The sequence below is a fragment of the Urtica dioica genome, chromosome 2 (assembly GCF_054948205.1).
Source record: "Urtica dioica subsp. dioica isolate 48M chromosome 2, U.dioica_male_clone48M_v1_H2, whole genome shotgun sequence".
In the NCBI taxonomy this organism is placed as follows: domain Eukaryota; kingdom Viridiplantae; phylum Streptophyta; class Magnoliopsida; order Rosales; family Urticaceae; genus Urtica; species Urtica dioica.
The window spans coordinates 48842937-48912994 of record NC_142757.1 but is presented as its reverse complement, the minus strand read 5'-3'; the positions used below and the strand labels follow the sequence as shown (position 1 = coordinate 48912994).

Here is a 70058-nt window from a genome sequence, read left to right as displayed (position 1 = left end):
AACTCTATTTTGGCATAGCTTTGACGAAGGCGAGAGTCACAAGATGAAGTTTCTAGGCGATATTTATTGGAATTGCAGCGAAACACCATACTGAGTTTCAGCTTGACGTTGTCACGTGTTGCATGGGGGTTGTATTCTCTCCGACTCTTTTTTGTGGATTGCTCCTCCTCGTCACTACACAGACTATCGAGATCACTCTCAAACCGTACTCCGTCCGACTCGTCATCACTAACAGGACCTCTATTGCAGATTTCTTTGACCATAAACCACCACTTGTTTGGTTCAGCTGAGTTTGGCTCCTCGTCTTCACGTTATTCTTCTTCCTCTAGTTCGAATTCATCGCCATCACCACCTGGTTCATGCTCATCCATTTTCGATTTTGGGCTTTAGGGTTTGGTGTTTTGGGGCTTTCGTTCGTTTGTATTGTGTTTAGGGATTTTGTTCGTTTCTATCTTGTTGATTTATTTTGTGGTTTATTTTGAAGATTTATTTTCACCCGATTTTATTGTTTCCATATCTATTAATTATGTGTTTAAAATGATTTAGCAAATTATTTTTAATGTCAAACGAATTCCGACCGTTCAATATATCATTAACGCCATAAGTAAGAACGGCGAAATAAAATACCAACACTAGTGATTTTTCCCGTAATTTTTTAACATTGAGTATTAAAGTGCAACAAATCGAAAAGTTTGAGTATTTTTGTCGCCAATATCTATTTTCTTAAACATAAAATTCAATTTAACATTCTCTTATCTGTGTGACAATCAATCTGTGACACGTTCTAGCACATCTTCAAATAATAGTCTGACTTAACAACAAATTTATTATATTTTCTTTTTATAAAAGTAGCTCAAAGCTTTTAAATAGGTAATGAGTATGAAATTCAAGAGTACAAATATCTTACATCTTTTTAATAAGATTAAATGAGACCTCAAGACATGATTCAAATATAAAATCGGCTTAAAGAACATTGTGTGTAAACTTCCGACGAACGGAATATAAACCACACTAAAAACTAATCACAATGTCAAAAAACAAAATTGACCATGTTAATTTGGCTATTTTGAAAAAATTTGAAAATTTGAATATTTTCTTTTCAATTAATTTTAAATGACTTTGTATAATTTAGCGCAGTCAATCAATTTTATACAGTGACCACAATTTCTGTACCAAATTTAGAATTTCGTCTAACGTATGGACCTGTACAACCCACCATTTACCTCTTCTTTTTTAAGTGGTCAGAGATAAATCATAGCTCATCATCGACTTTAGAAAAATGATAAATCTTATTCCTCTCCAACTCCAAGTTTTAGATGAATTGTACATGTTGAATATGTAATTAACTTTAGACTTTGGGTGTTCTAACTTGTTAAATAGTCCATTGAAACGGAGTATTTGTAAAATAGACAAGATTTTTCTAAAATCAGTTACATAATAGATAAGTGTCAAGAGTTAATAATTTTTTTTTACTCAATCAATAATTTTTATGACAGTGATAAATTGATATATACATGGATTGATATTTTTTTCTTTTTTAAAAAAGAAAACTGGGGAACTGTTATTAATGATCATCAATGATATATATATATTAGTGACAGTACCTAATTTCAGCTATTGAATTAATCAACTATGCATAATTGATTTCCTCAGGCGAGTTTTTAGTTGTTGCATAGTATTTCTCGTGAAATGGTTCATATATAAAAATAAATTAATATTAAGGTTGAGTAAATGTTTTGGGATAATTTGAAAAAAGTTTGAGCTTGTCTCGATCGGAATTAAAGATTTAAGAGCGAGGAGTAATTTCAAAATAAGGACAGTTGTGCGAAGGATGGAATTTCAGGAGTTAATAAGAAATACTATGATTATTGTTGATTCGGTCAACTTATACAAGTGACATCTGATTTATTTTTCTTACTTCTGATTCGTTTGCCTTTTATTATAAAAGACAAAAATAATGGTTAAGAAGTGAAAACAGAAAAATAAAATCAGGAGAGTTGTCTTCGGTTACAGAGAGAATTACGATTTGAGAGTTAGAGAGAATTGGGGAAATTTTTCTCTTGAGAGATCTTATAATTTGGGTTTTTCTTGTACTGAATAAAAACTTGAGCGTGTAATTCTTCTTCTGATTTAGAGCATATCTGAGGGTACCGAAGGAGGAACTCGGCGGGGACTAGGTTGTTCTTTTGACCGAACCTCGTGAACAATTTCCGCGTGTTCTTTTTATTTTTGCTGTCTGTGAGTGCTGTGTTGTTTTTCTGAGTGTTGTGGTGATTGGAAGTTGAGGAATTTCTCAACAATAGTATCAGAGCTTTTGGTTAAAGCCTCGATCAACTTTTCAATAGCCGTTTGGGTATCAGACCAAACCTGGCTCCGAATCAAGAAGAACAACCAGCAAACGTTTCGACAAAGGCGGAAAAGAACGAAGACAATCTTGAAAACCTTGGACAGGTTGCTACGATTCAAGATCGAAAAGGAGATATCTATCATTGATTTTCAGAGGTACAGTTTCAATACAATGAAAGTGGATATCGAGAAATTCGATGAAAACAGAGACTTTCGGATCTGGAGGCGAAAGATCCGTGCACTCCTTGCTCAACAACGACTGGTGAGAACGCTCGAGGATCCCATTGTCTGACCAGCCGATTCGGCGGAGGACCAACGGAGCGAGATGCTCGAGACCGCGATCGGTACGATAATCTTCCATCTCTTTGACTCAATAATCCATCTTGTGGATAAAGAAGATACACCGGAAAATATCTGGTAAAGGCTCAACGAGCTTTTTCAATTCAAGTCCCAGACGAACAAGATCTTCCTCAAGGAGAGGCTGCTTGGCTATCGCACGGCTACCTCGCAAACCCTAGATCAGAATCTTGATGAGTTTTTTAAGATGACAATCGAATTAACAAATTCTGGGGAGAATGAGGTGCTAAGCGATGAGAATCAAGCAATAATTATCCTTAACTCGCTTCCGAGCACGTACAAAGAAGTCAAGACGGCAATCAAATATGGTCGGACGTCGATCACCCTTGAGGAAGTAATATCGGCTCTCAAATCGAAGGACTTAGAGATACGGGCTGAGAAGTCGTCGTCTTCGAATGGAGAAAACCATACGGCAAGAAGACGACCCAATCAGCGAAGTCAGTCTCGAGAAAACGGAAAGGGCAGAAATCGATCATCGTCGAGAGGTCCGAGCGAGAGTCCAAAGGAGACACAAAAGTGCCATCATTGCAAGGAGGTCGGTCACATACGAAAGAACTGATATAAATTGCTCCATGAAACCAAAAAGAAGGGCAGTCCTAATGAGAAGAGCGATCACGAAACAGAGTCTGCGAATTACGATGGAGGCTACAACAGTTCGAAGGTTCTTGTTGCCGATACGAGCCCAGAGACGGTTGTTGCCGGTATTTCAAAAAAGAGAAATGGATGGCTTCTCGACTCAGGCTGCACGTATCACATAACCCCGAACAAAGACTGGCTTCATGACTACAAAGAAGATGACAGAGGCATGGTGATTATGGGTAACACAAACTCCTGCGGCGTCAAAGGCATTGGATGCGTTAAGATAAAGATGTTCAACGGTATTGTCATAATTGTGAAAGATGTTCGATACGTCCCTAATCTATCGAGGAACCTCATCTCTATCGGTGTCTTTGACGACTCCGGGTATGAAATCAAGACGAAAGATGGCGTCAAAAGGATAGTGAAAGGTTCAATGGTCGTCATCAAGGGAGAGAAATGAAATGGCCTATATCATCTCGTAGGAGAAACTCTCACCGGCTGCTCGGCTATATCTACTGGACATGAGAACGAGAAAGCCACTCTATGGCATAGACGCCTCGGCCATATCAGTGAGAAAGGCCTCCAAGTGATGACAGATCAAAAACTCATCGGCAAAGTGTCAAAGATTGATTTTTGCGAGCATAGTGTCCTTGGGAAACAACACCGGTTGAAGTTCAAGACCGGTGAACACCACTCAAGGGACATCCTCGAATATGCTCACGCAGATCTATGGGGCCCAGAGTCTACACCAACTCATGAAGGTAACACCTACTTCCTATCTAGGAAAGTTTGGGTCTATTTGCTTAAAAACAAGAGTGATGCCTTCGATCGGTTTAGGCAATGGAAAACCCTTGAATAAAATCTAACCAATAAGAAGCTCAAAAATCTTAGGACTGACAATGGGTTGGAATTTCATAACCATGAGTTCGACGAGTATTGTAAGGACGAGAGTGTTAGGAGACATAGGTCTGTTAGACACACACCTCAACAAAACGGTGTGGCCGAGAGAATGAACCGTACCCTTCTAAACAAGTCTAGGTGTACGATGTTTGGGTCGGGTCTAGAGGAAAAGTTTTTGGATGAAGCCGTAGTCACAGCCTCGTACCTTATCAATAGAAGTCTATCGAGTTTAAGACTCCCGAGGAAAAGTGGTCCGGAAAACCACCCGATTTGACGCACCTTAGATAAGTTTTTGGTTGTAGGGCCTATGCCCACAATAAAGAAGGAAAGTTAGACCCTAGATCCTTAAAATGTGTGTTTCTAGGTTACCCAGAAGGAACCAAAGGTTATCATTTGTGGGTTAGATCGGGAAAGCCTCGGAGCGAACCAAGGGTTTAAGACCATCATTTGTGAGCGAACCAAGGGTTTAAGACCATCAATAGCTGTGATGTTATTTTTAGTGAAAGTGATTTTCAATGTTTGTCGAGTACTGACCCTGATGCAGTGAGAAAGAAAATTAATTATGAGAAAATTGGGTCTCCAACCGTCATTCAAAGCCTCGGAGCGAGTTCAGTGTAGGTGGATCAGCACAACGGTCCCTTCGGCCAAAACCATGCTGATGAAGCTGACCACGAACAAGATCAAACCGAGCCACAAGAAGATAACAAAGAGCACCTCCAAGACGAGTCAGGTCTGGTCCAAAATGAAGTTGAAGATGCTCAAAGGACTAAAGATTATCAGCTTGTTCGTGATCGTGAAAAGAGAGTCACGCGACCGACACAGTGTTATGGCTACAACGCTTACACCGAACTACTCGCCTATGCATTTATGACCGTTGTAAATGTTCAGAAGACTGAACCAGAGTCATACAGTGAAGCCCTGCAAGAAAAAGATTCAGTTTTTTTGGCTTGAAGCCATGAAGGATGAAATGAGATCTCTTCACAAGAACGAAACTTGGGTTCTGGTGTGGAGCGTCCTGCCAAGAAGTCAGTGGTTAAGTGCAAGTGGTTGTTCAAGGTCAAAGAAGGAGCGGTTGAGAGCGAACCAATCAAGTATAAGGCGCGCCTCTTCGCGAAGGGTTTTTCCCAAAAGGAGGGAATAGACTACAATGAGATATTCTCACCCGTGGTGAGGTACAATACGATAAGAATAATGTTGTCTTTGGTCACTCAATTTGATCTTGAGCTTGATCTAATGGACGTTAAGACGATGTTGGAATAGACCATCTACATGGACCAACCTGAAGGGTTCAAGGAAAAGGGAAAAAAAGACTTGGTTTGTTTGTTGAAAAACTCACTCTACAGGTTAAAGCAATCCCCTTGACAATGGTATATAAGGTTTGATACTTTCATCACTCGACAAAGCTTTAAAAGAAGCTCATATGACTCTTGTCTTTACTTTAAAAGAAGCTCATATGACTCTTGTCTTTACTTTAAAAGGTGCAAGTATCCTCAAATCTGACTATCTCATTCTCTACATGGATGATATGCTTCTCATAAGCAAAGAGGAAAAAACATAACTGAGCTTAAAAGAATTCTCGAGTCCGAGTTTGATATGAAGGACCTCGGTCGTGCGGGAAAGATTCTTGGTGTGAGAATCAAGAGGGATCGAAAGTTAGGAACTATGTTCCTAAGCTAAGAGGGATACTTGGAGAAGGTGATTGACAAGTTCGGAGTTCGTGGAAGCTAATCTTGCTCATGGGATCAGCGTGTTGTCAAGGTATATGTCGGAACCGGGAAGAGAACATTGGTTGGCAATGAAATGGCTTCTTCGATACATCAGCTCTACTACCAATGTTGGCCTGATCTATACCAAAAGTTCTAGCAAAAGAGTTGACGTTGCTGTTTACGTGGATTCGGACTTCGCTGGGGACAGAGATACGAGGCGGTCTACTACTGCGTTTTTCTTTTGTATGAGCTGGAAGGTAGAGCTTCAGCCCATCGTCACTTTGTCCACTATTGAAGCGGAGTATATTGCAGGACCGAAGCCATCAAGGAAGGAATCTGGGTTCAAGGTTTGCTACGAGAACTAAAGATTTTTTCCGGTACTGCAACGGTATTCTCAGACAGCCAGAGCGTGATCCATCTATGTAAAAATCCGATGTTCCATGATCGGACGAAACATGTAGATGTGAAATATGACTTCATTCGTGAAAGACTAACTGAGAAAGAGATCAACATCGAGAAGGTTCGAACAGAGGATAATCCTGCAGATTTTGGTACTAAGGTCGTGACTTTCGAGAAGTTTAAACACGGTCTAAACTTACTGAAAATTGAGCCGGGTTGAATAAGGAGCTGAGTTCCGAGTGATGAATCTAAAGGTACAAGGTTTGGGTCTGCACTAATAAGAGAGGAAATGAATAAGTTTATCGAGGTGGAGATTGATGATTCGGTCAACTTATACACGTGGCATCTGATTTATTTTTCTTACTTCTGATTCGTTTGTAAAAGCCTTGTATTATAAAAGGAAAAAATAATGGTTAAGAGGTGAACACAGAAAAATGAAATCAGGAGAGTTGTCTTCGAGTACAGAGAGAATTACGATTTGAGAGAGTTGGGGAAATTTTTCTCTTGAGAGATCTTAGAATATGGGAATTTCTTGTACTGAATAAAAACTTGAGTGTGTAATTTTTCTTCTGATTTAGTGCATATCTGAGGGTACCGAAAGGAGAAACTCGGCGGGGACTAGGTCGTTCTTTTGACCGAACCTTGTGAACAATTTCTGCGTGTTCTTTTTTATTTTTGCTATTTGTGAGTGATGTGTTGTTTTTCTGAGTGTTGTGGTGATTGGAAGTTGAGAAATTTCTTGACAATTATCAATTCAAATTGGGTCTTTTCCTTTTCCAATCTCTCAGTGAAAAATATATGAAAATAATAAAAATAGGGAAGCCGAGAGATGGGAAAGAAAGCAAAATGAGAGAAAAGACTCTCACGGGAGAAGAAAATGGATTCCTTGAGTATTTTCTTCTCTTTTACTCGAATTTCATGGAGAAATTATTACAATATTATTTAAAAATAATATTTTCAGAATAAAAATGAAGACAAAAAGTAATCAGAAATTAAAAAAAATGCAGACAAAAACAGTAAAAGAAACCGGATGAAGACATCAACTGGTATACACGAAGAGAAAAAAAAGGCTGATGGCTGTTATACAGTCTCTTTAAAGTGTTATTGTTCTCTCACGGATGCTGGATTAGACGAACTACCACTTCCCATGATAAAACTGCGGACAAAACAAACTATGACACCACAAACCTTTGATTTCGACGAACTAGAACCAAGAGTCAGAACCTATCACCGAACTACAAAGAAAACAAGAAACAATTTCTAGAGTGAGAGAGGAAAGATTGCTTTCGGTGTGATTTTAGAATGAGAATCAGGCCTCCTTTTGTAGGACGGGCCCAACAAGGTTACAACCGTTGCCCATTAATGCTCGGTTACATAACGTCCACATAAGTATATGGTAAATGCACAGTTATGGAAATTCAAAACCAGCCATCAAGGTTTCAGATTAATGTCACACTTTATGGCTTGGTTATACCATTAATCATGTCATTTAATACCAAATTAATAAAAAAATTTGTTTTATTTTTTAGAAATAAAAATAAAATCCGGAAGGAAAAAATAGAGAGAAGGCCCAAGCCCAACCCAACCCAGCACGATCGATCGTACGTCGGCGGCGTGCTTGTATGGTGGGCTTGAGCTTGCCTAAGCCCTTGACCTTCAACAAAACCAGGTTACCCTTGGGAACCCAAACCATTTTCCACAAATTGCATATATAAGCGTAACAAAGTCCAAATATCTCTTACATGTGGGACTCTTGTATGTACACATTCAACTAAAACACAATCAATTTCCTTAACAAATATTGGTATTTTCTCATACACTTTGACCATCAATTTCTCATTCAACTTAGTCCCGATTTTGGCAAATAAATATTCGATCTTATACCCTTCGCAACGGGAATTGGAATTTGCTAGAATTAATCAATTCCGATGAGTGGGCTCACTCAAATCTTAGCCATGAATCATCCAATCACATGTTGATAAATACTCTTAACAATATTTCCAACAAAAACCTTATAGTTTTTGTTGATTTTTGATAGTTTGGTGGAAGTTTGAGATTTCCGTCGGGTTTAATTAAAGAAGGAAGGAAATCAAACTCGCCGGAATTCCAATTTATTCATAAAAGTTAGAAACTAGCTAGAAGCATTAGTTTTTCCTAGCTTAAGTGAAATATAATCCTCAATTTCAAATTTCGGTCCGAATTTGAAAACAAGGGCTTTATTGAATTTTTATTGTTCACATGATGAAATATATTACGGAATTTTTCTTGTTTAGTTATGTTAGTCTATTGAGTTTCACTCTCAATTTCAAAGTATCTCTTGTCGAAACCTAGCGACGAGGTTTCAGAGACTCTTCTCTGAAACTTAAAATATTTCGGTTTTAGTCTCAAAGTAGAATTTTTTTATTCTTCAGGGTGTTGAGTTGCGAAATTAAAGTTTTGATTGTCTTGGTAAGTTTGTGCTTGATTTGTATTTTTTTATTACGAGTCATAGTTTACTTGGTATATATATATATATATTTTTTTAAGGCAGTTTTGCTGCAGTTGAGATTGAACCCACGACCTCCACACAGGAGGTTGTGTGGAATTACCACTAGGCTATATTATAATTAAAGTTGAGTTGGAAGTGGTTTAGAGAAATTAATGTTTATTTTTCATGGATTGATTATAGGATTTGCTTTTGTGAAGTTCTAGAGGTGAATCCGCTGGTTGTGGAGACAAAGGCTTGGGTTAAAGAAGTTGAGATGAAATGTGATTGTTAATGTAATCGTCATTGAGGATATTTCAAGGAATCGGGGAATATATTATTTTCAATTATATTTTAATGTAATCGTTGTTCTTCTAAATTATACTATGTGATACGTAATAATTTACTTAAAATGTTACATCATAAATATTTACTTAAAATGTTTTATTTCCTCATTATAGACATATTTTCAGACTTTTCTAATTCATAACTTTTAAATGAAAGTATCTTAATTTCGCTTTGAAGTTATAATTTCTATATTTAGGGTGAATGCTTGAAATAATGTGTACAAAAGTGGCGGCTTGTGGGTGATGATCACTGGTCATGACATTTTTCTGTTAATGATCCAATTAAATATTTTATTAAAACCAAATACTGGTGAAATTGTATGAAATCATCAATGTAATGATAATATACATGAAAATATAGTTATAAAATTGAAACGTGTATTTAATTTTATTATTTAATAATATCAACTTGGACTTTTAAAAGAATTGAAAATGCCCAAAATTAAGGATTTGCAGCGATAAAAGCAAAAGTAAGGAAATATATATATAAATAAATTACAAAATAAGTGTAACTATACACAAAATCTAAAAGACAGTGCAAAAATAAATTTAATTCATTTTGCCGATAAATAGCAAAAGAGAAAAAAAAAAAAAAAAAAAAAAAGAAGAGAAAAAAAGAAAGAATAGAGAGAGATACCAGTGCAAGTATTTTTTTCATACGGGTTCAATTGAATTTGGAGCATCAGGGTCAACCATAACCTGAAATTATATGTACAAACTGTAAGTAAACTAACTTATGGCGAGAGAAGAATAATGTACAAATTTATATTACCAAAGTGTAAAAAAAAATTAAGATCATTTCCACCAACTTCAATCCTAAGTTTGTTGGTCACTTGAGAGGGTTTAAGCTCGCAACCATTATTGCTGACAACAATACACATGATTTTGATATTACTTTATAATATAAAGTACTTTCTTAAACATAAAAAGAAAACTTCAAGTATATTGAAACAATGCTACTATATTGCACAAATCTGGTGTGCCATTTAAGATGATTGTTATAGATTATTTATAGTATTGTCTCTAGGTATGGTGTAATGTCACAAAAAAAATTCTCTTATTTCTGAGACAATCGATATTTGTGGTGTAAATTACAACACATCATTCAAGTAGTAGTTTGAATGAAACCTCGATTCATTTTTATTTCAATGCATCAAATCATGTATATTCTATTCAGCTTTATAAAATTTTATTTATTTATTTTATTAAAAGTATAAGTTAGCCAATGAAATATTGAAACATATGGTCCTAACAAAATATCACAAAAAAGTCCATCAATATTGGAATAATAGAATCAAACTGAAGATATTTTGGTACATGTCACTATTAATGATCTTACTGTACTACTAATTTAATCGATTCAACCATCAAATGTTCATTTAAAGCGGCTCTAAATATAAGCAAGTTGGTGAATAATAAAAGACCATTTTTTTTCTCTTCAATTTTAGAGTGAGACACCATGTAAAAGAAAGAGATACATGAAGATGAATAGATTGTCTTTCTTGCGTTTCAAAAAAAAAAAAAATAGATTGTCTTTCTTTTTGTTTATCTGTTGTTTTTTTTTTTTTTTATTTATTTATTTTATTTTTTTTATAAAATAATATATGAAAGAGATATACACGATGATAAAATGTTCATTTACCATTGACGACAATACATAGAACAATTATTCTAAAGGCCTTATTTCTAATATCTGTTGTACTTCAAATATTATTATTCCTACTTTTCTTCTTCAGCTGTATTATGCTAAATAAAGGTGAGTTATATTCCTTCTACTCAATCTGTATGCTTTCTTTTCTATGTTTTCTTTTCTGATGTTAGACATTTCAGATATATCATTTATTCAATTCTTGACATGCTCGCAACTAAAGGTGTAATTTTTATAATAAATTTTGTTGATGTCAGAAAATAGATACAATAATTGTCTTTGCGATTACAAGTATATGTCGAACAAATGCGATATTATAACGAATGTAAAGATCGGATTGTTATTATATTAGATGAATCTCAATACAAGATGTATAAATTACAAAGAAATTCAATAAAAAAATTTAATTAAAAATGAAAAGTTGTGCAGCGTAGGTGTGTAGAAGGTTCAAAATATCGCGATATATCGGTGATATATCGTTTTATGAAGATTCTCCTTAAAATATCAGCTATAATCGTTATCGTTTTATAAATATCATTAAAATATCGACAAAATATTGATATCTTTTAGTAGTTAAAAAATCCAAGATATCGATAAATATCAACAAAAAATCGTCCGAATTTGAATTTTTTTTAGTAAAAAAATAACCAATTCATTATTTGCTTTTTTATTTATTATTTCTTACCGTTTATATCTTTTATTTATTGATTTTACTTAGTATTATCAATATTTCCTTATTTATATTTTATAATACATATAAATATAAATATGATAATACCTATTTATATGTATATATTTATATGTAAAATAACAAATCAAGCTTTTGAATATATATATTCTTTTATATTTTTTATATTTTTTATTTTTTTTAAATTATATTTTGTTATAGGATTATTGTCGATATATTGATCGATAGCCGATATATCATTGGTAAGATTAGTAGTCGGTATTAAAATTGTTATTGGATGGATATATTTGAAACCCAACAAAACATTGAAAATATTAAATTTGATGTGCAACTTAGAATGATGCAAAATAATTCATAGGTAAACCATTGCGCTCTGACACCTTTATCAAAAATTAAGTTACAACGACGCTTCTACGTTGCAAGTCTTTTTTTGCACAGTAATGTCAGATGCCTCAACTAATACACTTTTGTCACTATTTTAGATTTATGTTCTAATAATAGTATTGTTTTTTTTTATACCAAAAAAATGTTAAGATAAATATTTAAAAGAAACTAGCAATAGTGGAAAGAAGATGCTCTAACACTTGGCATCATAAATACTTTTTTTCAAGCTTTTTTTTTTTTTTTAATTATTCTGATTCTTTTTTTCTTTTCTTTTTTTTTTATAAGAATTATTCTGATTCTTTCGATCGTTCTTCTTATTGGTCTATGGGATGGGCATATACGAAGTACTACGTTGTATTAGTCATGCTACTTTATTCCTCGACTCTAACTGATTTTTTTTTTTTTTAAAGCTTCCATTCAAAATAAAATGCTACTGTTGAAAAACGACCCTAAAACCAAACCAGAACAACGATTTGAACACACGAGATACCTTAAGATGCAAGCAATCACGAATTCAGACAAAATAAGTAAGAACGAACACAACCAGATTTTATCCTGGTTCAGATCCAACTCGGATCCTAATCCAGTCAGGGATGAGATTTCCCTATTTTCTTCCACTATATCCAATCGGAGTTTACAAGAAGATCACTCGATCACCGTCGAGACAAACACTCTAGATCGTCAAACCCTTGTTTGCGATTCTCTGTTTTTTCTCTCTCTCTTCTCTCAGAAACTCATGAATACAATACAGAATTAATGACTTAACTAACGCAAGCGATTACAGAAGATTATATAGAACGATCCAGTGCTGACGTGTCGCCCAAGCTGCCTCAGGTTAGTTATAACCGTTTCTCTACCAGCTCGCTATCAGTTCGCCTACCTCGCAGCTCGCCCAGCTCCATAGCTCAGCTCACCTAACTCGCAGATCGACCAGCTCCTTAGCTCAGCTCGCCTAACTCGCAGATCGACCAGCTCGCTCAACTCAGCTCGCCCAGCTCGCTCAACTCAGCTCGCCCAGCTCGCTGATGTGGCATTGCACTTATCTTCACAAATCTCCACCTTGCGATGCACATCTCCAACTCCGTGGAAGCAAACAAAGTCCTCTCATCCCCATTTTCCCCGGCTACTTAACCTTTCCTAAGCTTGAGCAAGTCTAGGGCATTTCTGAACTTGTCAATAGGAACCACCTTTGTCAAGATGTCAGCCGGATTAACATCTGTACAAATTTTCTTCACTTTGATCACCCTTTCTGCTATAATATCTCTGATGAAGTGCAGCCTCACGTCAATGTGCTTAGTTCGCTCGTGATACATAGTGTTCTTCGATAAGTGAATTGCACTTTGTGAGTCACAGTAGATCTCAGCACAGTCTTGATCATATCCAAGTTCGGACATGAAGCCTTTTAGCCAGAGACATTCTTTTACAGCTTCAGTTAAAGAGATATACTCAGCTTCAGTGGTGGACAAGGCAACCACATGTTGAAGACTTGCTTTCCAGCTCACAGTATTTTCTCCAACTGTAAACACATAGCCAGATAGGGACCTTCTCTTGTCCAAGTCTCCAGCATAATCAGAGTCACAATAACCATGAACCTTGCAGTGACTAGACTGGTTTGTAGTGTAGACCAGGCTCAGATCTGAAGCTCCTTTGATGTATCTGACCAGCCATTTAGCAGCTTCCCAATGAGTTTTACCAGGTTTACTCATGAACCTGCTCACTAGGCTGACTCCATAAGCGATGTCAGGTCTGGTGCTGATCATCCCATACATCAGACTTCCAACACAGTTTGAGTATGGGATCTTCTCCATGTACTTTGCCTGATTGTTGAGCTCTTGTTCTGTGAAAGACATGAGTTTGAACTGAGCTCCAATGGGTGTTGAGACAGCCTTTGCCTTGTCTAGACCAAAAGATCTTGCAACCTTCTCCAGGTAAGACTTTTGAGATAGTCTGAGAATGCCCTTGTCTCTATCTCTTTCTATATTCATTCCAAAAATCTTGCTGGCAGGTCCAAGGTCCTTCATGTCAAATTATGAGCTCAGTTGATCCTTCAACTTTTGAATCTGAAACTTGTCTTTACAAGCAATTAGCATGTCATCCACATAAATCAGCAAATACATGTAATTACCATTTTTCAACTTTGTAATATAGACACAGCTGTCAAATTTGCTTCTTATGAAGCCTTGGTTAAACATGAAAAGATCAAATCTGAGATACCATTGCCTGGGGGATTGTTTGAGTCCATACAAAGATTTCTTCAATAAGCAAACCTTCTCTTCATCTCCCGGGGCTATGAACTCTTCAGGTTGTTGCATATAAATCTGTTCATCAAGCTTTCCATGCAGAAAAGCTGTTTTGACATCAAGTTGTTCTAATTCAAGATCAAACATAGTTGTTAAAGATAAAAGAATCCTTATTGAGGTATGTTTGACAACAGGAGAAAAAACTTCATGGTAATCAACCCCTTCAACTTGGGAAAAACCCTTGGCTACAAGCATGGCCTTGAATCTGGCACTCTCCACTCCTGGAATGCTAGGCTTGAGTTTGAAGATCCATTTGGATCCAACTATTCTCTTCTTTTCAGGTCTTTTGACAATGTCCCAAGTTTGGTTCTTGTGTACGGAGTCCATCTCCTCCTGCATTGCTTTCTTCCACAGAGGCCATTCCTTGCAACTCTTGGCCTCATTGAGATTGCTTGGTTCTTCTCCTGAAATGAGACTAGCTGACACTAGTGCAAAAGCAATGAGGTCAGCTTGTGCATACCTTGCATTTGGTTTGCTGACCCTCCTCTCTCTATCTCTTGCAAGGACATAGTCCATGAGTTGTTCTGCATGAGGATCAATGCCATCTGAGAAAGTGTCAAAGGCTTGGTCTTCTTCTTCATTTCCTGGAACAGCTCCAAGATCTTCTTCAGCAGCTCCACCTTGATCAGTGCTTGGAGTTTCTGTACTGACTTGATCTTCAGTGTTGGCTCCATTATCAACACCTGTGGTTGTTGTTGTGTCTGTGTCAGGTTGATCTTGGTTTTGTGCCTTGTAGAAGACTCCTTCATTGAACCTCACGTCTCTTGAGGTGACACATTTCTTATCCTCTAGCAGCCACACTTTGTAGCCTTTGACTCCTTCAGGGTAGCCTAAGAACACTCTTTTTCTTGCTCTGGGATTGAGCTTTCCTTGACTGGTGTGAACATATGCAACACAGCCAAAAGGCCTCAAGTGTTCATATGTTGTGTTGTGCCCAGACCATTTCTTCTCAGGTACCTCAAAATCCAGGGCAGCAGATGGTGACCTGTTGATCAAGTAACAAGCAGTAAAAGCTGCCTCGGCCCAGAAGGATTTAGGTAAACCAGAATCAGAAAGCATACATCTCACCTTGTTCATTATGGTTCTGTTCATCCTCTCAGGTAGGCCATTCTCTTGAGGGGTCCCTGAACAGGTGTGCTTTCTTGCAATTCCTTGCTGTGTACAATAAGAGTCAAATTCTTCATTGCAGAACTCTAGGCCATTGTCAGTTCTTAGCCTCTTTATCTTTCTCTCAGTCTGTGTTTCTACTAGTGCCTTCCCCTCCAAGAATTTGCTGAATGCCTAATCTTTGGTCTTCAGAAAGTAGATCCATACTTTTCTTGAGAAATCATCAATAAAGGTGATGAAATACTGGCATTTCGAGAGAGAGTGTGGAACATTTGGTGAGCCCCACAGGTCTGAATGAATGTAGTCTAGGGTGCCTTTTGTATTGTGGATTGCCTTTGGGAACTTCAACCTGTGAGACTTGCCAAGAACACAGTTTTCACATAGTTGAAAATCAGACAAACCAGTTACCTTTAGCACTCCCTGCTTATTGAGTTCGGTCATTCTTTGGACACTCATATGTCCAAGTCTCCTGTGCCACACCTCAGCTCGCTCTGGCTTCATGTTGATGGTGCTAGCTTCTCCAGTGAAGGTTTCACCCTCTAGCACATAGAGCCCATGTTCCAGTTTTCCCTTCATCACTTGGAGCACACCTTTGTAGATTCTGAGAACTCCACATTGGCTCTTGAAGTTATAGCCCAGAGCATCAAGAGTTCCTAAAGAGATTAGGTTTCTCTTGAGGTCTGGTATGTGTCTCACATCAGTCAGAGTATGTTGAGTTCCATCAGACATCTTGAGGATAATAGATCTAAGGCCAATGACATCGCACCTGTCATTGTTTCCCATAAGAACTTTGCCACCTGTGTAATCCTGATAATCACAAAAGAAATCCTTTCTTGGGGTCATGTGATAAGTACATCCAGTATCAAGAATCCATTGTTCCTGTGGGTCAGTGTTAGAAACTGATAGGACATCACATGTATCAAGACCATCAAGGATATTTGCAACATCTCCATTCTTGGAGTTGTTGTTATTCTTCTTTGTCTTCCCATCCCCTTTTTCCTGTTTCTTCTCTGGGCAATTTCTCCTGTAATGGCCTTCCTTGTTGCAGTTCCAGCAAGTAACTGTTGTTGATGAAGAGTCTTTGGACTTTGACATTTCCTTGTTCTTGCCACTTGATTTCTTTTATGGTCGTCCTCTTACATTAAGGCCTTCTGATGCAGCCTTGGTTATCTTGCCATTTGACTTTAAATCAAGTTCTTTTGAATAGGCTGCACTGATCATCTCATCAAGAGATAGGGTCTCCTTCCCATACTTGAGAGTGTCTTTCAGTTGCTCATAGGGCTTAGGCAGCGAGTTCATGAGGAAGATGGTCTGGTCTTCTTCATCTATCTCTACCTCTAGGCTCTCCAGATCTGAAATCAATTTTGTGAAATCATTGATGTTATCATCAACAGTTTTACCTTTGTCCATCTTGAAGTTGTAGAACTTTTGCTTCAGATATATTCTTGAGGGAAGGGTCTTTGTCATGTAGAGCTGCTCGAGTTTCAACCACATTGCAGCGGCTGTTTTCTCCTTGATCACCTTCCTCAAAACCTGATCGCCAAGACTCAGGATGATGGTGTTTCTTGCCCTCTTCATGACTTCCTCTTTCTTTTCGTCTGACATTGTCTGTGGCATTTTGGCGAGTCCTTTGAGCGCGTCATCGAGCCCTAGGATTCCCAAATGTGCTGTCATCTTTTCCTTCCATAGCAAGAAATCGTTCTTGCCATCAAATTTCTCGATGTCTGACTTGAATGTAGACATTGTTCGCCGATCTTGAGATTTCCGATGTTAGGTCTGCGAAAGATTTGATCGCGTCTCGTGATCGATGACAATTGTGCTTGATTTGATTTCGATCGTCTACGTCTTCCTCAGCGTGGCTTCGCGGTGAGGCTCTGATACCAATTTGTTGAAAAACGATCCCTAAAACCAAACCAGAACAACGATTTGAACACACGAGATACCTTAAGATGCAAGCAATCACGAATTCAGACAAAATAAGTAAGAACGAACACAACCAGATTTTATCCTGGTTCATATCCAACTCGGATCCTAATCCAGTCAGGGATAAGATTTCCATATTTGCTTCCACTATATCTAATCGGAGTTTACAAGAAGATCACTCGATCACCGTCGAGACAAACACTCTAGATCGTCAAACCCTTGTTTGCGATTCTCTGTTTTTTCTCTCTCTCTTCTCTCAGAAACTCATTAATACAATACAGAATTAATGACTTGACTAACGCAAGCGATTACAGAAGATTATATAGAACGATCCAGTGCTGACGTGTCGCCCAAGCTGCCTTAGGTTAGTTATAACCGTTTCTCTACCAGCTCGCTATCAGCTCGCCTACCTCGCAGCTCGCCCAGCTCCTTAGCTCAGCTCGCCTAACTCGCAGATCGACTAGCTCCTTAGCTCAGCTCGCCTAACTCGTAGATCGACCAGCTCGCTCAACTCAGCTCGCCCAGCTCGCTGATGTGGCATTGCACTTATCTTCACAGCTACTAATGAGCAAGATACAACGAAGAAAAAGATCACAAAAATTAAACCGATTAATCAAGCCGCAAGTGTCGTCTATGAACCAACGAGACAACCTTATCCAAGACAACCATACAGGGCCAGGCCTGTTTGGGATTTACGAAAGCATTTTCCTGTCTCTTAGGATTTACCGAAGCATTTCCATGTCTCTCAAACGGAGATAAACTCCTACGTAACCAAGGATGCCAGTCGCCTGAGCAACAACCAATCAAAGACCTTCAACCCTCCCACCGGAGGACCACCTCCTCAAACTCCACTCCCGCTGATTAAGCGAGCCTTCGCCGAGGGAGCTCGAAAGCTTGAGGTCGGCGACCAACCCAACATCTTCTCCACGATTGAAGTGCACCTGAAGTTGCACCCAAACTTCAATGGAAAAGCACACAATAAAGGAGAAAAGACTCGGACGACTAGCGAAATCGAGCAGACAAAAAACTGAACCTAAATTAGAGCTAAACTCTCTAAACAACGCATAAAAAAGAGAGAGACTAACTAGCTGAATATTTAACAGAAAAAAAAACCCTTCAAAATCCCACCACCAAGGTTGACTCCCACCAGATTTGTTCTCACACCCATCCACATCCATGACCACGAAAACCTCTTGTCCGCAAACCCATGGAATGAGGCTGTGAAGTAGCACCAAACCACCCCTGTGAAGAGGAGCGTAACAGAGAAAGGCGCATCCACCGAGAGCAGCCCGAAGTTGTCGCTAGCTGAAGCCATCGCAGATCTGAAATCAAACACGCTGAGGGGCTCCGAAACGGACGAGAAGGATGGTTGTGGCCCAGGTAGACCGGAGAACTAATGAGAAAGGGAGCCACGACAGGCGTCCGGAACCCGGGAGGGAGGGAGGGAGCGGCGACGGCTGAAAGGCAGAGAAACCCTAGAGTTATTTGTTTTTAGGAGAGAGAACAGAGCTTTTTTTTGTTGCGGTGAACATGAACTTTTTTTGTCTTCTTGACTCTAACTGATTGTTCCCTATGCATTTCTGGGGATTTTATTATTGCATTATTGGACTATGCCCATATGAAATACATTTATCATCATAGACAAAGCTACGGATTCAAATTAGGGGAGCTAATATGCAAAAAAAAAAAAATAAATAAATAAATAAAAAATGTTAAAGGGAGCTGAATTACTGGCTTGTGCCTGTTTATATCAGTCATTCTACTTTATTTATAAAACTCTGAAACTTTCTTTTGTAATTATAGATCTAATGCACTCTTTTTGTTATATTTATCAACTTTTAATATAGTTAGGGTGGACGAGGAGGATATAAACTTAACCGATGTTGGACAAGACAAGACATAATCGAGAGACTGATATTTGAGAATGGTGAAATGACTATTTATTAATGTCTAAAATCACTATTGAAATTCTCTCCAAATTTTCTATTATTTTTTTACAGAAGTAATTACAAAAGGAAAAATTGTAAAATGGCTATTTGAAACTTATTGATTAGCAAAATAGCAAATGTTTCAACTTTTCAGCAAAGTAGCCAAATTTACGTTTTCAAAAAAAATTTGACAGTCAAAATTAAATTTTTTTACGATTATTATAAGCAATTTATCACTTTCAAAAAAATTAATCTTGGGTTCAAATTTTTTTTGAAACCAACTTACTGCACATTTTGGCTATTTCAGTAAATTAAGACAAACCTTGGCTATTTTGCAAATTCATAACTTTAAATTGACTATTTAATTACATCACCCATTACAAAAATAGATTTCTTTTTATATATTTTTTGTGATAATTTTTTTTTTTTTTTTTGGTTTAAAGCTTAATTTTGAAGATTAAGTTCCATTCGGCGTATAATGAAAGAAAAACATTAGTAAATGCTGGTCGATGCAAAAAATTAGGAAAAATAGTAAAATTCATATTTGAAGTTTGGCTTTTAAATCATCCAAGTTCCCCAGAGGACAAGTTTCTTTATATTTTATTACAATACCCCAACATGTGATTGGAGTGTCGTATAATCTCCAATGAATTGGATGGTGGTAATGAGTCCCCGAGTAAACGCATAAGAGTGATAACTACAAGTGCGCCACCCAAATGCCATTTCTTATATTACATAATGACATTCGTATTTCGGTATGTTTGATGTCGTTTCCTTAACTGACGAACATTTTTGTCCACAGGTAGGGTTGTGCCCGAAGTATCGTGCAGTATATTTACAAATGCGTCACCACAAAGAGATGCTGACAATAATTACAAGTAAGCCACCGTAATATGGTTGATATCAATATGGTTGGTGTCGTTGACTTATCATACGACAACTTTGTCACCCTGGTATGATATGTCTGAAGTCTCTCGAGCTATATACACATATGCACCACTCAAATGCATGCAGTATATAATTACAAGCGAGTCACCCAAACGGTAGTTCCATGAAAAGACGACAAGTGTGGGGGTAGAGTTCGACCCTCTTTAATAAAACGATAATGGATCGTCAAGCCCAATATATTTTTTCGTTTGTTATTCATTGACGCAAAGACTTGAAGAAATATTTGGGCCTGGCCCAAATATATTTACGAGCTCAATGTACCTTCTTCAAGGATCACCACGAAGTCGAAGTCAGCGTAGGAGACACGATCTCGCCTTGAAATTTGGAGAGTTTACGACTTCCACCGAGCCAATTCAAATAAAGAAGCGACGTGGCAGAATGAGAGGCAATAAAGGACGAAGTCGCCATCACATGTCTCCGAAGATACGCGTCCCGTGGTAATATAAATTCTCTTCTTCTTAGGAGACTTGCACGTCTTTTTTCCTTGCTATCTCTTACATCTCTCTCTCTCTCTCTCTCTCTCTCTCTCTCAATTGTATCTTTGTGCTCGTCAGTCAATTCTGAATTGTTGATTTTGGCATTTGTAATTGAGATCGAAATATCAATAATATTGCTTGGTTTCATATTTAATTTTCGCATAAATTATTACAAACAATTAATTTTCGTTTCTATACGACATCTTTCTGATATCCACATAAAAAATTAAATCGAATCAAGCAGTCAAAATCCCCTTTTGTTTTCTTCGTGATTGTTGAGGCTCAGAAACGACATCAACAACAAGTATGCTTGATGTTGTTTACTTAATAGAGGAACAACTATTTACACGTTTAACAGTAGTATGTCTGATGGCGTTTCCTTAACAGCCGACAAGTTTGATGGGCGGATTGTTACAACCTCTTTATGCCCGATGAACAACATTCCAACATGAAAATTGAAAACTGAGTTATTTAGGGTTGAGAGAAGTGATGACATCCAACATTGTTTTCTTCTCGAGTAATATTATGTTAAAAAGCGATATTTCTATTTATTCTACTCAATATACTTTCTTTCAGATGTTTTCTTTTCTGATGTTGACACATTTCAAATAAAGTATTTATTCAATTATTGTCATGCTCGCAACTAATTGTGTATTTTTCTTACATAAACTCAAAATAATATATTTGAAAGTGTAATAGGGTTTTAGAATTGAAATTTTTTTTTGAGTGTTTAAGATTAAAACTCATGTTTCAAATCACTAATAAAACATTATGCATGGATTCACAACATAATAAATGGAATAAACTATAAATTTTGTATACTTAATGTATATAGTATGAAGAGAAAACATAGTTAATTAAACTGCAAAGTTCTATTAAATATATTAGAGTTTGGAATTTTAAAAATATATATACGAGTATTGAAATGGTTCAAGGTGTCCAACCTCTAAGGTGTGTTGTCTGGGAAAAGAGCCATTTCAACCACTTCTCAAATTGTTCCACGCATCATTAAGCCATTATGTATGCTTTTATAACACCAAATTAACAGTTAATAGTTCAGAGAGTTGTGGCTTTCGATTTTTTTTTTTTCATTTTTCTGGGTGGAAGTGAAAAAAAAAAAAAGAAGATAGTTTTGGAGTCCAAACGTTAATAGTTGTATCATTAGAGTTCATTTGCCTCACAGAATATGTCATTCAATGAACCAACCATAATTATGACATGCTAAAACAGTTAAAATAATATTGGAATAATGTTCTCAATAAGTACATCTGTTGACTTAATTAAAATATGGAATCTACTGTGATTCCCTTTTAATAAGGCATTGATCTATTACAATAATTTATAATAATGTAGTGGAATCAGGAAATGAGGTGAAGGTTGGTCAAAGTTTGAGAAGTGATAATTTAGCAAGCACTCTTTTATACTCATTTTCCTATTTCTTTATTGACACAAGTGACATTTAATTAAGAAGGCAATCATTTCGGTAGCTCGAGATCGGGCGGACGGGGAATGCTCTGGCATCCGGTGCAGTGGCGGAGGAGATGTTTCAGGCGATCCGACGGCGGCGAGACCGTCCATGTCTGGTAGTACTCCTTTGGATCAAACACCGCACCACAGGTGATCTCACTCGAACCCTGAGTCAACAAACCCGACTTAGTTGCGTTCACAAATAAGTCCCCTTCCGATCTTATGAACCCGCTCGCTCCCGTCTCCTTGTCACTCGCCTGTCACAACATATATTCTTAAGATATTATTTAAAATAAAAAAAAATTGGGATCTTATATATCGAGAATTCGAGATTGTATCAAGACACACAACACACCTTTTCAGTGAGGTATTTGAACGCTATTTTCTTATTCCCTGCTTCATACACATTGCACTGCGAATATATCTGACACATACAAAAAAAAGAGTTAGAATAGCTAGTTGGTCGTGGGTTCGAGCCACTCTAGGCATATCTAGAAAAGAGTTCGAATAGCTAGGTAAATTTTTTTATGTAAAATGAAAGGAAAAAAATAACATTAAAAAGTATTACATAAATAAAAACTCTGTCCCTGTATCCTTAGTTTATTTGAGCTGGAGCCTTTCAAAAAGCATTTCTAAGCGGGAGCGGAGCCAAATAGGTATATAAGGGTGGCTAATTTGTAAATTTTTAATGTAGAATGAAAAGAAATGAAAAAAAAAATTGAAAAACAGTAAAAATTATTACATAAATAAAAATTGAGGGGGAGCTATACTAGTCTCTAGAAGCCTATGTCCCTGCATCCTTGGAATTTATTCCCAAGTGGTCCTGGGTTCGAGCCCCTTTATAGGCATATCCACGCAGGAAATTAATTTGTAAATTTTTAATGAAAAAGAATTAGAAAGCATTATATAAATAAAACTTAAGTGGGGGCTGCTATAATAGTGTCTAGAAACCTCCGTCCCTATATACTTGGTTTTGTTTCCAAGTGGTCCTGGGTTCGATCCCCTCTAAAGGCATATCCGTGCAGGGACGGAGGAGCCAGAAAGGTAACTTACAGGGGCTAATATGTGAAGAAAAAAAAAGTGGGAACTAGTTTGTTAATTTTTAATGTAAAAAAATGGAAAACAGTAAAAAAGTATTAAACAAACAGAAATGGAGAAGCCTCCTTTCCCTGTATCCTCCGGGGCTAGTAAGAAGTCACACTACACACTTTAACTGGCTACTAAGCCCATACTTAGCTGTAAAAAAAAATAAACAACCCAATTTCATATATATAGATTGCTGATGATAAGAGAAGTGCAAACCGGAAGAAGAAATAACAAAATAGCAATAAGAGCAAAGTGTCATAAACGTCCCTAACTCGCTCACAGGGAAGAAACCAAGATTTTAAACTAGGGAGGCTAATATGCAAAAAAAAAAAGTTCAAGGGGGCTGATTTATAAATTTTTAGGGTAAAATAAAAAATAGAAAATAAAAAAAAAACTAGCAAAAAGTGAAACAAAAAAAAAAAATTGAGGGCTCTGATTTCGTGTTTTACCATGGTCAACCACGTGATTGACGGTTAAATTTAACAGATAATTAGGAAAATAGTCAACTTAAACGTTTGACATTGCTAAATAATCAACGATTGGTAAATCTCAAGTAAATAGTAACTTTCAGACGTAAATCTTACATAAATAACCATTTGTAAAAGTGACTATTCAGGTAAACGTTGGCTATTTAGCGATGTCAAACGTTTAAATTAGCTATTTCCCTAACGGACCCTAAATATAACCGGCTAATAAGACCATATTTAGTTGTTAAAAAAAAAAAAAAAAAAAAGGAAGTTTTTTTACCTGGGATTCGACGCTGGCACAGACGGCGTAGATTCCCCAGTTAGTAGTATAGTTGTTGTAGAGGTGGACTTTGGCGAAGCGGACGCGGGGGTGGCGCTGGCGGGTCCCGTCGAAGAAGCAGTGGTGGATTGTGACTCGGACGCAGCGGTCCCCGACGTGGGAGGGGTCGGCCCCGATGAGCATGGTCTTGTCGTGGTCCGCGAACCGGCACCGCGACACCGTGATGTCCGTGCTCCCCCTCGTGATGTCGATGAGCCCGTCCTCGTAGTCCCGCAGGGTGCACCTGTCGATCCATATGTGGGCCGAGTTCGGCTTTATCTGGATCGCGTCCACGTCGGGCCCCCTCCCCCCTTCGAACTCCAGGTTGCACACGATCACGTGCTCGCACTCTTTTAGCCTCAGACCTTTCCCCGTCAGCTTTATCCTGTCTCCGGACCCGCGCCCGTCGATCGTCGTGTACGAGGATACGCTTAGGTACGACGACAGGCGTATCGTGCCCCGTACGTCGAAGACGATCCACGTCGGCTCTTTTTTCCGGCAGCCTTGTCGAAGCGACCCCGGCCCGTCGTCTGTTTCGCGAAATTTCCCGCCCCCCGAAATTAGCTTTTTGTTTGTTATCGCCTCACATTATGTGAATGTTCTCAATTGTACAAATCTCGTACACTTATGTGTGGTGTTGTATAAAATTTGAAGAGAAAAAATTGGTTTATTTCTATGTCCGAGTGCGTAAATCCTACAACTTTACGCATTTTTACAGAATTATCTTGGTTCACAGTCGCGCATGGCATGCAGTATATAATGCAAAGTTATACATGACACAAACATAAAGTTATATTACACGAAATTTAATTTATGAACTATCAATGTGGTGGATATTTAAGCATCAATTGCAAAGAAAAACATTGAATAAAGATTTTGTTTTTATATTTTGTAGGGACTGAATCTTGCACTCTCCTTAAAAAAAAAATTCAGGGCCGCTCGGGCAGCGTGGACTTTAATCGGACGAAGCGTCCCACAATTATTATAAAAAAAAAATTAAAAAAAAATCCCAATCAAACTAGTGGGTAAAGGTTGAACAGTTTACCTGCTAGAGTAGTGACGTGGTAAAGAGAGCCATGGAGGCCACCGATGGCGTGGCGACCAAAGCCCTCGGCTTGGCCGGCGAGACCTCTCAGGGTCGAGTCCACGTGTCCGTACGGAACAACTGTCTCCATAACTGAGAGTGAGTTTTGACTCCAATGCCTAATTTGGTGGAATAAGTTTGACAAAATCAGCCTTATGTTTCCGAATCTCATCTTATTCTTATATCATGCAAAGAAGTTCAAATTATCGAATCTGTGAAAATTTGGAAATAGGCGAGATTCAAAAACAGCCAAGGACCACTAAATAAATAGAAACAGGCGATACCAAATTCATCTTGCGAATTTGACTCCCACGAAAGCAAAGAATATCTCTATTTATAAAACAGAAATAATGATTAAATACGCGATACTCAGAGTACTTTGGTATACAATCTTTTGAGCTTCTGTGAAAATAATCACAACTCATCTGCTCATACGTATAGCAAAATCTAGAATGATATAAAGCATATTAGGCATTGACAAATTCCAAAACTTGTCACAAAGACGAAAACCCGTCTTAACACTGTGAACTAAGCTACAATACAATACTTGGCTCTAATTACACATTCGTGAAAAAGTCTCAACCACACAACAAATCAACGAAAATGACAACATCATCAAACACACATTGCAATCCAGAAAAAGAAAAGAAAAAAAAAACTGAAAACCCATCACCTAAGAAATTACAAAATTAAAATAAATAGATGCTTGGAATAGACCCATCACCGAAAACCCATTCATAGAACAACCAAGAGCCGAAAAACGGAAAGTATAGAGAGACGTACCTGAGATCGGAGAGGTGGTGAAAAAGCTCAAGGTAGAAGCTTTTGGCTTGTTGCGGAACAAAATACAGATAAATAGTTATTTATAAGTGATGGGTTGCGTAATAGTCGCGGCGTTATGGTGTTTGCGGTGGCCGTTTCCCGTTTCATCAATTCTAAATAAATGAATGTAACGCCTCTTCTCTCTCTCATTGTTTGTAACAGAAGAAGAAAGAAAGAAACGGCATTTTGTGGTTCCCAAAAACGACACCAACGGCCTGTCGGCAAACGCTTTGTCAACGTGGCACGAGTCTCATTAATACAAATATCCCCAATTCCCCATCTCCAAATCCGAGCAAAAAAAAAAATACAAAAAATTAGCGATATAAGCCACATAAACATAAACGTTTGTGTTTTAACCAATGAAAAAAATGTCGTTTTCGTTGCCGTTTCGAGCCTCCTGATTTACGAAAAATCGTTATACCGATGGAAAACCCAACGAAAAAATTGTGGAAAATGACAAGTAAAATGCCGTTTTCAATGCCGTTTTCCATAGAAAACCGACGTGCCGAAGGAAAACCGAACGGAAATAATGTGACATCATATGTTAAATATATATATATATATATATATATATATATATATATATATCTTTCAATTTTTAAACTTGAAATTTATGTCGACTACATTTTATAATCTTCAATACCTAATTTTTTTTGCACCAATATAATATATAATACCAACAACTCGTTAATTTCACCAATCACTATACTTTATAATCTTAATACGTAATTATTTATACACCAATCTAATATCTAATATTTCAATACGCACAACTTGTTAATTTCAATCTCACATAACATATTTATACCCAATACACAAATTTATACACACACATATATATGGATATATCTATGTATTATTTATGTATATAAATATTATTTCTTAAATCTAGATGAGATTTTTAATTTTTTATGTGATATATTTTTTATAATTTAATTTACAATGTTATATAAATTTATCAATAATTTATTTATTTTTTAATTATTTTTTATATTAAGTTGATGGTTTTTATTTACAAATCTTATATTAAACATATACATAATATATCAAAGTCGATGCTCAGCACAGTGGTTAATCCAGAACGTCTCAGCCGTGTGACTAGAGTTCGAATCTCAGGTCCAACTTTAATTTTTAAGTTAAAAACGACATAAGCAGCAAACGACGATTTTCGACGGAAAACGACACAAAACGAAAAACGACGATATTCGACGGAAAACGACACAAAACGAAAAACTTGCTCTCTTCGTCGGCCGTTGACCCACCAAAATGAAAATTCAAGATTCCTTGGTTTTAACCTGTTTTGTAAATTTTTCGTGAATAGTCAAAAAAATTTGTATAAATTTTGTAAATAACCATATTTACTAGAAATTTACTCTGCGTTTTTTTTTATTATTTTGATAGCGTAAAAAGATTTACGTGGCAATTTACAAAAAATTAACGAAATGTTGACTATTTCAAAATTTCTAACGTTTCATATGGCTAGATAGACATTGGACCCAAAAAAATATGGGCAAGTAAACGAAAGAGCTTTTATAACTTGGGTGATTTTGGAACTATCTTTTAAAAGTTTCATTTTTATATGAATACCTCTCATCTAATAAATATTACCTTATTCACAAATATACTATTCTTTTATTTAAAAAAAAAATTTAAAAAAAAAAAAAAAAAAACACTCAGCCATTCACCATTCAGACGACTGCCCGATGTTTTCGACGTCGATCGGAGCTGGCCAAAACATGGTGGTTGGTTTGTTTTTCGGACGTTGGTCGGAGACTGATGAAAGAGAACCCCAAATTTTAAACAAACTAGGTTTTCTTATCTATGATAAACAATTCATTAAAGAAATTAGATTTTGTCTCTTAGATTTTAGAGTTTGATACGTCTATTGCTCACAAAAACCGTGATCTGAAATTATTTTGGGATGTTGAATATGAACGTAAAACTCTACCGATATTGGGTAACTGATAATATACCAGTAGAGCAATAGAGTTTACTCATACATTAGAGCGGTTGAGTAAAGCGGTAGAGTTCAAATACGCAATAGAGGAGTAGAGCATTAGATATGAAATATACATTAGATCATTATAACTTTGTAAAACTATTTTACATTTCTACCGCTCAATCAACACCCATTTCTTCTTAAATAATGAAATTTGAATATCATTTAGATCTTCAAAGCCTACTCCAGCTAAATCAAACTCAATATATTTGATTGCATATATTCCACAATTCAATCCCCTATTTACAAAGAACAAAAACTAAAATAAAAACAACTATACTGAGTAGTAGAGCTTCTCTAATGCGAGGTAGTATTACTTAGCTTTACTAGTCAGTAAACTTGAAATACTCTAAGCAGAGCCATTTGGTATTTAATTACTGTAAAAATAAAATAAAATTTTAAATTATTTACTGTAGAAAGAAAATAAACACGTGTAATATAATTTAGCTCAAACAATATTGTTATATGAATCAAATTAATCAAGATTCTTTAAACTAAAAACTATTTTCATCTTATCGTGATCTTTATATAAAATAAAAATAAGTATAGATTTATAAGAAATCCAAATCAAGATTACTTCTTTGTAAACTATGACAAGTGAAAATGTGTTTAATAATCAAACTGTTGGTTTGATTTTGTTAGTTGTTGATGTCGAAATCTGTTCCTCAACAATCACGAAATTATAAATATATAATATTAAATATATCGCTCTATTTGTATGATGTGGATCTCAAGAATTCGTCGTAATTAGAATTGAATTTCAAAAGAATTATGAAGAACAACGAAAATAATAGCGGAAAATAGACAGAGAAATGACTTCTTTTATTACTGATCAAAATCGAAACAACAGAATATAATCTTTGGGAATACAGAATATTGATGATATATATTAAAAGAATAATGCCGAATGTCCCCTGCGAGATCTGCTTCGTCCTTTATTTATAGGTGAGATCGTTGTTCATCTTCCGTCGATCTGGTGGACACGTGGTCGGTCTGGAGCGTTCTGCGAAGGTTTGGCCTGTTCTTGCGAAGGTTTAGTATGAAGACCGCTTCTTTCGGACCCGCGAGGTGGTCAGCTTGAAAACCGCTTCTTCCGGACTCGCGAGGTGGTCAGCTTGAAGACCGCTTCTTCCGAGCTGACGGGGTGGATGCTGAGGACTGGTTCTGTCCGTGTAATCCTAATCCGAGCGGGCTGGGCCTGGTCGGATCTTGTTCATCAATCGAGATCCAGAATATGAATCGGGCCTCTGAGAAATGGCCCAAATTATAGGATTGTATTCTAGTATCCACAATAAGTCCCCCAAAGCATATTTAATTTATGCGAATATTAAGTATGCTTTAAATTTCTAAACCCGAGTTAGTAAAATATTTTTATATATTTTATTTTTATTTATTATTATTTCAGTTTTTTTTCTTTTTTTGAACTGAAATCCGAACTTGTATGTCCACGTGTCGTAGTCATAATGTTCATAATGGCAGGTGTCAAACTGAACTTCACCTTTCCAGGCCGAGTCATTTAAGATTCCTACTTGAGTGGAATTTGAAACGACACTGACACCCCATTGCTATTAATAAATAGGGCTTTTCGCATTCTCATCGATTCATTCGTTTTTAATCCCTCGAAGATTCAAAATCAGGTATCTTTCGTTTCATTTCTCTCTCTCTCTCTCTCTCTCTCTCTCTCTCTCTCTCTATTTTTTCTTGTTTTCGTCAGAGCTTATCTCTCTAGGCGTTTACCTTGCTGGTTTTATCTTGGCTTTCGATCGGGTTACTCAAAAATTTTCTTAGATGTCTATCCAAAGCACTCCAGAAAAGCTTGATGAAATTTCAAAGGACCTCAGAGGCCCTACCACGGTTTCTGAGGATGAACTCGTCAGATTTTTTGACGAATATGATATTCCTCATAACGTGGCCTTAGCTTTCCCTAGTCCCGAGTTTACAGCCTCAGATACCTCTGCAGGCTATTGTTGCGTATATAAAATATTTTTTAGGGATTGCGGGCTTAGAATATCTAGAAGCCCTAAAAATATCCATTCCCCAAATGTGCCCCAATTTCCTTAGGAAAATATCTGGGTTGATTACCTTAGCCAAGGAGAACGAGGTCGAGCTCACGGTGGCCGACCTGGTTCGTTTAGGTCATGTCAAACGTAACTCCAAACTTACCCCGGTTACCTTTTATCTCACTAATGCTGCGGGTCGAGGTGTTTTAGAGGGGTTACCTGAGAAAGACACTCACTGGGGTCGGAGAAGATTTTTCTTCGAGATAAATGAGCATTCGGTCGGCTCGTTTCATCAAAGGTTACGCCTTGAGTGGGCTTCTACTCCGGGTATAAAATTAGGATTTGTCACTCGCTATTGGTCCCCTTATGATATGTCAAAAATTCATTCACCATTTTTTTACAGCGAAAATCACGGCGCCCAAGGTCGACACCGAGTTCCTGGAAAAACTCGAGGTGTTGCGAACTGGAAGTTTGGATTGGAAATACTTCAACTCAGATCGTTTCGTCGAGTCGGGTTATTGGACCCGTCCTGAGATTGATCGAGGTGTCCTTGGTGAGTACAAGCTTTAGCCTGATCAGACTCACAGAAAATGTTATTTTGAAATGTTTCATTTAATAACTTTAATTATAGGCGGGGATCGCGAGGAGGGTGACATGGATGCCGAGGTTGATTACGTGGCCGAGAAGAAAAGACTTCGTCAAGCCAAGAAGGATGCTCAGAAGGGTGAGGTGTCCCAAACCACCGAAAGTTCGGCCGTTCTAGAGCGAACGATGGAGAAGGAGGATACTCGTGGGGCGAGCTCGCCTGGTCCGCCTGATGGCGTTGAAGTTGAGGGGCGCATTGAGAAGAATCCTCAACCTGTCCGGGTTGTCTCTGAGGTGACGTTGCGGTCGCTTGTGAGTGTTGTGAAGAGGAAAGCCGGAGTGGTGAAGCCGACTCCCGAAGTCGAGGTCGCGGCCAAGAAGGGCAAGGGAAAGAAGCATTCGAAGGAAGGTGTTTTCATCTCGGCTGACGAGGTAGAGAAAGAAGAGAAGCGGGCTGCCAAAAAGAAGAAGGAGAAGGTTGGTTTTGTGGGAAGTGGTGGCGAGGCGACTGCCCAATTTCCAGGATCGGCTGTTCTAATTGAATCCGCCAAGAGTGTCGGGGTGGTGGATACTGAAGGGAGCTCGCCCTCGAGGGGTGCTGCTCCAAAGGAAAAGGGCGCGGTGACTGGTCCCGGCGAGCTGACTTCTTCGGGTCCCACATCCCCTGACGAGGTGCCCAGATCCGACTCGAAGCTGAACAAGGTGGTGAATCACTTTGAGCGCAACCACCTCATCTATGAGGATGGCGGTTCGTCAGCCTTCCTGATGAGGCAGATCAGGTACCCCACTACGCCTTTGGGCAAAGTAAGGGCTCTGAGGGGTGTCAACATCTATAGGGGATGTCCATGGCGGCCATGAAGGTATCAATTCTTCTTGGTTTGTTTATATGTTATCCCCATATTTTTTTTTATTATTGTTGATTTCGTCTGGTGTTTGTCTAAATAAAGTATCAAGCCGAGATCAACAAGGGGGTTTACGCTTATGAGCACAAAATCCGAGTGACGGAGAAGAGGATTCGTGAACTGGAACGGTCTTTGGAGGCTTCGAGGGGGCGTGGTGCCGAGGTGAAAGCTTTGGAAGAAGAGGTGACTGGGCTCAAGGGCGAACTGGCGAAGAAGGAGGACGAGCTGAAGCACGCTCGGCTTAATCAAAAGATGCTCCGCGACCTTGGAGTTGAGGCCCAGACAGCTCGTTCAAAGTTGACAGAAAAGGAACGGCAGCTCGGCATCGCTCAATCGGAGATCGAGGAATACCAGGATCGGGTCACCTCGCTGGAATCGAGCAACAAGGATTTGAGCGCCTTTGCCAATCGAGCTGCTGCTGACTTCAAGCGGGCTAATGCTCTTATCGCCCAGTTGCAAAAGAGCGCCAAATTGATCAAGGTTCAGGCTACTCGATCTGGCCGGAAGGCGGCCTCTGTGAAGTACCGGAGCATTATCTCCAAGTACCAGGCTCACCTCGCAGCTCGTGAAAAGAAGGCTGTGATTGTGCGGAAGCTCGATCAATGCCATGCTGCGGCGGGGGTGCTGGAAGACGTGATGGCTGGCGAGCTCGACGATGCCAACGAGGTTCTTCAGGAGGCGAAGGACGATATTGCCAAGTTCACCGCGGATTTGTCTGTCGAGCCCCTCCCCGACCTCGCAGGTGCGGAAGATGTGATTTTCACTCCGTACTCGGAGCGGGTTTCTCCCGAAGGCGGTCTTGAGGATGTCTTGGTTGCGATGGACATCGATCAGTATGGCTCGAACGCTGGCCTGACTATGGCGGGGATTCCTGAGGAAACCGAGGTCGTTCAGGACGTCCCTGAGTCCGGAGCCTGAGGGGGGTTCTGAGTAAATTTTCGTTGTTTTGTTTGTTTTTTCTTTTGAATAATTATCGGCCCATTTGTTTTTGGGCAAGACTACTACGCTTTTTGTAATAATTATCAGCTCTGATGATTTCGGCCGTGGGGTCGTTTTCATTGAGCTCGTACTTTTGTTTGACTCCGGGGTCGGAGTTTTAATTCAACTTCTATGCGTTTATGATTTCTTAACTTTTGCTAAGTCCTTTTATTCCGACTGTCCTTATGTAGGGTGGTCTGGATCCATTTGTTATTCATGAGGAACTCCTCCCAATACGTATGTATTAATTAAGTTCGCTGAAGGCGAGTTTTCAGTTCGCTCAATATACTGCCGAGCTGATTGATCGGTCTGTTGCTTGGTCGTTTAAAAGATTTTGCTAAGCCTTTTAGCTCCTTTGAGCTGGATGATCTATTGTATGAACTCAACTCAATCAACTCTTATTTGTTTTATCCAGTGAACTATTTCGCCGATTATGGGTCGTGCGAGAACTGCTAAGTGTTTTTGGATCTCCGAAGTATGGTGCCTTTATCTCAGCCTGCTGCTCGATGTTCACCGGGCTGAAATGTATTCTGGTCATATTCTCGATTTGTTATGTAACGTATTGTTTAGTATTTCGGTTTTCAAGAGCGTGTGAATGATCCTTTAATGAGGTATTCAGATGCTTTGATGGCCTCGATGCCTATGGGAGACGTTTGTATTTGATTTTTATCCCATCTTAATTTACAGTAATTCAAAGGGATCCCATATTAGTGTTACCCAATCATACTGAGAGCCTCGATGCTGTGAGGATGTCAAGGGTCCGTCCTTGATCCTGTGAAGGTTGATGACTCAGTTGGTGGTTTATTTGAAGGGGCACCAAGCGGAGTCAAGAGTCCGTTACTCGTTGTATGTCGCGTTACAAACCTTGTGTTTAAAATTTTGGATGGGGCTGAGCCTTGGAATCAAGGTTGCCTACGTACCCAATGAATGGGATCAAGCCGTGACGTAGTTCGATTGGGGGTTCTACGTGGTTTAGACGTAGTATTTTTTAAGGTTTACGATATTCCAAGACCTTAGAACGGGTATTCCATTCAGAGTTTCTAATTCGTAAACTCTTGGGTGAACCATTTTTGTAATGCGATAGGGTCCTTCCCAATTTGCTCCCAATTTTCCAGCGTTGGGTTCTGCTGTGTTCTGGAATGTTTTCCTAAGAACGAGATCCCCTACTATGAAGTGGCGGAAGCGCAGGTTTTTGTTGTAATGCCTGGCGATGCTCTGCTGGTATTGCAACATTCTGACCATAGCTTGATCTCTTTTTTCCTCGATGAAGTCGAGGGAATTGGAGAGTGCCAGGTTGTTGGCGTCCTCATTCTCGCGTGCACACATTGTCCTTATGGTTTGGATTTCGTGTTCTACAGGAATGACTGATTCAACACCGTGCACTAGAGAGAACGAGGTTTCTCCAGTGGGGCGCCAAGGACTGGATCGATAGGCCCAAAGGGCTCCTGGAAGCTCGTCAGCCCATCGACCTTTCTTAGCGTCAAGCCTTTTCTTTAAAGAGTTTACAATAGTTTTATTGGCGGCCTCGGCATGGCCATTGCCTTGTGGATATCTAGGTGTAGACATTTTTAGTTCTATTCCGTGATCTGAACAGAATTGTCTAAACCTTTTTTATATGAATTGGGAACCATTGTCGGTAACGATCTCTTGTGGGACCCCATGTCGACATATGATGTTCTTCCATACGAAGGTTTGAACGTCGATATCTTTGACTAGGGGTAGGGCTTTGGCCTCTATCCACTTAGAGAAATAGTCGGTGAGGACTAATAAAAACTTTAATCCCCCGGGGGCGGTAGGCATTGGTCCGACGATGTCCATTGACCATTTCATGAATGGGTATGGGGACGAGATTGAAGACAGCACCTCGGCGGGCTGTTTTATGTTCGGGGCGTGCCTTTGACACCTATCACAACGTCGGGAGTGCTTTTCGCAATCTTCCACCATCGTTGGCCAATAGTATCCTTGCCTTTTAATTTTTATGGCCAGGGATCTTCCCCCGACAAGGTTCCCGCAATCCCCATCGTGGACTTCGGAGATAATGCGGGCTGATTCGCTCTTGGAGATACATCTTAGATATGGTCCAGCGAAGCTCCTTTTGAAAAGAACATCGTTGATGATGCAAAACCTAGCGCAAATCTATTTTAATTTTCGCCTTTTTGACTTGTCGTCGGGTGTGTTTCCATCTTTGATGTATTTTAGGATGTCGTCTCTCCAATCCCCCACTTCTATTGTCATTATTGCGTTAATGCTAATGGCGATGGAAGGTTGTTTAATTGATTCGACCGGAATGACTCTAGTGAGTCCGGGGTCCGACGTCGAGGCCAGAGCTGCTAAGGCGTCGGCGGACGTATTATCTCCTCTCGGGATCCTTGTGAGTTCGAAGACTTCGAAGTTCTTTGTGAGATCGCGTACTATCTTTACGTAAGCTTCCATACGTTCGTCTCTCGTTTCGAATTCTCCACTAAATTGGTTAGCAACGAGTTGGGAGTCGCAATATGCACTTACTTTTTTTGCCCCGCAGGCTTTAGCCAGTTGCATACCTGCGATTAGAGCTTCGCACTCAGCTTCATTGTTTGATGCGACGAAGTCAAGTCGGAATGATTGTTCAATTACCTCGCCATGGGGTGACACCAGATGTATCCCCACGCCGGAACCTTGTTTTGATGAAGCGATGTCTATGTTTAAAGTCCAAACACCATCGTCGGGGTTGGTCTCGGTCACATCTCTTGGCAGTTCTACAAGGAAATCGGCAAGAACTTGTGATTTCGCGCATGTCCTTGCTCGAAATTCGATGTCGTATTCGCTTAACTCCACTGCCCATTTAGTCAATCTTCCGGATTGATTTGGACTGTGGAGGAAAGTTCGCAGCGGCTGGGTTGTCATTACGACAATCGTATGTGACTGGAAATACGGCCTTAATTTCCTGGCTGAAGTAACGATAGCTAGTGCGAGCTTTTCCATAGCAGGGTACCTTGTTTCGGCGTCAACAAGAGATTTGCTAATGTAGAATACTGGTTTTTGGTCTCCTCGATCCTCTCGAACCAGTATGCCGCTTATGGAAGCGTGCGACACAGCCACGTAGAGATAGAGTGGTTCTCCAATCGCGGGCTTTGCGAGGATTGGGGGCTTGGCCAAGTATTCTTTCAGCTCACGGAATGCTTTCTCGCATTCATTGTTCTATTTTGACTCCTTGTTTGATTTCAGGAGCTGGTATAAGGGTAAACATTTATCCGTCGACCGGGAAATGAAGCAATTAAGGGCAGCGATACGGCCTGTGAGCCTTTGCACCTCTCTCTTACTTCGGGGAGACGGCATTTCGCGCAATGCGCGGATTTGGTCAGGATTCGCCTCGATTCCTCGTTGCGTGACCAGGTATCCTAGGAATTTTCCGGAAGACACTCCAAACGAGCATTTCTCGGGGTTCAGTTTCATTTGATATTTGTTTAACACCTCAAAAAATTCTTCCAAATGTTCAACGTGATCATCCCCTCGGAGTGATTTAACTAACATATCATCGATGTATACCTCCATATTCTTACCAATTTTTTTAGAGAACATTTCGTTTACGAGTCGTTGATACGTGGCCCCGGCATTTTTTAGGCCAAATGGCATTACTTTGTAGCAATAAGTCCCTCTGTCTGTAATGAATGTTGTTTTTCCTGATCGTCTGGATGCATAAGGATTTGGTTGTATCCTGAGAATGCGTCCATGAAGGATAGCATTTTGTGCCCAGTTGTGGCTTCGACTAGCTGATCGATGTGTGGTAGAGGGCAGCTGTCCTTGGGACAAGCTTTATTGAGGTCAGTGAAGTCGATACATACTCGCCATTTACCGTTTTTCTTCTTTACTACTACGGTATTAGCTAACCAATCCGGGTATTTTACCTCTCGAATTGACCCGGCTTTTAGTAGTCGCTCTACTTCGTCGTTGATCACTTTGGACCTGTCGGGGCCGAGTTTTCGACGTTTTTGTTTGATGGATCTGAAGCTAGGGTCAACGTTGAGTTGGTGAGACACAACATCGATGCTTATGCCTGGCATGTCTTCGGTGGACCATGCGAATGTATTTTTATTTCGTTTTAGGAAGGTTATTATATCCATCCTTACTTTTCCCTTGAGCTCGGATCCGATCCCAACACGGTGATCTGGGTTAGATCCATCGAGCTGCACCTGGGTTATTAGCTCGGGACGAGGGGAATCTTGTTCTTCCAAACGTTCCTCTCCTCCCTTTGCGTCTTGCATAGTGGAATTAGTGGTTCCGACAGTCATTAATTGCTATGGGGTACTGTTCAACAATTTTGTCTTTATTTTGTGGTTACTCATATAACACATTCGAGATGCTTCTTGGCTTCCACGGATTTCCGCGACCCCACTTGGAGTAGGGAATCGAACACATTGGTGGTATGTAGACGGGACGGCTTTCATACCGTGAATCCATGGCCTCCCGAGTATTATATTGAGCGGTGACGGACAGTCGAGAGCCACGAACTCGACGAGCTTATTAATTTCGGCTGCTTGGACAGGGAGTTTGATTACTTCCATGGAGGGCGTTACCAGGCCGTTAAAACCGGTCAGCTCTGTTGGTTCTCTTTCAATGTCGGTTTCGTCGATGTTCATCCTATTCAGAGTGCTTCTGAAGATCGCGTCCACTGAGCTTCCTCCATCGATAAGGATCCAGGACACAACGCAGTTCGATACATCTAGTTCGACAACCAGGGCATCGTCATGCGGTGCGACCAGCCCTCTCACCTCACTTTCCTTGAAGGAGATTAACACTTCGTCTTCACCTTCAGTGAGAAGACTAATAGGGGTGTTCTTTAGCTGACGCTGGTGAGCCTTTATGGAGTTGATTGATTCTCTACAAAAAGTTTGAACCTCCAATAATACAGTCGATTCTAGGATTTGTTTGTGAGTCGGGCTGAGTATCTTGCTCATCACTTATTCCCCTTTTACCGGGAGAAGGGTTTCCTCGGGGTTGCGAGTTGAAAGTCTTTTTCTTTGGAGGGGGTCCCAAGTCAATTCCTTTCAGCTCCCCTTTAGTGAATTTTTCTGCCAAGACCTTTCTCGTTGTTTCGCAATTGAGCGTCCTATGGCCATTGCTTTTGTGGAATTCGCAATAAGCATTCGGGTCTCTAGTCCATTTCTTACTAGTGCCTTCGCTGCGATTTCCATCGTTCACATTAAACGTGAAGCCTGGTGGGGCCTCTACTTTCCTTGGGACTGTATTCCCTTTCCTGTTGGGTCCTACTCCCTGCGAGTTCCCGGGGATTAGATTTCTCGGTGTACTTTTCTTGATACCATGCTTCTTAGCCAGGAAACTCCTTTCTTCTTCGGCTCTTGCGAAGTTTGATGCGCGATGAATCGCATCTTCAATGGTAGGTGGCCTGTTGACTATCATTTCTTCTCGGAAACGAGAATCATGCCACAGCCCGTTTTTCAGAGCGGTCAAAGCCGAATCGTTATCGATGTTCGGGATTTTTGCCATGATGCTTTTGAAGCGAGTCATGTAGCCTTTGAGAGACTCAGAGCTGGTCTGCTGGGTGTTCCATAGGTCAGCCATGGTGGCCTCGTCTTCAACGAGCATAGAGTAGTGCTTAAGAAATTCGGTAGATAGTTTTTGAAAACTGCTAATTGAGCCTTTCTCAAGCCTGGAGAACCAATCTAAGGCGGCCCCGGTTAGGTTCTCAGCGAACAATTGACAATATCCTGCCTCGAGTTCGTGTTCATAAAGATGAGCTCGACCCATGGCAATTCGGAAAGCTGTCATGTGAGACTTGGGATTGGTCGTACATGAGTGCTTAGGGAGTCGGACCTTTCCTGCATCTCCAATCTTGATCCTACTAATGTCTTTTGAAAAGGGAGTTCGTCCCGTTTCAGCTACTAGTCGGTCAATTTCGGGAGCCGAGCTGGTGGAAGAGTGCATCTTGGAATGAACAGTGCGGAATCTGTCATGTACCATTTTGCGAAAAAGCTCCATTTCGGTCAGCTCGGGCCTGGTGGTCACGAGCTCAGATCCTTCTGGGGTCACAAAAGTGACGGCAACGGTATTACTAGTGATAGGCTGATTCTGCGCTGGAGCCTTGTCTGAGCTCGCAGGAGGGTCGATTGGTGCGGGAAGTCGGGCTGATGGGACTTCCCTCTCATCAGGGCCAAATGGACGAGGTGCGGGCTGAGGTGGCGATCCTCCCGGGGAGGAGGAATCCTGCTGGAGCACGGCAAGGAGGTTGGGGTGATCATCCCGGGATGTGAATAGATCCCTGGTTGAAACACTGGGTAGGAAGATCTTATCCCTGACGGGGTGACCGGGATCCTAGAGAAATCAAAACTAGTCACTGTCGGGAGAGCTCGGTTTCCTACCTCTAGGCCGACAGGGCGAACTGATGAATTCGCGATTTCAGCTGCAGCCTTATCGGCTGCGTACGCGGCTCTGAGCGCGGCCTGTCGGCAGCCAGTGATTCCAAGGCAGTCCGGGTAGATTGCTGGAACTCTCTATTCTCGGTCGATCCAGCGACCAGAGTTTCAAGAAAAGATTTGATCTCAGAGGTAACCTCTCGATTCATCTCATTTTGTTCATTTTCGTTAGCCATACTTCGTGATTTGAGCTTAACTCAATTCTTCGAGGTTAGAATCCTTGATTTCGAATTTTTCCCACAGACGGCGCCAAATTGTTGATGTCGAAATCTGTTCCTCAACAATCACGAAATTATAAATATATAATATTAAATATATCGCTCTATTTGTATGATGTGGATCTCAAGAATTCGTCGTAATTAGAATTGAATTTCAAAAGAATTATGAAGAACAACGAAAATAATAGCGGAAAATAGACAGAGAAATGACTTCTTTTATTACTGATCAAAATCGAAACAACAGAATATAATATTTGGGAATACAGAATATTGATGATATATATTAAAAAAATAATGCCGAATGTCCCCTGCGAGATCTGCTTCGTCCTTTATTTATAGGTGAGATCGTTGTTCTTCTTCCGTCGATCTGGTGGACACGTCGTCGGTCTGGAGCGTTCTGCGATGCTGCATGCGGAGTGGTTTGGCCTGTTCTTGCGAAGGTTCAGTATGAAGACCGCTTCTTCCGGACCCGCGAGGTGGTCAGCTTGAAAACCGCTTCTTCCGGACTCGCGAGGTGGTCAGCTTGAAGACCGCTTCTTCCGAGCTGACGGGGTGGATGCTGAGGACTGGTTCTGTCCGTGTAATCCTAATCCGAGCGGGCTGGGCCTGGTCGGATCTTGTTCATCAATCGAGATCCAGAATATGAATCGGGCCTCTGAGAAATGGTCCAAATTATAGGATTGTATTCTAGTACCCACAATAGTCTAGTTCAAACTCACTAATTTTATGTATACAAGCGTGTAAGTGATATATTTTCTAGTTATCGTAATTTATAGTATAAAAACTTCTTTAAGATAGGATTTAACAAAAACTTCTTTGAAATATAATACGAAAATTAGTTTATACATAAAATAAATCCAAATTCAAGATTACTTCTTTTGTATACTAAGATAAAAGGCAAAGTGTAACTTGTATCTCATTTAATCAAATTGTTGGTTTGACTTTGTTAGTCTACTTCAAATTCACTAATTGTATCTACAAGAGTGTAAGTGATATGCATTATGCACACAACGCAAGAGCGTAACTGATATGTTTTTGAGTTACAGTAATTCATAATATAGACACTTCTTTTAAATGTGTAAGATAGTTTTAAACAAAAACTTTAAAATATACGAAACTAACAGAAATCTAGATTGGATGTAGTTATACCAATATTATAACATAGGGGTGTACAAAAATTGACCGAAAATTGGTTAAATCGATAACCGAACCGATCCGAAACCGAAATTCGGTGCCACGTCATCAAACTGAAAATTCGGTTCGGTTAACCGCACCGAATTTAAGAATCGGTTCGGTTATCGGTTTTGAAAATCCAAAAATTCGGTTATCGGTTATTCAACCGATTTTTTTTTTATCCAGTTTTAAAACCGGATAACCGATTTGGATAATTGTAAACAGGTCATCCAAATCAGCTTGTTACATGTCCAGAGCTTCAATTTCCTCTGCTTTTTATTTGCAGAAATTCGTCGACTTGGACTCGTCTCTGTCCACGTGGAACCCCCGGGACTCCAGGCCGTGTCAGTGGTCCGGCGTCGCATGCGATTCCTCCTCCGCCGTCGTCGTCTCCGTTGACCCAACAAGCTTCAACCTCGCCGAAAATTTTCCGGCGGCTCACCTCTGACAGGGAATCGCCGGAAATGAATGTGGACTTTGCACATGATCAAAACTTACCCTCCAATTTGGGCACTAGTGCATGATTATTAAAACTCACGTTGTTGATTTCCGTTGGCATTAAGATCATTTTGGTTCTAGATTGGGGTTTAATTGGTTCTCTATTATTTTGGTTCACGATTATTAGGGTGCTGGCTTCAGAATATTGATACAGTGATTTGCAGAGAAAAATGGTTATATTTGGTTGTGACAGACGAAGAAGATGATTGATGGCAATGTGTGAAAATTGAAAAAAAAACAAAAAAAAAAGTAATGACGGGCTTTTCGTATCTTATTTAATTACAGAGAAAAGTTTTTTTTTTAATTATTTGAAAAAAAATTGCACCAGACGCATCCACGTGTTATTGTAACTTAGTGAAACTAATGATGAGCCCACACTAACGTAAAGTATTTTTGTGCCAAAGAACATAAAAGGATGATATTTATCATTTCGGATTAAAATTCGCTGGTTATAAAAACTTGGCTATTTTGGGGTTTATTAGGATTAGCTAGTTTCCAAAATAAATATGATTAGTAAATTTAAATCACATTAGAATTGGACTTGTATAAAAAAAAATTAAAAAATTGCACAAATAGTGTTGTTTTTAAGATTTTGATCAATTCCAGGTTACCATTTCGTCCGCCGGAGATAAGTATTCTTTAAAAGTTAAAACCATGTGCGATTGCTTCTGTTCGTCTCCGATCTCACCCACTCTTCACAAATTTACCAACCCCCAATTTCTAGCCCTAACCCTAAGCCACAAATTCCCTCCCCAAATCCGATTTCCCTTCTTCCGATTCCGACAAACCGAAGCCCGCAAAAACTGGAGCTCGTACTCCACAGCCTCGGAGAACCGCGATTTTCGCGCCGAATTAGGGTTCATAGAGGAGGACGAGGGTGTTTCGTCGGAGTTTCTGGAATCAAAAGACGACGAAGACTTGGTCAGGCTAGTGGATGACAATGGCGCGAAAGAGGAGGGCTTGGTCAGTAGGGACGATGAGAGAATTGAAACCAGGAAAGGGAAGCAGGTCGTGAAAAGGTCGAGTTTGCTTGCGAAGCAAGTTATCAGCATCCGAACCGCTCTGAGCTTGGGTTTCGTTTCGCAGCTCTGGGTTGACACTAGCTCCGTAAGTTTACTTTTTAGCTCTTAGAATCATTGGTTTCGTTGCTTTGCTGTGTTGTGTTGTGTCTTATAAACATGAATCTCTAGTGGATTCATATCCATTAGCTTCTGAGCTATCAGTAATGAGTAAAATTAGAATTTTTCTTTTTCTTTTTCTTCCAGTGGATTGTATTGTTTCTAGAAGTGAGATCAAACTTGCTCTCCGGGGAATGTGACCGTTTTCTGTTGGAGGATGTTAGCCAGGTAAACATCACTTGCTCTCCTAATGGGTTTTTGAATAGCTTAATTAAAATGATCGATTTCAAACTTTCTTCGAAACTATATATGGGTTAAGTAGCAACAATGGTTTATTGACTGCCTCGAAACGTGTACTTTTGTTCAGGTTGGTGATGTTGTTCTTGTCGAGGATGAGACTGTGATCAATAACGAATTCAAAATGGTTGGGCTTGAGACGTTGGTATGTCTTGGCTATTCCCAATGTGTAGATTACATTTCACTCGTTACAGTGTAACAATTAAATACATTTTTTTTCTCCTCTTAGAATATCCATTAGCAAATCCAAGGTCTAGCTATGTCCCAGAGCCAATAGTCATGGCTGCTTTTCTAGGGTTTCAGCGCTCTTGTTATTGACCCTATAACTTCTTCAGTCCTTTTTGCTATGCTTTTTTTTTCATGAATTAACACATTATCAACACTATAAGATTGATGAATCCAAGTTTGTCCCTTTTCACTCGTTTCCTCGAGTCAATCAAACTGGGGGTGTTATCATTTTGATCAGAAAACCTATTTAGATCGGTGATTATTAGAGTTTGCGGTCATATTGATGACAGGGTTGTATCTATCTAGCTAAGATCAATCAAATTGTGTATCAAAAAAATTTACTCTTTTGAATTATGAAGTTGTGATGTTTGCTAGGTAGGATACAAAGTGGTGACACCTCGTCGACGCGATATTGGAAAGGTACACCTCTTCTGATATGCAGATACACTTTCAACAAAGTTACTTTCTAAACTCGCATATATAAGTTTTTTTTTCTTTTCTGCCGTCACATTTTCAGGTACGCGGATACACTTTCAACATCAATTCAGGAGTTATTGAGTCACTGGAGCTCGATTCTTTTGGTATTTCAATAATACCCTCAAGCTTGGTACAAAGACACTCTCTCTCTCTCTCTCTCTCTCTCTCTCTCTCTCTCTCTCTTTGAAAACTGCAAAATATACTTAAAAATAATCAGTTTGTCATCTCGTCCAATGAAAGTGAGATCGATTGATTGATCCGATTCTGAACTATTACGAATTCTGAAAAACCAGGTGAGTACTTACGCCCTGCTTGTCGAAGACGTACTCGAAGTACTATCCGACGCCGTTGTCGTACATGAAGCCGCGGCTTCACGTATTCAAAGGCTGACAAAGGTTAAAAAAAAAAAATTATTTCGGTCTCTTTTATTTTATTTTTTATCGTTCCAGTCCTTTTCCCTTATCTTATGACAGTATGAAAAGGCATATCAAGGATAAAATTAAGGGTGTTATAGCTAAATAGCCAAGAATAATTGGATTTGCAAAATAGCCCAAGTTTGTGTAAAACTAGTAAAATAGCTAAAATGTGTAAAAAGTGATCAAATTTACTATGTGATTTGTAGTGTTAAAAGTGATAAAATTGCTTATATAGTCGTCAAAAATTTTAAACAACAGTCAAATTTGACTACTTTCTTTGTAGAATACTTGAAACTTTAGCTATTTTACTAATCGATTAGCTTCACTATAATTTTCCTGAAATTAAATTATCTATAGCATCTTCATTTGCCTGTGCCACTGATCAACAACATGCCGGAGTGTTGATAATCACAATCCGTTAATTCGGTTCTTGCAACAGGGCTTCTTGGATTCCCAGGGAGTGGGGATGAACATAGAAGACGTTGAAGAATACTCCGACTTTAAGAGACCTCGAAGGCCCGAGCGCTCGACCAATAGTAGAAGAAGCTCTAGAGCTCAAAGGCCTCGTAAAACGAGCACGGATATCGGGGACGATTGGGAGCTCCCGATGGACTACTTATAAACCCGTTCCCAATTGTATAAGTGTAGTAAATGTACGAAGTCCAAGCTTTCAATTTGGTGCAATTATTTTCCTCTTCAGATCGATTCAATTTAGTTGAATAATTTCGCTTGAATTTGCAAGGTAAGAGAGGCTAAGTTGCTCAAGAGACCAGCGGGGCATAAATAGGGAAAAAAAATTGAAAAAAATAACTAAAAAATGGAAGTAGTGGCCCATGCAGGTCTCGAACCTGCGACCTTCGCGTTATTAGCACGACGCTCTAACCAACTGAGCTAATGGGCCTATTTGATCGAAGTAACATATTTAAACTAATCATATTGGAAATAAGGGCGGCGCTTTTTCTTTTGTTTCGTTCTATATATAATTAGTGATTATTTCTTATGATTAATTGAAAAAAAAATTAATTATTAAGTAGAAAACTTTTATTCCACTTGTATGATTATGTTTATCACTATAAATAGTATTTTCAAGATATTTATTAAACACTGCAGTTTTTTTTTTTGGAACTTAAGCATGAATAAAATTTGAACTTTTACCTTCATACAAGAGAATATCTTATACAATGATATAATGTAAACCAATTTATTCAAAAACAAAATATATAATGTAAAACAACTTAAGCACTTTGTGGTTATTTTGCTCTCATTAAAACTTCACATATACATACAATTTAACTTTATAAATTTTATAACAAAACTTATAAGCTTAAATAAATGGGGCTAATTTGTTTAAAAACAATTTTTTTTGTGGCACTGTAACGACTCATCAAATAGCTGTCGTTTCCTTGTCACACACACCCATCAAATACGATGGCACTTCCATAGTTGTCGTGCAATAATCTATTCAGGTTTTGGATAAATTTGTTCACATTTTTAATTTCTAAATTTGTTAAAATCATATGCAAATGATGGTCATTAATGCCATTTTTCTCAAACTGACCTACGCAGAAAACGACACCACACGTGATGACGTGTCGCAACTTTGTCTCCGCTCGCAGGTTATCACTTTGAATTTCCCACTAATTTTTGGAATCTATCGATAGATTTTCAATTTATTAATTAGAAAGCAACTAAAAATGAGCAAAACCCTACTTTATAGCCGTTACCGCCACAGAGTTTTCAATTTCAAACCCCTTTCTCTTCCTCTTCTCTTTATCATATCTTCACTCGTTCCAAACAGAAATTCATTTCCAAAAACATAAGACTCGAAATGCTCGCGGTGGCGAAGAACCCGGCGGTCGGAGACCAGAAGCTCCGGCCGAAAAGCGCTCGGAAGCCACTCCAGCCGAAGAACATCCAATCTCCGCCATTAGCCGAGCTCACGAAACCGAAGCCGAAGCCAAACAAGCCAGATCGCCCTCAGCTCTTGCCGGCGCCGGTGACATCTCCAGCGCCGGCGAAGATCGAGACCTTCGACGCGTCTCTAGCGGAGGAACTGAGCGCGATCAAGAAGAGGCTCGAGAGGCTGAGGCTCGACCGGGACAGAACCGAGATTGCTCTGAGGGAAAAAGACTCGATCTTGGACCAGAAGAGGATCGAGATCGACCGGAGAGGAGAGATCCAGAAGCGGCTCGAGATCGAGGTTGATCGGCTCTACAGGCTGAACCAGCTTCAATGTCAGGCCATGGTGGTGAGTCACAGAGAATAGCTAGGGCGTTTCCGAGCTTCGATTGATTCGATTCTGTTGAGATTTAGGGTTTCTTATTTTGTTTGTTTTGTTTTGAAAAAACAGAGGTTTTCTCCGATTCGGTCTCTGAGAGAGAAGGAACGAACGAAAGTGGTCTCTGAATCTGAAACAAAGGTAAAGACCTCATTCGAAATTCCAAACCTTCAATGTCGCATTAATTAATAATAACAATAATATAATAAATTGTGTATTTCTACGATATAATTTAATTATATTTGATATTTTTCATTTGGACAGGATGTAAAAATAACTGAGGATAAAGAAGAGTCAATTGGTGAAAGCTCGACCGATGATTTAACGAGCACGGCTTCGTCTAATATTTGAAGTCTTTTTTTTTTTCGTTCATCTATATTGTCAAATTTTCTTATGTTACATCAAAAAATGAGATAATGTAATACCTCGTTATGTTACGGTTTTTGGGTGTTGAAATGTATTTGAGAATTTAAATTGTGGGCTGTGGAGACAGCCTAAGAACAAGTCGTACTTTACATCACATCATTTAATGCTGTGAATATTGGTGATGTAAAAGTGCATAAAAATACATGGTCTGCATGAAATTATATAGATTAAGAAAATGTTGCTGAAAACATAATTCGACACCATCGGCCAAGAAATAAGCTTTGACGGATCTAAATTATGTCTATTAACTTTGTTGGCACCTACCATTAAACATCCCTAGCTTTTATTTTTATGTCTGCATTGTCCCTTATCATGAAAAATACTTTGGTTTCCAGTTTTTGCTGATTGTACAAAAAAAAACCCTCTTTATCTACATTAAAGATCGGGTTTTGAACATAATTAGGGGATGTAAATCCTCCCTTTTATCTAAAACCGATAAAGAGTTCATTATCAAAGCCATCTTCCAAGTCATTCTTTAGCTATGCCATGAGTTATTTTAGACTTCTCAAACACCTCATCACTGAAGTCCATTGTCTCTTAGCTCGTTTTTTGTCGTTTTCCATCGATGAATGGGGAATCCTTTGTAAAAAAACAAGATTGATGGAAGCCTCGGACTTCATGACTTATCTATAACCCAAATTCCATCACGGCACAAATCATTAAAGCTTGCTACCATCCGAACACCTCGATCACCAAAAATAAATCTAACAGCACAAATTTTCACCTATCGCATAGCCTCCTTTGGGGTCGGGAACTCATCCTCCTTGTGACCTAACGGTGCGTTGGGAATGGCAAAAGCATTCGGGCCTTTCATGACCTTCCACCTTCTCCTTCATTGAGCCTCGTTACCATCTGGATATTTTAAATGTAGTAGACCTTTGTCTCGGTAATTAAAAGAGGGATTCCAACTTTATTCGTGCCATCTTCAACAACGATGATCCTACCCTCGTACTTAGCATTCCCACCCCCACTCGTGACACTGACGACTGAATGCAATGTCAAGAGAGGATACACATAGCATTCAACCACTGTTACACGTCTACCTCCTCCACTTCTATCTCGGAGTGGTGGAAACACCTATGAAAACTCAAGCTCACCCCAAAATCCGAACATAACTTCGAAAACTTAGAACTCCGCTCATATTTTTGCTAAATATGCTATGAATTTTACTAGTTTTGTCACTTGGATTCACAAAGCTCCTTCCATTGTGATTTCCTCTTGCACTTTTATAGTATATATGGTAGGTAGGAAATGAGGGTAGATAAATTAAGACGGAGAGATTGAGAAATGGATATTAACTCTTGTGATGTTTGGTAGACATGATGGAAAGCAAGATAAGGAGATTATGCTGGATTTGTTTCCAATTCGGATCGATAGAGAAGGATTGAACAACAAAATTGACTAAACTACATTCATACTATTTATCCCTATAATTGCTATGTAAACATAAATGTACTAGTTTTAGTATGTGTATATACACTAAATTATTCACCTCTATTTTAATTATTTATACGAAAAAAATAGATAAATTGTAATACTTCATCATATTATACCAATCTACTTTATAAGTTTAAAATAGACTTTTTTTATTGTCATTTCTCTTTCAGACTCAATTCATTCATTCATTCATGTTTCTCTCATTCCTAGCAAACAAAGCTTTGGAATAGTTGGCTGGTTTAATAGACACTATTTTTTCATGGAAACATTTTGAAAAATGATCGATCCCTAAAAGCTCGTCGACACGTGTATGACAACACTTATACATAGGGTTAGTTATCTGGTTACCAACTTGCCAAGCCTCTTAGATGTATGCACTCTCATCCGTTCAATCTAATGCACGTTGTCGTGCACGCTTCCTTGCCTATCACAATTGCCCCCACTCTATCCACAAGTTCTTTAAACAACAACTCATCCTATCGCCATACAAAGCAAAAAATTATTCTCTCTAGCCTAGTCACGCATTGTAAGCGACTGCTTAGCCTTGGACCAACATCTCTTTGTAACTAGAGAGAGTGTCCCACTTGTGATCGTCATCTCCTACAATAACGTTGAACGATTTTTCTATGATACCATTGTTACATCTTGGCTTCTTCAACTAGCATGGTAAGACCTTGGTACTCTCAATGTAAGTCCGACTTTCTCCAAGATACCTCAAGGAATTTTTTTTGGCAAAGTGCTTAGTGGGTTTGAGTGGCTAAGGCAAGAGAAAGAAATGTATTTTGAATAAGAAAACTTTGTATATCATTGGATTATTCCCAAATGAAGGGCCACTCCTATTATGCGAAAGTTTTAGAAAAATGAACAAGAATATAAATACATATATTTAATAAGAAAAATTGTACCTTTTTACTAAGATATCAAAACAGTTACAAAAATGGAAGCATTATGAAAATATAAAATACTTTGAACACCAACAATTTAAGACGAGCGTAAAAGAGAGAGAGATGGAGATAAAAGTGATGAAGAAAATATATTGAGTGATTTTGTGAATTGGTGTTATTTACAAGAGCAAATACATAAACATATATATATATATATATATATATATATATATATATATATATATATAGAAAAAATGAAGGTAATAGTGACCACAAATAATTGGTACACAACCAATGAAACTAAAGTAATAGTGAAATAATTTATTATTTACAAATCTTATTTAAGTTCTAATGAACAAACCATTATTCATAAAGAAAAAATGTTCTTTTCAAATATAATAGTACTTTTGAAAGGGTAAAAAGTTTTCTTTCTCATGTTACATCTACCATAAATGAAATATTTTATGACCATTTCATCATAAAATATTTATAAAAAAAAAAATAGATTTCTTCCTAAAAGTAGGAAAAAAAGAAAAAATTTCTCCCTCCTAATTCCCCTGAAAACATCATTAGATTTTAATATAGAAAACATTGTTTAAATATTTTGGTAAAAATTATTCATCCGATATATTATCTCTCTAAACCAATGATCGAAATACTGTTATCGTTATCATACCGGGACTCAAATTTTCTTGGTATACCATGATAAATCAATGGTTTACAGTAGTATACAACAAATGAAAGGGTAAATTGTACTGATAAAATTATTGTTACCGTCGTAGTAAACCGTCAAATACCAAATTTACCGAGAGGTACCAGTGAACAAATTTTTATAAAAATTCATACATAACATAGAATAAACATGGAAATAGTCCACAATATCTTCATTACATTACAAGCTATAATTCATATAATTCAAAATAAACCATATGAAATAGTTAAACACAAAACCAAATGAAATAGTTCAATAAAAAGTACAAACCCACGAAGTACAAACCAAAATAAAAATGTTCAACATAATCCACCAAATAACATAGTTCAAAAAAAATGAAAAACTAATAAAAATGACTACTCCGGATAAACCCCTAGGGTAACGGACATACAATAATCATATCAATTCATATCATGAGCATAGGTAGTCAAGTATCTGTCAAAATGATAGCCGTATCTATCCATATGTAGTCAACTCATGTAATGACAATAATAATGTTACAAACTAAGAAATTGAACTTAAACATAAAAAACCAACGAGAAAACTCATCAAAAACACAAAATTTCATCAAATCCTCGCAGCAGTCAGAATCTAGACTCTTACCCGTGCTCACGTGCGCCTCCCGCCGATACGCAATGAGGATTTAACTTCTGACTGCCGGAAAGATGAAGGATTCAACGGAATTTGATGGTAAACAGTGAAGATCACTTACAGCCGCATGGAGAAGCTAACCATAGAATCTCGACTTCTTTTCTGAATTTTGGTCCCGATTTTCACTTAAATATCATGATTTTTAGGGAATAAAAACACTTAATCAAGCCGGATTTCATGGACCGAAAACCGGACCGTTTTCAATCCGGTTTACCACAGTTTCCAAGAAAATGCACGGTTTTGTACGAACCAGAGTTGAGACTCTTCAAAACTCCGGTTCCCGTGGAATTTCAATCCTTGCACTAAATTAACACATTTTAATTTTCTTTTTCTTATTTATGTAAAAAAAAAAAGAAATAAACCTCTTTATAATTATTTTTGTATGAGTGAAATTTTGAAGTGTGGAGATATATGTACAAGTGCCAACTAGATGACAATCACTTCCTAGGATTCCAACAATGTCTTCTGTTTTCCGAGACTTGTACATATGCAAACCACGTGGGATAAAGAAGAATGTCACATGATTATTTTTACGTATTTGTAGCAACCATGTGGGCTTCTCTTTTTGTCTTGGAGCCACAAACATTTTGCTCCACAATATTTAAAATAAAAAACTAATGAACTAAACTATATATGCATCAACATAAAGTGCCCCTTTAAAAATACAGAAAATTCAGAAAATATCCAGTGAATTCTCAAGATGTCCATTTGTGGGGAGTTCCAATAACATGAAATGAATCAACATTAAAAAGGCTTCTAAAAGAGACAAAAAACACTATATAAGGAGAGAATAATAAACAAAGTCTTTTTTTTTCCTCCTTTACATACAAATTTAATACAAAAACTAATGAATATGGAACATGACATGACCTGAAACATACCTACAAAAGTAAACCTTTTTTTTCCTTTCTATTTCCCCCTAATGTTTTTGCATCATTCAACAATATATATATATATATATATATATATATATATATATATATATATATATATTCCACACCTCTCAAATCTCACTAACACATGAATAAATCCAATTAATGTAAGTGAACACACCCAAAGAACAAAAAAAGACTTGCTTCACCAAACCCTAAACTGAATATCAAGCTATATAAAAGGCTCTCTCTCTCTCTCTCTCCCTCCATCTCTCTCTCTCTCTTGGATTTTCTAGATTTTTCTCTTGGTACAAAGAAAGAGACAACAACAACAATATAAAACCCACCAAGCATGCATAACAATTGCAACAAGCTCACCAACAAAAGAAACAGTTAGCCCAAGTCTTGTCTTAAAACCAGGGTTGTCTGTTCTGTCTGGAGGAGAGAGGGGAGATATACATATATCTCAAGGCTTTTAGAATGTTAACTTTGTAACCCCCAATCTCGTTTTTTGCTTTGCTTTTCTTTGCTTTTTCATTTCAACGGCCGGTCTTGGCTCGCTTCATACCGCTCGTGTTGAATGGAGATACGCTCCCACTCGGGCCCGGACTCTCTTCTCTGAAATTCGAATTCAGCATCGCAAGCTCTCTCAGCTGCTGCCTCTTTATGAAATCCTGCGACTCGTCCTGAAAATGAAACCAAGAAAAGCGTTCGGAAAGAGAGATGAAAAGAAACTGGGAAATGGCATAGTACGGGAAACAAACGACGAGTGATTTGATAGAACTCGAGATAATCGAGGATGATTATGTAGATTTCGATTAACAGTGAGGTAAAAAAAAATGAACTACTTGCTATAAGATATTAATTAATTTGACATATCTATGGGATAAAAAAATAAGACGTGTTCTGTGAAATTGGACACGGAGAATAACTTGATACCGAAAAAATAATTAGTCAGGAAAAAAAATGACAGTTTCGCAACGAAAATGCAAGCTTTCAGAGCAAAATCATTTGCAGGTGTAGGGTCGCAGAAACTTACCACCGGTTTGAGCAATTCTTCGATGATTTCTTGAGCTTGTCTCAGCCTCATATCGACTACATTTGCGGGCAAATCACCCTCGATTAAGATATGCAGAGTCTCATTAAGGTGCTCATAGCCCGGTCTTCCTCGCAACTTCTCCTCCTATAAAAATACCAAATATTTTTGTTTATTATTTCGTCATATCCTAGAAATACCAAAAAACTATACATAAAAAAAATAAATAAAAAATGTAACTGGAACTATTTGTAGTTTACCTTGTCTGGGTCCTTAATCGATCCCTTCCCTCTGATATATACGCGACACCCGGTAGTAGCTTCAACCCTTTTAAGAGAATTCCCTCTCGGCCCAAGAAGCCGACCAACGAAATTGAACTGCAACGTTTTTTTTTTCATTCGAGATTACACCATTCAGATTATAGCAATGAATGATATTAAAGCAACATGTTTATCAGCTAGCATATAGCTTACATTGGGGTAAGTATCTACCGGAATATCCAAGCGGAGAATCCTCTTCACGGTGTACGAGCTAGGGCTAGCTGTCGCGCCCTGCCAATCCATCGTCATCCCGTGCGGTCCACCTAATCGCTGCAAAAAAAAAAAAGTTTGACCCGCCGTAATGTTAATAATAATTACCAAGTCACATTGTGTGTCATATATCGAATAAAAGGAGGTGAAGCCACAAACAAATATTAAAAAAAAAGGCCACTCCACACGTCGCCAACAACGATATTAATGTGTTTTCTTTTAATCTGATATGGTAATCGAGCTTCGAAAGAGAAGTGGCAGTGCATACACAGAGAAATTGGACAATTTCTGCGAGGCAACGACAAATACAATTTTTTTCTAATAGGAAAGTCCATGTTTTTATTTGAAAGATATTGTTAATTAATTTATTATTAAAACACTTTTCGCAATAGTAACAGAAGATTTGTTCATCAGAGTAGCCTTGGAAGTTAATAGCCAAAGTTCAGAGATAAAGCCTTGTAGATTTGCTGCATAAACTAGTGAGGTATAATCTAAATCATTTTAAGTCTACTTAAAGCATTTATTAGCATTGAGTTAAAGAAATTGGAAAGTAAGTTCTGGACAATACACAGGGCTAGAGTCTTCAAGATTCAAATATATCAGTTCAGGTTGAAAGAGAGAAAGTTAGTTAGGAAATACAAAGGAAAAAAAAAAGGAGAGAGAGAGAGAGAGAAAAAAAAATGAGGAGATCGGGCCGATTTAAAAAGTTAAATTGTTGAACTTATCCTGGCGAAGTATTGAGTTGAAAACAAAAAATAGTTATTTGGTTTGTAAATGAAAAGGAAGAAAGCAATCAATATGATAAACGCAAAAAAGATCGATCATTGCAAATGCATACTTAATATCCCAAAAATATGACTCGAAATCGGGCAAACTAAAAGAACCTAAACTTGCATGAATTAAATAATGAAATGGGAACAAAACACATTCGGACCAATCAACATATTAACATTTAATTAAAAAAATTATTAATTAATCACCTCTTGAGGTAGTCCATTCCAGCCACCCAGTCCAGACCCGGCAACATTCGACATGAGGTTAGCAGAAGCCATGGGACTCGGACTTCTGTGTCGAAGCCTGTCGAAGTCACCGAAACCCTGGTTCGACATCATCCCCGAAACCCGCAATATCTCTGCACAAAGGAATTACGGTCGAGCTAATAATGAACATTGTGAACACAGAGCAGCATATACCTTTGATTAAGTTAGACATGGATATGATATTTGCCCAAATATAACACTAGGATCGAGCGTTTAAACAAAGTTTGGTCTTTCAATTCTAAGCACCATGAATCCAAATTGGAGTTCTTTCTATCTCCCTATTTGTGGTGCAAACCGAAATCTCTAAACGAAGAATTAAGCTCAGGCACAAGGCTTTTTCAATGATAAAGAAGTACTGTACACTGAGCGTCGCTTAATATACATTTCAAATCTCATTTCTGGGCAGAGAGTATTGAGACACACACACACACACACACACACACATATATTATTAAGACAACTGTCCAACTTCCTACTTCATATCAGTAGTTCAAATAAAGAGCACTCTTAATCATCAAACGGATCTGAAAACACACGGAACAACATATCCTATGCACAAACATGCTGTCATATGACGAACACAGTGATTACGGAGTGAATAAATCGAACAAGCCCAGTAAATTTTAGATCCAGAAAAAAAATTAAAAAAAAAACCTGAGATTAAACAAAGCAGAAGAGAAGAAGAAGAAAGTACTAGACCTTGATTCAAGAGTCGGCTACAAGTTGGAAGAACTTGCATGAAAGGTCCCAGCTTTTGATGTTCTGCCAATAGTTCCGACAAGTACTGACTACAACCACAAACAATAACAAAAAAAAAAAAAAAAACATACCCAGATCACATTAGCACTGAAATCAGGGACTACACCACAAAGTATCACCTGGGCACTTTTAACTTGATCAATCATCATCATCAAAATGAAAAAGAACAGTTCTTTTTAGTTTATTATTATACCTGTCAACATCTGAGCTGGTTCTAATCTGTGGAGAAGCAGCTCTGGCAGGTGAGAAGTTAGGATTGTACAAACCTGACATGTCTTCTTTTTTTCTCTTCTCTTCTCCTTTCTGTTTTTCCCTTTTTTTCCTCTCAAGAGAAAGCGGAAAAAGGGTTTTAGATGTTTGGTGTTGCAGAAGCTGGAAAAAAATATTGAAAAATAAAAATAATGCTCACACACATAACAAGGAAAGAAGAATCATCAATATATGGGTTTGTAATAAGAAGAAAACAATAATTATACATATAAATAATTTATTTTATATTTTTATTTAAGGGAAAAGGGTTGGGAGAGAGTCTACGACAGCTTTCAATCTTTCTGAATTTTGCAGAAAGGAAGCAAAAATTAAATCTTAAATTGTTTACTCTTTTTTATTTTGTTCCTTTATATTATTTTCCTTTTCCCACTAATTGAGGTTTTTGAGGCAAATAATAGATAATGGAAACAAAAAAGAAGAGAGAGATAGATAGAGAGAGAGAGAGAGAGAGAGAGAGAGTTGGACTTAATAAGGGCAGTGACTGAGAGAACTGAGAAGAGCTCTTTTGTTCTATTCTAGGAAAAGCTAAAACCAAGGTGGTAGAGTTTTTTTTTTTTTTTTTTACTATAGGTGCCCAGGTGGTAAAAAATTTCATGACATAAAATTCGTTCTTCTATATTAAATCTGTTTTTTTTTTTCAATATCACAGTCACAGAGTTTATAACTTATTATCACTAAATCTGAGCAACGGTACCGAAAATTAACGGAAATTCCGGTGCCGCTACTATAATTGCAGCCAGCGAAACGAGGCCAAGCTTAATGGTAGGCACACTTTTGACAGTGTGTCGGAAGCGGAAGTTATCAAACGGAAGGCTCAATTCTGATTAATAATGTTTAATATGAATGTTAGGTGTTGGGATAATTTGTTTTTTTATAGCAACACTGTTGGCAATAATTTGTCTTTTGGAAAATAATCTCAGTCATTCGTTTTTGTCACGTTGGAGGCTTGAAGGGCTGGAGTTTGATTTTTTTTTTCATTAAATGAAAATAAACGAAAAATCATAATTCCATTAAGCTTAACGGTGATACTGTACCGCTAAGCTTCGGAAGGCAAAGTTATGCCCAACGAAAGTGTCATTTTCGTTAAATAATGATAGGCACAATAACGATAACAGTACTAATGTTACCTACCGCTGCTCAGGATGATTCGCTTCTTAGTGACAACTTTTAGATAATAACAACACACAAATGATCTTATTAAGAGCGTCTACAACGAAAATATTATTTTGGTGTAATTTTTACATTAAATATAGTATAATTTTTATACCAAATTTGTATTTTGCTCCAATGGTATTAGACCATATTTCACACTAAAAAAATATTAGAGAATATATTTTTAGATATAAGAAATTCTTGATTTCATTAGTTATTAATTATAAATTTCAAGTAACGAGGCCGCTAAAAGTGTAAATTGTTAAATAACAAATTTTCGTGAACTATTGGTAAATAGTAATTTGAATGATGTGTCATCATGTGGACAATTAGAGCATTTCATATATACCATTTTGAGTATTACGGTTATTATTAAAAAAATTATACAGTTTGAGTTTGAATTTAATTTATTTTTATTTTATAAATTCGTGTTAATAAATACTCAAAAATTATAAATTAGCTATTTACCCAACAAGTTGGTGGGAACGTGTTTGGATATTTACATAAATTTGATGTTGTTAATAAAACGGCATGATATTTATCTATAATTAATTAAAGATTGATTATATAGCAATTTGTTTTTTATAAATTAATTATCTACAAAATTTAGTATAAATTATTTAAAAATTAAAAAAATTAAAAATTTTAAAAATTTTCTATAAAAATAAACATAGTAAATTATTTAAGTTATATGGAATAAAATAATTTGGATTATGAATAAAGCTCCAAACAATTAAAAGCATATTACTTAAACTTGGATTAACTAAATATAATGATTATGAATTAATTATATTAAAATAATATTTAAATATATGGTGTAAAAATGACACCATATACAGAGTTTGGTGTTTAGCTTTGGTGAATTTCAACTTCATTTATAGAGTTTTACAGTTTTCCATTAGATGACACGAATAGGGAGGAATGACTAGTATAACAAATATCAGTGCAATTAAAAAAAGGATTGTGTAGCAAAGTAGTCATTTGCAAATATTGATTTCGCAAACCAGTCAACGTTTGATTAATTTTGTAATCTAAGTCAAAAGTCCACAGTATCCCTATTCAACTAGCTCGATCTCGAAAGCCGGTAGCAGATCAACTCACTTCAAATCGATTATTCAAAGCATCCCTACATACGTTATGTCTACTTTTATGCTCCCGAAGACTTTTTGCCGTGGCTTGACAAGATTACTAGAAAATATTGGTGGAGCGGCAAGAGTGATCAAAAGAAACTCTTAGCGTTGAGAAGTTGGGAGAAAATATATCAACACAAGGATTTTGGAGGGCTCGATTTTAGAAATTTTGAGGATATAAATCAAGCTCTCATGACCAAGATAGGATGGCGCGTGGCTTTAGACTCTAAACTTATGTGGGTCAAGGTTTTGAGACAAAAATATTGTGCCTCTAGAGATTATTTTGAGGTCTCTAAAAGAAGAAAAGACTTTTTCGGTCTGGCGGAGACCAAAGATGTAATTAAGAAGAATTCAACTTTTGCGATTGGTAGTAGCCAGAGAGTGTGAGTCTTCAAGAATTGGTGGCTGAGTCCGACAGAGTCAATCGACGATTAGGTGGTGCAGCAGATCTAAGAGTTTGTGATTTGATGATTGACGGTAGCACGAGCTGGAATGAGAGCGTGGTGTTGGAGAAAGTCAGAAGAGAAGTAGCGGACAAAATTCTTAAAGTAAGAATTGCTCATGGTCGTGAAGAAGACGAGTTGTTGTGGACTGGGACGCAAAACAGTGCTTTTAGCGTCAAAACCGCTTTCAAGTATTGACCCCAAGAATTTGCGATGGAAGCATATTTGGACGTTAAAAATCCAAGAGAGGCATCGTTTGTTACTCTGGCTAAATGCTTGAGAAAGTTCCGACGAGAGTCAAAATAAAAGTGTTCAAGGTTACTGAGGAGGCACAATGCAGAATCTGTGGTAGTGATGAAGATACAGTTATTCATCTATTCTTCAAATGACTGGGAGAGACGACTGTGGCTCTAGGATAGAGGTGATCATCGTTAGGAAGATTCTTTCACTAGGAACAAGTTGGAAGCCGTGAGCGTTCTTTTGAGATTGAATGATTATGGGAACAAAGTCAAATCTAGAGATGAATTCACTACGCGTATGCACAATTATGAAAAGCATTTGGACATGGAGGTATAACAAGGAGTTCCACAGTGGCCCCGACGAAGATGGCATTAGAGTGATGAACCACTTGAGAGTCAGAATCGCTAAACAACTAGAACAAAGTTCTCAGGATTCCACGATCTAGAATCAAAGAATAAGAATCAAGGTGAGTTTTATGGCAATTTTGGAGGACAGCAGCTGGGAGTGGATATCAGAGGTACATGCGGCTTTCAAATATGGGAATACGGCGACTAGATTCGTGGTGAGAAATCGTAATGACGAGATTGTTTGGGCTGGTGCAGCCTGACTAGAGGGGAATCAGCGTGTGAGGCAAAGCTTCACTCAGCCTACCTGGCTCTTTTGTTGGCAAAATTCTGAGGTATGAGGAAGGTTGTGGTAGTGAGCGATAATCAACAAGTCATATCCAACTTAGGGGATGGTAGAAAATGTCATGCGTGGAATTCAGTAGCCCTATTTATATTTGTGATTCCTGTTGCTCAAGATTTTGTTTATGTTATTGTGTGTGGAGACCTAGGAACTGAAATGTAGCTGCTCATAAGGTTTGTCAATGGGCTGAATACTCTCAAGTTTCAAGTTTCTTTAATTCAAGGGATTATCCGCTTCTTGTGCAAGGAATTTTAAGCCTTCGAGCTAATGATTAATGTAGTTTGGGGATTCTCATTTTCCCCCTCGTCGCTCTTGGTTAAGGGTCGATGGGGGGTTTTTGGTGAGGATCCTTTTAATTTCTAAAAAAAAATTACAGAGAGAAGTATAATGGTAATTAACGACTTAAAAATGAGAATGAACTCTTAAAAGAATTCAAAAAGTCCTACAACATGCTTGATATTAAATAAATATCATGAACATGTGTAACATATAATGAGAACGAACGGCCAATGTTGCTTTGACTTCCTAATAAATACTTTTGTTGATATTCAAAATGTTATTATACACACCAGGAAATCCGCTTTACGGAGGAGAAATATACCAAGTATAATGTTGAGACAGAAAAGTCTCTAAAAAGAAAGGCGACGTTAAAAAAAAGGGTAAAGACCATCAGTTGCATGAAAAATTGGACTGCGATTTTTGGAAATTTTGGTTTCTCATACTTAAAACAGACGTGAAAAATAGTGTTTTTTTAATGGAATCGGCATAACATAATGGACCCAGTGCCATGCCCAGGGGTCAGTTGATTTTGGCCGAATTCGGATTTTTAATCCTCAAAATGATATTTTATGTTTGTGGCCGTTTGTATTCAATTTCGATTTTTTTTCTCGACTTTTAAGTTTGTCTTGATTGTGTGTGTTTATTGACTTCCGACTTCATATCGTAAAAAATTTCATATCTAATCGGTTTTGATTTGTAAAAAGCCTCAAGGTATTCTATAAAGCCTTGCAACCTTGTTTAGTGAAAATGCAAATTTTGATTAATGAGAAAAAGTTCAAAGAGAGAGTTATCTCCATTTTTTTTTACATTATGTGAATCAACTAGTTCAAAATGTCTTTATTTAATATTAATAACAGAAAATTGGCTGCTTAAGCCACGGAATGTGTAGCAATTTAAAATTGGCCAACCTTTCGTTAATATGCTGTAAATAGCCATATTGCTTACGTGGCAGCTTATTAATTAAATTAGGTTTACACTTTTGCCCTTATTTAATTCGCAGAAACCGAATAGGGAAGTTTTCAAAATTTGAAATTTCCTGCAGATTTTGAAAATTAATAGCCCATTTATTGTTATGTTTTTGGAAGTTTTTAGCGTTGACTTTAGGTAATTAGTATCTATTTTCGTGGCAATTTATATGTATAAACTCTGTAAATATATTCTTCATTTATTGATATTATTTTGTCTTCCATATATTCATAATTTCCAGAATTTTCGTGCTCAAAATATTTCCAGAATTTTTTTCAGTTCAAATACACGATTATACTAAAAATATGCTTTGTATTTACAGTGAATATACTGTAAATATGCTTTGTATTTACAATGATTATACTGTAAATAAGCTTCGTATTTACACGAATATACTGTAAATATGATTTCTATTTACACGAAAATACTGAAAAAAAAAAAAAAAAAATTGTTCTTCGCGGAGTCCATAATATCGATCGGGACCTTTGGACGCAGATTCTTCTCTTCTCGGAAAATTCAAACAGGGAGCACGAGAGAAAAAAAAAATCAATCTCTTGAATTCCAACGGTTCTCTTTGATGAATACCTTCTCAATTTGATGAATTTTCACGGGAAATACCTTCTCAATTTGATGAATTCCGACGGTCCTCTTTGATTCCAGCCGAACTCCTCGTCAATCTCTTCTCGGCAACTCCCGGCGACTCCCCGGTCCGAGCGCGCGCGGGTTTCGGGTCCGCTCATGACGGGGTGTCCGGTCGAGCGTTCTCTTCTTACTCGAGCTCTCACTCCCTCGATCTCTCTCTCGTCTCTCTCTCTCGGCTCTCTTTCATCTTTTTTTTTTTTTTTTTTTTTTGAAAAACTATAAATGTGAGCGGTTGTGGTTAAGTGTGAACGCAGCTACACGGTTATAATTACCTACTTGATATTCGCGAGCATTAATAACCAAATATTTGACTTGATTACGTGTAAATAGCCGATAGAAACTGGGCGGGAAAACAAAAGGATAGTCTAGTCATATTTTGGCTGTAAATAAATCCTCCTGTCTATTTACCATTTATTAACAAAATGTGGGTTAAAAATAAATTGTCTATTTTCAGGAGGCTATATAGCTTAATTACCTATTAATAATCTATCGAATCAATAGATTATGGAAAAATCATCCATTGGTATTCTTGCGCAAATCAACCGGTAGTGTTTGTCTCACGCTTTCACTATATCACTATCTAAGTTGAGATTTGCCCTCTTTAATAGTGTACATAAATTGAAAATATAAACTATAGACCATCTAAATATATTAATACTGCTCATTATTATTCTTTGTTTTTACAGAAGTGATTTTCGGCTAGAAAAATATTTGATACCAAGATATATTAGGTATATTTTAAACTTCACTACAAGTTTGAACGGTTTTTTTTTATTTATTTCAGATATATATAATAACTCGGATGCTATACATTTCCGTACCACTATGATACTATCTTTAATAGAAGTATAATTGTTCTTACTTGCTTTCAAAGAAATTTATTATTTTACCCCATGTTACTAAATCATCATTATTAATGATGTACGCGTATACTTTATACTAGGTTATCAAGTTCCTTATAGTATTAAAACATGTCTCTTTCGAGTTTTGATTCAAAATTCCAACTAGAATTTGGAATAGTATGTAATAACTCCAGAAATCAATTTTGTTTAAAATATAAACCTAAAAACGACTCCACAAATCCGAGTTAGGCCGCACAGTGAATGTACATAAAATTAATTTTAACATGTCCTTTTATGTTATTCGATTTTTTTTTTTTTTTTTGTTGAGGAAACGTGATCGGAGCCACGGAATATCATAAAAGCCCTCACGTATGACGGATGAATAGCGTGGTAACAAAGATTTCATATAAATGGGCACCGTGAATTCTTAACCCAAAACAAACTATCAGATTTATATATAGTCAATGTTTAACAAAATGTTAAAATATAGCCACACGCCCAAATTAATTATCATTATGTACCTGTTTTACCCTTCATCAAAACAACAAAAAATATGCCGTATATATTGGCGTCTTTATCAGCAAGGAAAAATAAAAATATCAAGAAGGCAACTGTAAATTACCAATCGATGGAAATTATTAGATATCGAAATTTTTTGGATATTATATATTTGCTAATAACATGCTGATAATAACAAATGACAACAATAAATTACCAGTAATTTCTGGAAATGTGTATGTAATTTAGTTGTAATATATATGGAAACGTGTATGTAAAACTCATATATATATATCAAAGGAACGAATTCTATTATTGAAATTCCTGAATTGAAACATAGTCTTAAAAGAAGTTGGGAAAAAAAAATAGAAACAAATTAAAATAAAGTTTTAAAGTCGCAAATTCGTAACCTAAAAGGAATAATCGCTGAAAATTTGGGAAATTTGGATTAAAATTTCGTATCCAAGAGCATTTTTAATGGTTTGTAGCTTAACCATTGTGAGGACTTGCTAGCAATTAGCAAAAGTTGTAAGCTAGTTGCTTACCATTATTTTACACTTTACCTATTAGCTTAACTAGGCTACTTGGCTTAACTAAGCTACTAGCTTAGCAAATTAAATGGACCAATTTTTTTTTAAAACAAAAAGTTTCTCTCTCATCTCTTTTTCTCTCTAGGGTTTCAAAAAGGAAAACACAACAGCCGCCACTCTTCCCCTGGGGCTAGGTACGGGCAGTGGCCTCTGCCGCTCGCCGTCGTGCCTTCGGCTCTGGGGGTGGAGATATAAATAACGAAACGCCACCGGTGTGAGAGAGACCTATCGAAGCTTGACAGAGGAGAGGCGGCGGGAGCTTGGCGAGGCGTCGTCGATCGCGGATCCTCGGTGGCGATGCCATGGCCGGCGGCGCCCATGCGTGGTGGGTTGTTGGCGTTCATGGTGTGGCGCTACTCTTCGGTGACGGAGCGGCGACAATCTTCGGTGATGGAGCTGCGGCGTGTCTCCCCGGAGGCGGTGCGGCGACGATCCTCGGTGAAGGAGCTGCGGCGTGTCTCCCCGGAGGCGGTGCGGCGACGATCCTCGGTGACGGAGCTGCGGCGTGTCTCCCCGGAGGCGGTGCGGCGACGATCCTCGGTGACGGAGCTGCGGCGTGTCTCCCCGGAGTCGGCGCGGCGACGATCCTCGGTGACGGAGCTGCGGCGTGTCTCCCCGGAGTCGGCGCGGCGACGATCCTCGGTGACGGAGCTGTGGCGTGTCTCCCCGGAGTCGGCGCGGCGACGATCCTCGGTGACAGAGCTGTGGCGTGTCTCCCTGGAGTCGGCGCGGCGACGATCTTCGGTGACGGAGCTGCGGTGTGTCTCCCCGGAGTCGGTGTGGCGACGATCCTTGGTGACGGAGCTGTGGCGTGCCTCCTCGGAGCCGGTGACGGTGCGGCGCGGTTCCTCGACGACGGTTTCTGCGAGGCAAAGGTTCATGTCGAAGGGGACAGAGCGGTATGGTGCAGCGACTACTACGCTGTGGAGTGGCTCCTCGGCGACGGAGTTTCTGCGGCGTGGTCCCGACGATGCAGTGGCGTGGTTCCTCAGCAACGAGGACGATGAAGCGAGGCTCTTCGATGTAGGCTATCGATCTCTGGTGGCGGTTTTAAATTTTATTTTGTTTTTTTTTCGCTTTAAAATTTTTTTAGACTCGTTTATTTTGTTACAGCGTTTTGTCTGGTTTGGTTTGTTTTGGGGGCGGATTAGCCGTCGTCCACTATCCCGATGTGGATTTCCTGTTAGGTTTTAATCTATGCAGGTTGAAGAGCCACCCTTTTCGTGGTTATCGGACCAAGTTTGGTTGGATTTTTCCATCGCCAATCTTTGAGTTTTTAACGAGCCTCTTGTGTGCTCTATTGGTGCTTGTAATTCTTCCCGTTGTCGGAAGTTTGCACATATCGTACTATTACCGGATTTTAGTGTTAGATTCACCTCGACTTAGGTCTTGGTAATCCATGTACTATGGTGTTTTTCTCCTGTATTGATGGGTTTTTTACCCAATTTTAATGGAAAATCCTTACTATTCAAAAAAAAAAATGGACCAGTTTTTATTTTTTTTATTTAATAAGTGGGAATTGAATAGAAAATAATAATAAAATATTAATTATTGATATGTGGGATAAAGTTAAGCTAGAAGAGTGATTTAGCTTACCAATAGAGAACAAATTTGCTTAAATTAGTTGTAACTTAAATTGCTTATGTGGCAAGTTAAACAAATATGATATTTGCTCACCATTAAATATGCTCTAATCATAGTAACTAACTTCTATAAAATAGCAAATAAAACGTGGCATATTTAACATCCCCATAACTATTCTGAAAATAATTAATAACGCAATTAAAGAAAAAAAAGCCGTCAATATAGAGAAGGTTATATTTGGTATTTTAGCCAATCAATTTAATTGTCAACTCATCAATTTGGCTATATGTTTAAGACTTTCCAAACTGTGGCTATAATGAAAACGTAATGGTTTATATGGCCTACTCATTTACAAATTTATATATAAATAGATAAATAATATATATTTCGCTGGATATATGTTCATATATATATATATATATTATTCTAATTCTAGTTGTTTATAACTACCCCATATTTGTATTTCATACTTCATTAATTATACTAATTGGTTATTGTGAAAATGGTTGATTTAGGAACATATTGTTTGTTGCAATATTCAAAGGAGTAAATTTCACAAAAGTTGCAATATTTAAAGGAGTAAATTTCACAAACAAGTTCTAAATTGCATAAATTTAAAATTTGAAAGTTTAATTATATGATGTTCTTATTTATATTGAGCAATACATAAATTTAAATTGAGCAATTTATATAATTAATGATGTTTATTACCTTGGTTCATGCTCAATGAACAAATGTTTTCAAATTTAACTCCGATGCCAAATGGAGGGATTAGTATATAATTATTTTTGCTTCTTTCAACTATATGTCTACGACTAAAACAAGATTCATGTATGTATTTTATTATATTTATCTTTAAAATAGTTGATTCATTAAAGTATCGTCTATAGCAATATTCACCGGAAAGAAGCGGGGGTCCGCTTTCACAAAATCAGGTAAGTTGCATATTCCTTAAAATTTAAATTATTATTATTATAATTATTATTTGCGTATCTTAATAATATTGATAATATTTTGACTATGTGTTATTTTATTGACAATAAAACAATAAATGATGTACATAATTTATTATTATACAAATGCATAACTCATCCGCGGCAACACGCAGACATACCGCTTGTAAATTATAAGAATAGTATTTTTAAAGTGCAAAAATTCAAAGAAGTAATTATTTGAAATTCTTTTAAAATATGTATCCTCAAAATCGGTAATAAAAACAAAGTTACATAGAGTCTGATTTTTTTTAAAATATATTAGTGATTCTTTACAATTTGAAAAATATTATATTCGTGAAAAATAAAATTAGACAATTCTTTCGATTAGTTTAAAAAATAACAATATCACACGCAATTTTTACATAAAAAACTGAGTATATGATACATTGATGTCTCGTATAAAAAGCTCATTAGCCAAATGTACAGAATAATGTTTTCAAGAAAGAAAATGTACAAAATAATAACTCATGTTAAAAAAAATTATAAATAGCATAACATTTAATATTACAAATAATTAGCAAACTAGCTATATTTACACTTTTAGATTGATATTTAATCAATTTTTAATAAACATTTCGTAAATAATCATATCAACGTATTTACACGTATAAATTAACTAAAATATCTCATTTTATTTTCCGCCCATAGCGTAAACAAAGATCATTAAGATGCAACATCGAATATTAACATCTTAATATTATAATTGACAAGTTTTGTGGTCATTAAGATATTATATTGAATATTAAAATGTTGATATTATAATTGTAGCAGTTTATTAATCACGTCAAATTTGTATGAAAGATGAAAGATCTTTGGCATAATGCGTCGCCAAACATTGGGGACAACTTTACTAATTGACGAAGTTATGAAGATTGGAACTTGGAAATTTTTTGTAAGCGAAAGTCAATTTTAGCAAAAAGAAAAAAAATATTTAAAAAAAGAAGAAGAAAATACGTAAAAAGTGGAGCGCAACTCAAGAAGTGGGCAACAAAAATTTTACGATTTTATTCTGAAACTTAACCTCACGTGATGTTCACATGCCTAATTCCGCAAAATTTTAGGTAAAATGAGATAATGAAATATCTAAAAATTAATGGTAAATAATTAATACATTTAAATTTACCGAGCTAATGTAAAAGCTTACATTTTGAAAAAATGGCAAAAATATCAAATTTTTATCAAATTTTAAGATAAATTCTAAATATTGATACTCTTTTAAGAACTTTGTATCTGATCTTTCATTGACCCAAAAATCTTTGATAAACTCGATCGAACTTTTGAACATGATGGCGAAGACAAAGAGAAGAGGTGAAGACAAATTTAGGAGGTCATGCAAAAATACGAAACAAAAAGATTGAATGAAGATAAAGGAAGATCATAAATTTTAAGTAAAAAAATGTTAAAAATAAAGTGATTTGGATCATAAGATGGTATATCTTGAATAAAGTTGAAAAGTCGGTAGTAAGACCTAATTTATCATAAAAGAATTGATATTATTTATTGACTGTTTTTGGCTTAGTTTATTAAGTTTGATTTTTTTTTTCTTCTAAAAGTCCAACTGTTTTAAAGTATTTGGTAAAAATAATTTTTAGTCCAATTGTTTGTTTCTTCATTTGAAAACTGTTTTTGACTTTTCTACCTTGAACAGTTTTATGAAAAAACTGAATTAACTGTTTATTTGATGATTCTCATAATACCACTCAAAAAGTTTTCAAACTGTTTTATGTTTTAATGAAGAAAATCAGAAAACAGTTTTTAGTTGTTTTCTACTTTTTTCACTCAACTTTTTTAATTTTTTTTTTAATATATCCTCTTGACATTTCCTTCTCTCATATCAACATCATTTCATTTTCCTCACTTTTGATTATCGAATTTGTTTTCGTTCCATGGAAAACTTAAGTTTTACAATTATGACAAACTTTAAACAATCGGAACTCCATTTTACAAACTATTAATTGGTCGTGATCCTCTCGTCGAGCACTTGAGTTTTCACTATTTTTAGTCAACATTAGGTATCAAAATTTGATATTTGTTGTATTGACTACAAAGACAAATGGTGTTTTCCGATAAACTTGTGAACAATCATTATTACTAAAGGTACGACCATTATATTCGCAGCAAAGACTTTCAATTAGTATATATCTCGACGCCTAATTCTTATGTGAATTATTACACTACAATTATAAAAAACATAATAAAAAAAAACTGAAATCCTTACCAAACAGTTATTTGAAAAACAACTGAAGAAAAAAATTTAGACTACAACTATATGAAAACAAAAACAGAAAACAAAAACAGTTTGAGTGAACTACCAAACATGCCAATTTTCGTAGTTTTTTAAAAAAATAGCTTTTTTTCAAAAGTTAAATCTAAAAAAAAAAGTATAATTAAACAGTATAATTAAGCTTTTTTCAAGATTTTCGACGAGTATTGATCCCTTTATCCTTCGAGTTAAAAAAAATAAAAATAAAAATAAAAATTAAACAGTGGACATTTTTAATTTTTATATATAGGGGGGAATAAATCATAATTTCCGAAATCCAAGGGACCAAATTGCCAAATCTCCCATGAAAATAAAAGGACGGAGAAACGAAATTCAGAACCCTTAATTTTGCGATTCTGAAAGATTTGCAGAGAGAGATAGAGAGAAGAAGAGGAGGAAGAAGAAGAAAATGGCGCTAGCGTGGCTTGAAGCAGTGTTGCCTCTGGGAATTATCGCAGGAATGCTTTGCGTGATGGGAAACACTCAGTATTACATCCACAAAGCCGCTCATGGCCGGGTAGTATCTTCTTCTCCTCTTTAAGATCCGATTTCTTCTTCGTCTTTGATCTTTTTATTATTCTTATTATTATTATTAATTATCTTGATTTCGATACAGCCGAAGCATATCGGGAACGACAAGTGGGACGTGGCAATGGAGAAGAGAGACAAGAGCCTCATGGAGAAAGCTGCCGGGGCTACTCATTAATCCCTGGTACTTTCTATTAATTTTTTTTTTAAAACACCTGAATTGCTTTTGCATTTTCTGTTTTTGTGTGTGTGTGAAAGAATGAATTAGTATAGTTCTGTTGCTGTTGAGAGAAATTGGAGATTTTTGTTATAATAATGCGTGTTGATAGGTTTTATATAATTTGATTTTAGTATCGAATTTAAGTAAATTAAAAGCGGATTGGGAATTAATTTTATGGTCTTTCTATTCGCTGTGGTGAGAACTGGACTATTCTTTTGGTGATCCTGGGATTTTCAGTTAAGCGGCTTAGTATCATTGATGCTGAAACGGTATCACGGTACAAAATTCCGTCATGGGACTCGTGAGACTGTATTGATTGATTTATGTCAGACTGGATAATTTATTGGAAGTAGATTAAAGAAGAAATTGCGACTACGATGCGTTAAGCTGAATTAGTTGGAATAAGTTTGTCAATTTTTGTGTTCGAACTGAGACTAGTCTTTCAAAGCTACGGGGTTATATTTCGTTGAGTGATATCTTAGTATTTCTTTTACTTGAATTGGTAAATCGAGTGGTTTTATATGGTGAGGTTGAGATTAGGGAAGTTAGGTCATATGCCGAATAGTGCTTATATTTCTCTTTATGTTTTAATACTTTTTCTTCTCACTTCAGAAACTTGTTGCTCGACTCGACTATCCAGCCTATAACACTTGTGGTCACCCTTAATAAATTCTAAGAATATTCACGGTATATTAGCTGAACCTAATGAACCGACATATGATTTGCTCGTAGACAAAATTAGAAGTGTATATAGTAAGGAAGTCTGGTTATTATTATCTATGAATTGATGTTGGGTGTGGATTGCTTCACACCAAATACTGTGTTGTATATAGATTAGGATTGCTGTGTAGATAATAATGCACGTGCTTATTTTCCTATAGTGGATATATATATCAGTTCTTCCCAGACGTTCGAATGGTATATTATTGCAACTGTAAGATAATGGGGTTCCGCGGTGGAAAAATTAAAAGTAAAAATAAAAATGTACACTTCATTTAAGAAAGAACTTCGTTATTGTGTGGTTTTTGTCGATATTACTTTAAGTATTACTTGTTGCAGTTTCTGTGTAATGTAACACATGTGAACTTAGAAATCTCAAATAAAAAAATTAGAAACTTCAGCCTCATTCGTTTTAAATTGTGTTATGAACTGAGATATTCAATTCACTACTCGTCTGTCAAGAACACGATTACCTCAAAGAGATAGGACTGATTGTATTGATCTTGCAAAGCAGTGTTACAGTAAAGTCACGGGAGGTTCAAACGAGACCTCCCTGTTTTAACTCTTCACACAATTACTCAGCAAAATGCAACATGATGGTCTCTCTCTCTCTCTCTCTCTATTACATAAATCACTCCTCGCTCTACTCAATCTAGCCCTGTCCCCCAAACCCAACCCAATAAGACATTTCTATTTCAGGCCCTTTCAGACCCTTTCGCCTTGACTCTTGGAGCCTAAGTTACTGTTAGTGGTAACTTATCATATTTTTCATTCAAAGAAGAAGAAAAGGCATAGCTAATAAAACAGAGAAAGTTTTACAATATGTAGCCTATGTTGCCGATTAAACAAACGAAATTCCTAATTCGGTGTATTAGAAATTGTGTATCTACCCTATCATTATTTTTTTCCGTATGGGTTTTTATTAGAAATTGTGGGTTGTTCAGTGCTCAAAATTCTGTGTGCTTATTTTGATATGAAGATGTCTCGTATACAAAGCCTTAGAACAAGGCTGTACTTTGTTGTAAACTCGGTACAAGGGCAATCTTGTTCAGAATACTAAGATTAACTGTATATTGCATATTGTTCCAAGACCAAAACTAGGACACAAAATTGAATGAGCAAGATCCTTCAATACCATTTACAAATAAATACATAAATAAAAGGAAAATCAATCTCATTCCCCAGTATTGGTTTATCGATTTGGCACGTGTCATTTCCCATGTGTTTTGTGGATTAATCTTAGTGTATATTTTATATAAATTTGGAGCATCACTAGGAGAAAAATATTAAAGGGTCATAAAAGTATATCACTCTAAAATAGGGGTAATCAATGTCATTTTTACTATTTTTTTTCCTAATAAATGTAGCATTTTAGTTTAAGCTCGGGTTTTGAGCTCAAAGGCATTAAATTTTAAACCATATACATAGGATGTTGCCTTTTTTCTGTGCAATATAGTGGTCATCTGGACATCTGATAAAATTGTTACAAACTTAATGTGTTAGACAATGAAATCATGCTAGTAATTTATTTTTCTTCCCTTTTTTTGGGTAAAGTCATGGTAAAAGCATAAGTGTAGAAATGTAAGCAGAAAGTTGGCTAAAGAAGAAGCCTTATGCAGGGAGAGAGAAAACCAGTATATCTGCTGAACTGTTCTCACTTTGAAATTTATATTGTTAATTTATATTTTTTTTTACACACTTATAACTATTGTTTTCCTTACCTTTTTTGTGCTGCTATTTTGATTCGAAAACTGAACATACGACGATGGTTCAAAAATGCAGGAGCTGATTGAAAGAGTAGCAATAAAGTGCCGGTTCAAACTCAGCACCTTGTTTTTTTTCCTTTATCATTGCATTTAAAATTGCCCATATCTCCTTAAAACTACCTAAAGGAACATGGTTTCTTTCTTTCTTTTTCATAGCAATGCCATAAAAAATATTGTATTGAGGCGGTTTGGTTTAAGGAAATTTTTTTTTTTTTGGGAGGAAATGACATTGTTTGGCCTTAGTTTGAGAATGTGGAGCTTTTATGTCCCTTCCATCTTTTTCTCTTAAAAATCTTACATTTGCATAACATTTTACACACAAAAAATGAGCATTGATTTTGAAAACAAACTTGGAATGGGTTCGCTAAAAAAAAAAAAAATGGGACAATCATGTCCAATTTATTTTTTTTTTTTTCCCGTTTTCTTGTTATTACAAGACCATTAAAGCTTTTTTTTTTTTTAAAACCGTCTTAAATGTCAACAGCTCATGATTGAGTTATTACCGTTTCATAGAAAACCACTAGGGTAGTGAAATTGAGCTATAAATTGGACACTTTATAGCTCGCACAACACG

At 37.3% G+C, this 70058-nt stretch overlaps 6 protein-coding genes and 1 non-coding gene across 10 annotated transcripts; 3 read left to right on the top strand and 4 right to left on the bottom strand.

Moving 5' to 3' along the window:
* Positions 1 to 21711: 21711 nt before the first annotated feature.
* Positions 21712 to 25914, bottom strand: LOC149405222 (putative pectate lyase 21). Its single transcript, XM_089607061.1, has 5 exons — positions 25707 to 25914; positions 24885 to 25042; positions 23801 to 24369; positions 22323 to 22391; positions 21712 to 22224 (listed from the first exon to the last, which is right to left on the bottom strand). The coding sequence occupies exons 2-5, from the start codon at positions 25012 to 25014 to the stop codon at positions 21976 to 21978; spliced, it is 1017 nt and encodes a 338-aa protein (XP_089463187.1). The 5' UTR covers positions 25015 to 25042; positions 25707 to 25914; the 3' UTR covers positions 21712 to 21975.
* A 10569-nt stretch (positions 25915 to 36483) lies between these two features.
* On the bottom strand, positions 36484 to 38185 carry LOC149405221 (uncharacterized). The gene is made up of 2 exons (XM_089607793.1): positions 37084 to 38185; positions 36484 to 36995 (listed from the first exon to the last, which is right to left on the bottom strand). Exons 1-2 carry the CDS (start codon positions 38183 to 38185, stop codon positions 36484 to 36486), a joined length of 1614 nt encoding a protein of 537 aa, XP_089463919.1.
* Positions 38186 to 41026: 2841 nt separating this feature from the next.
* LOC149405219 (uncharacterized) lies at positions 41027 to 43963 on the top strand. 2 transcript variants are annotated; one of them, XM_089605492.1, is made up of 8 exons: positions 41027 to 41615; positions 41774 to 41854; positions 41994 to 42068; positions 42527 to 42571; positions 42669 to 42758; positions 42922 to 43023; positions 43484 to 43697; positions 43787 to 43963. In XM_089605492.1, the coding sequence occupies exons 1-7, from the start codon at positions 41163 to 41165 to the stop codon at positions 43664 to 43666; spliced, it is 1029 nt and encodes a 342-aa protein (XP_089461618.1). In that variant the 5' UTR covers positions 41027 to 41162; the 3' UTR covers positions 43667 to 43697; positions 43787 to 43963. The 2 variants fall into 2 exon arrangements, with proteins under 2 accessions (XP_089461618.1, XP_089461610.1); XM_089605484.1 differs by lacking the exon at positions 43787 to 43963 and having other exon boundaries at positions 43484 to 43743.
* Positions 43872 to 43945, bottom strand: TRNAI-AAU (transfer RNA isoleucine (anticodon AAU)). The gene has a single exon. It is a non-coding gene; the product is annotated as a tRNA-Ile (tRNA).
* A 796-nt stretch (positions 43964 to 44759) lies between the features above and the next one.
* Positions 44760 to 45796, top strand: LOC149405218 (myelin transcription factor). Its single transcript, XM_089606465.1, has 3 exons — positions 44760 to 45292; positions 45395 to 45463; positions 45587 to 45796. The coding sequence occupies exons 1-3, from the start codon at positions 44873 to 44875 to the stop codon at positions 45671 to 45673; spliced, it is 576 nt and encodes a 191-aa protein (XP_089462591.1). The 5' UTR covers positions 44760 to 44872; the 3' UTR covers positions 45674 to 45796.
* A 4642-nt stretch (positions 45797 to 50438) lies between these two features.
* On the bottom strand, positions 50439 to 54307 carry LOC149405217 (RNA-binding KH domain-containing protein). Of its 2 annotated transcripts, none has more exons than XM_089606951.1 (7): positions 53863 to 54307; positions 53610 to 53698; positions 52851 to 53002; positions 51832 to 51930; positions 51601 to 51717; positions 51344 to 51487; positions 50439 to 50990 (listed from the first exon to the last, which is right to left on the bottom strand). In XM_089606951.1, the coding sequence occupies exons 1-7, from the start codon at positions 53940 to 53942 to the stop codon at positions 50844 to 50846; spliced, it is 828 nt and encodes a 275-aa protein (XP_089463077.1). In that variant the 5' UTR covers positions 53943 to 54307; the 3' UTR covers positions 50439 to 50843. The 2 variants fall into 2 exon arrangements, with proteins under 2 accessions (XP_089463077.1, XP_089463076.1); XM_089606950.1 differs by having other exon boundaries at positions 51814 to 51930; positions 53863 to 54305.
* A 12221-nt stretch (positions 54308 to 66528) lies between these two features.
* On the top strand, positions 66529 to 69726 carry LOC149405216 (NADH dehydrogenase ubiquinone 1 alpha subcomplex subunit). Of its 2 annotated transcripts, none has more exons than XM_089607104.1 (3): positions 66529 to 66767; positions 66867 to 66962; positions 67611 to 69488. In XM_089607104.1, exons 1-2 carry the CDS (start codon positions 66660 to 66662, stop codon positions 66954 to 66956), a joined length of 198 nt encoding a protein of 65 aa, XP_089463230.1. In that variant the 5' UTR covers positions 66529 to 66659; the 3' UTR covers positions 66957 to 66962; positions 67611 to 69488. The 2 variants fall into 2 exon arrangements, with proteins under 2 accessions (XP_089463230.1, XP_089463229.1); XM_089607103.1 differs by lacking the exon at positions 67611 to 69488 and adding an exon at positions 69501 to 69726 and having other exon boundaries at positions 66539 to 66767.
* The last annotated feature ends 332 nt before the right edge of the window (positions 69727 to 70058 follow it).

Bases quoted from the DNA above. Each gene is read 5' to 3' on its own strand.
- LOC149405216 (XM_089607103.1), top strand. From the start codon at position 66,660: ATGGCGCTAGCGTGGCTTGAAGCAGTGTTGCCTCTGGGAATTATCGCA. The intron at 66,768-66,866 runs GTAGTATCTTCT...ATTTCGATACAG, and splicing joins ACAAAGCCGCTCATGGCCGG to CCGAAGCATATCGGGAACGA.
- LOC149405219 (XM_089605492.1), top strand. From the start codon at position 41,163: ATGTGCGATTGCTTCTGTTCGTCTCCGATCTCACCCACTCTTCACAAA. The intron at 41,855-41,993 runs GTAAACATCACT...ACTTTTGTTCAG, and splicing joins TGTTGGAGGATGTTAGCCAG to GTTGGTGATGTTGTTCTTGT. The intron at 42,069-42,526 runs GTATGTCTTGGC...GATGTTTGCTAG, and splicing joins TGGTTGGGCTTGAGACGTTG to GTAGGATACAAAGTGGTGAC.
- LOC149405221 (XM_089607793.1), bottom strand. From the start codon at position 38,185: ATGGAGCTTTTTCGCAAAATGGTACATGACAGATTCCGCACTGTTCAT. The intron at 36,996-37,083 runs GTTCAAACTTTT...TTCTCACTGAAG, and splicing joins AATCGACTGTATTATTGGAG to GTGAAGACGAAGTGTTAATC.
- LOC149405222 (XM_089607061.1), bottom strand. From the start codon at position 25,014: ATGGAGACAGTTGTTCCGTACGGACACGTGGACTCGACCCTGAGAGGT. The intron at 22,392-23,800 runs GTAAAAAAACTT...TGTATGTGTCAG, and splicing joins GTGCCAGCGTCGAATCCCAG to ATATATTCGCAGTGCAATGT. The intron at 22,225-22,322 runs GTGTGTTGTGTG...ATGTTGTGACAG, and splicing joins TCAAATACCTCACTGAAAAG to GCGAGTGACAAGGAGACGGG.
- LOC149405217 (XM_089606950.1), bottom strand. From the start codon at position 53,942: ATGTCAGGTTTGTACAATCCTAACTTCTCACCTGCCAGAGCTGCTTCT. The intron at 53,699-53,862 runs GTATAATAATAA...TTGTGGTTGTAG, and splicing joins ACCAGCTCAGATGTTGACAG to TCAGTACTTGTCGGAACTAT. The intron at 51,718-51,813 runs GTAAGCTATATG...AAAACGTTGCAG, and splicing joins CGGTAGATACTTACCCCAAT to TTCAATTTCGTTGGTCGGCT.
- LOC149405218 (XM_089606465.1), top strand. From the start codon at position 44,873: ATGCTCGCGGTGGCGAAGAACCCGGCGGTCGGAGACCAGAAGCTCCGG. The intron at 45,293-45,394 runs GTGAGTCACAGA...TTGAAAAAACAG, and splicing joins TTCAATGTCAGGCCATGGTG to AGGTTTTCTCCGATTCGGTC. The intron at 45,464-45,586 runs GTAAAGACCTCA...TCATTTGGACAG, and splicing joins TCTCTGAATCTGAAACAAAG to GATGTAAAAATAACTGAGGA.